The 72089-nt window shown below is 41.6% G+C and overlaps 1 long non-coding RNA gene across 1 annotated transcript; it reads right to left on the bottom strand.

Annotated features, from left to right (window-relative positions):
* Positions 1–17156: 17156 nt before the first annotated feature.
* LOC116446838 lies at positions 17157–45537 on the bottom strand. The gene is made up of 8 exons (XR_004241402.1): positions 45403–45537; positions 40830–40936; positions 34505–34676; positions 33645–33695; positions 28727–30244; positions 26805–26991; positions 25006–25090; positions 17157–18945 (listed from the first exon to the last, which is right to left on the bottom strand). It is a non-coding gene; the product is annotated as an uncharacterized LOC116446838 (long non-coding RNA).
* Between the last annotated feature and the right edge of the window lie 26552 nt (positions 45538–72089).

Below are 72089 nucleotides of genomic sequence, written 5' to 3' on the forward strand. Positions count from 1 at the left end.
ATATCCCTGCTGCAGCAAAATCAAAAATAGGCCTGGAGCTTTCAAACCCTCCCTTCATCATTTCTTTAACCTTGTCCCTCTTGCCCGTGCGAGTTCTCCCGCTGTGTTCCCACAATCCACCCAAAGTGTTGGCACCAGGAGAAATTAATGGCACTTTAATGCAGCCCTCAGATCAGGCTCTCCATCCTTCCTTTCCAGGCTTTCCAAAGCCTGGCTTTCTTTGAGACTTTTTCCTGCTTGCCCAACACATTCCATTTTTCAGTCAGTGCTGAACATCGTTCCCTTCCTAGTTTTTCCCACCCACTATGAATTTTTTAAATTTTGTGGTGGCTTTTTTTTTTTTCTATACAGGCCATTATATTTAGATTTCCTCTGTTATTTATATATGCACACCATATGATCAGTCTCCTTTCTACCTTCCTTAAGCCAGCTTCCAACTGCAAACACTCCAACCTACTGGAATTTTTATCAAGAAATTGAGGCAATTCCTTCTACTTTTTGTAACTTGCTCAACAACAAAAGCTTCACATTAGAACTGATTAAATAAATCAAAATCTGATGGATAAATCAGAAAAATGTTTTGGTTTTACTCCCTTTTTTCACTGCCCATTGCAACCTTTGCTTCAGAAACTGCTTCTGGGAGCCCACTACCCGTGGGATGTAAAATTCTATCGATTAAACTGAAGTTTACAAAAAGTTAAGCTGGTAATTTGGTCTCTAATCACCTCACAAAAAATCCCAGTGTTTTGTAATGACATCATACATAATCATAAGGCAAAATGGGATGCCATCTGTTTTGCACCATTTCCCTTTGTCTTATTAATCAGAACTTATTTCTGTATCTCACTTTTTCTCCTCTGTGTAGATAATTCAATACATGGAGCACTTTTTTTTTAAATTCAGGATTTATCTGACCCTCAGGTTTTTATAATTTTATCAGCTCACCAATAAAGTCAGCATGAAATTAATTCTCCTTACTTGTTTTATTTTAGGTATGTAATTAGGTAGTAAATAAATCCTACAACCCACAAAAAAAAAAATCAGTTATGGTGTAATGATACTTCAACCATAAAAGCAAAAAAACCTTTTTTTTTTTTTACATTCTTTTCTTCCTCAAAAATATTTAAGGATTAAAATGATTCTCATGAGCAAAATTAGTTTAATACTTATGTGCAGAGCCGACTGCACCATTCACTGTGAATGTTGCTTTGCTTCAACCTCTCATAATAACAACTACTCCAGATCCTGAATGTTTCTAGGAAGAAAATACCCTGATTTCAGCCAGCCCAGTGTTTTTAGGATACCTGGGATGACCATCCAACACCTTTTCCCTCAGATCCCATCAGAACCCTCTTGGTGCCCAAGCCCCTCAAAGAGCATTTGTAGGGACTGAATCCTTTCCAGAGTATGGGGGCTGACTGCTACCATGAAAAAATACCCAACATGAGGTTTCTAAACTAAACTTCTGTTCCAGCCTGAAAAAATAAACTTATCTATTACAAATAGACTTCTGTGGAATGTATCCCCACCTCTTTCCCCACCCACAAACAGGAATATCCCTCCCAGCACAAACCCTTCGGGGTACAAACTGTGCCTGCATCTCAATTGGAAATTGCCGAGCACATTGCAGCATTGCCCAAAACAAAATAATAATCCACAGGCTGCAGAATGTGCTTCTCCAGCATAAAGCATCTGGTTGCACAGTTCTTTAGAAGTTTTTTTTTTCTCTTATGGCTTTGTGGATAACTTTTTACATCCTACTTAGAGCCAGCAGTAGATTGGCATTTCCAAAGTCACAGTTTGAACACTTCTCAAAAGCTGCAGCAGCCACGCACTGTGGTGGCTTTGTCAACTTCAGCCCCTCCCTCCCAATTCTCCTGACAGAGTTTCCTAAGTGGAAAGTTTTCAGTAAACTTGTGGGGTTGTTTTTAAGTTTACCTTTTTAACTATTTCCTTTCTATCCCCTTTACAGCCTGCTGAGCTTTCTGTGCTAACTGAGATGTGAATATCTGGAGTTTCAGCAGTTCGGCCCTCCCTTCTCTCCTTTATTTAGGGGCAAATAACGCAGGGAATCAGAGAATAATTTGGGTTGGAAGGGACCTTCATGCCCATCTAGTTCCAACCTTCCTCTAGAGCAGGGCTGTCCCCCACTGATCCACTCCCTCATGTAATTTATGTTAATTAATTGGGGTGGGGATTAATTCCAGGCTGGGAGTTTCACTGAAAGCATCACCAGCACAGCCTCCTGCTCCAAAATCTCGTTCGACTCTGGCAGAGGTCAAATTGATCTGAATTTTCCCAGCAAATTCCAGACAGCCTTTGCAAATGTGCAGGTTTTAAACCAGGCTTTAACACAGAACACCTTGGAATGTAAAATTCCCCCAACAGCCTGGAAGGGCATCTGGGATGCTCAGCCACACGAGGAGACACTGAGGACCTGCACCACCTTGGAATTAGCAGAAATTCCCTGAGCATCCCCAATCCAAATCCTGCTGCCCTAGGCCAGAGCCTCTCACCACCCTGGAAAACCAGGATGGTAAATTCTTGCTCCTCAAGAAAGTTCAGAGTCTGTTTTTGTCTTGGGTTCGTGGCACTGTCCCCTTCCCCACCAACTCCTCGGTGCTTCTTGATGGAGCACAAAGTCACCCCTGAAGCTCTCTCCGAAAGCCAGTCCCTTCTTCCAAAATAATCTGGATTTTCTACAAATTACTCTTCCCTTTCCTTATTTATCACTCCCCCAGTTCTTGTGTGATCTGCAAGCATTAAAAGTTTTTTTCCAGGTCATTACTCATTCTATGGAAACGCGTTCGGCCGTGGCTGGATCTCCATGAGATGTTGCTGAAAACATCCCCATTACTTTTTGCAATTAGTTTACCACTTTTAAATCTGCTTAATAGGGGCCATAGTCATTTTTTATGTCCTAATTTCTTTCATTGAAATGTCCTGTGATACTAAGTCATGGATGGGATTTTCAGTACATTATGACAGCACCACGAGCTCTATCCGTCCCTCTAGCTCAGATCTTTGTTCCCAAAGCCTGAAATCTTGGAGCCAAACTTTCCCTTAATTCTGTAATTTTTATCTAAGTTGTCTAAATTAGTTCTATCTAAATTAATTTCTGTAATTTTTACCGTGACCCATGCCCAGACCCATCCTTTTATGAAAGCAGTTCAACTGGTGTATTAAACACAAATAAAATGAGGGGTGACTAAATAGAAAAAGTTAGGATTCATCAAAATAAGTCATTTTTATCAAAATAAGTCATATATATCAAAATTCAGGTGTGGGGTAAAGTGCTGATTTGTTTTTTTTTTTCCCTTTTTCATTGGGTTTGGTTTGGGTGTTGTTTTTTTGTTTAAATCCTGGCAGAAACTATTCTCTTTTGGGAAATGATCCTTCCCTCAAGAAAATAATTTAAGCTCTTATTTACAACAAAACCACTGTCAGTCCACCTTTGAAAATGGTGTCTTCAAGATAATTATTATTTCTGACTTAGTTAAAGAGTAGAATGTCCCTTCCAGGCAGATTTTTTAATTCAATCAGACACTTAAAGGTAGGTTTTCTCCTTTCTAGGATTCTCTAAAGGGTTTAGATGTTTAATTCATTTCAACAATTCTCTGACTAGCAAGAAAAATCTTTTTGTTGTGATTTATTGGCTTGTCTAGCACCAGATCTCCCAATAAAAGCTGAAGGAGGGATGAGCTGGGAACCTCAAACCAGGCAATTTCTCCTGACCACAGCTTCCTATTTTATGTTTTAATTCTTTGTATTATTAATTCCATATTTAACCTGCCCAGGACTCAGATGATGCTGCAGCCTGAAAGTCTGACCATGTGACAGCCCATAATGGTGAATATTCCCTGTGGAATGGGATGGCTCCATGGCAGGGGCACATGGGAACAGTTAAAATTTACATTCTCCTGTGTATTTAAAGGGCTCTGCTTGAATTAATGAGCTCTAGCTCCCAGTCTCTGAGAGCTGCACATCAGTTTTGGTGGTGGTACCTGATTGACAAGAAGACTTGGATCCATTCCTACATATTTTCATGGATATTAAACATATATGTGTGTATATGTAAATATAACAGCTTTGTGCACCAATTTCCTGTAATTATTCTATTTTATCCCCTAATTTTTTTTCGGTGTATTTTCTCAATTAAGAAAAAAATTAATCACATGTTGTAACTAAGAAAAGCAAATACTTTCACCCAAAATCCCCATGTCTGGCACATATTTCCAAGAGGCAGCAAGGGTCCTCAGCTTCCCCAGGTTCAGAATTCCATGGTCCTGTCCATCCTGCCCAATATTTGTGTGTGGCTTCTGGACCTGAGTCAGTTCTCTCTCCTTGCTCAGCCAAGGATGGATCATTAGACTTGCAGCAATTAGATTTTACTTTAAATCAGCAAAACGGAGATTTCCTCCAATCCCATTTACAACATTCTTGGAGAAAATAGGTACAATTTCCAATCTCAGCCTCCTTTCTGCTCCATTGTTATACAAAATGGGCACCAAAAGCTACACATAACTATAAAATGATTATGATTTATCTGGGTATTTTGTTCCTTTAATCTATTAGGCCAATTGTCCTAATTTAACTAAGTAATTCTGTTAATTTAACTTTGGGGTTAATCTTGCTTTAAGAACACTTTTTGCTGAACAGTAAGACCGTGCTCAGCCAGTGCATTTCCTTTTTTAGACCTGAATGTAACCTTTTTTTTAAAAAAAAAAACCAAAAAACAACAAAAGTTTCTGGTATATCATATGATCAATAGATACAAGTACCTTCATTTTTTAAATTAGTCTAAGGCTATTTTCCTTTTACTGTTGTATAAACAGGGAATTGAAGGGTAAAATAGTTAAAACTTAATGCTATAGTGCTAATGTGGCTTTTAAATCACGTCAGCAGCAATCACTGCATTATAATTAACAATTTATTGAACCAGCAATAAAATGAACATCACATTACTTCTTAAAGCAGCAGAATAAAATGGCTAATAAATAGCATAAGCCAGACAAATTGCAGAGTAATAGAAATTTTCTTAAGATTTATAGTGTGCAGAAAGATGGATGTGCTATTAGTAGGAGCTCCAATACTTGACAAAATTCTTTTGCAAAGACATAGTTACCAGGCATGTCAGAGTTCACAAGTCTAAGTGGTTTATCCAAATTTCAGCTCACTGCTATTACAGTGGAAAATACTCATTACAAGGTTTTGTAACTGCAAGCAATGTGTACATTTGCCAACATTCGAACTGCTACTGCCAAAAAGATACTAAAATATTTTATAAACTGTCAAATAACAAGTCTGCTCGCTTAATCTGAGTCTATTTTCTACTTCACAGGCAGGAAAACCTCCTGGGCCTGATCCTGGGGTCTCCACTCAGGCAAAACTTCCCTTGCCTTTGGTGTTTCCAAGTTACCACGAGATTTCCCCCTATGGAAAGGGCTGGGCTGGGCCTGGAGTGAGGGGGAAAAGCCATGAGGGAGGAAACATGGATTGAGTGGAGCTGGAATACCTCATCTCTCCCAGGGCTGGGGTTACTGACAACAGAACCGTGTTGAGCTTTCAGTGTTCCTGCTGTTCACTCGTGTTGTGATTCCTCATGTCAAAGTGTCTCTCTTATGTTCTTATTTCAGCATAACAGATGCAGTTTTACATGACGTGTCACAACATGGAGCATCAACTGGAAGGAGTCTAAAAGAGCTTTTTTCCTTTTTTTTTTTTTCCCCCCATTTTTCTTTGGGAAAAAAAACCCAAAGAGACAAAATCCCCAGTGTGTATTTCACTGAAAAGTGCGGTGAGGGAACTTGCCATGCCGAGTTTCCTTCAGCCACTGTGAGGAAGGGACTTTCACTCTTTAATTTTGAGATATATCCAGCAACTACCTCATGTTCAAATTTCAGATGTATTTGATGTACAAACCTTAACATGAAATCAAGTTAATCTCAGCAGTAATTAGCTGTTAGACAGTGGGGGCTGATGAGAACATGCACATCTTTAATAATGCAGCACTCCCTGAACCTTGAAGATAGATTACCATTCACTGACTGGCTGAAGGTGTTGTTGATTACGTGGTGAGATTGTTATTCTATCATTCTCCAAAAAACAAAAGTGTATTTCCTAATGACCATGCTTTTCCAACAGGGAATCCTACTGGGAACATCTTCCACCTGTTCTCTGGGAGACCATGGGGTGCAGTTGAGCACACAAGGGAGGGAATTCCTGAATTTCCATCACCCTACAGTGAAGGCTCCATGAACAGATGGTTTTTAGGGACCCTTCCAACCCAAGCCATTCTGTGGCTCTGGATCCATGGATTTTGGATACACTGACATAATAATAATAATAATAATAATAATAGTAATAATAATAATAATAACAACAACAACTGGACCCACCCAGCTCCTTGATTAAATGGCTGAGCATCAGCCTGGCTGCACTGGAGTCATTATTGACACAATCTGAGATGGGGACTTTGGTCTCCACAGACCAGGCAGGATTTTCCTAAACTGAATTCAACAGAACGAGGTACTTTTGCCTTTATTAATGAACTCCTCTAATGGAGTTATTAATAGGCAATTGCCTCCTTGAGACCTGTGAACTCATCCCTGCCCCTCATTCCCAGCCACAGCCACGTTTCCTGTTCATCCCACACCCACATCTTGGCTCTGAAGGGGTTGGAGCGCATTGTTTGAACACAACTCTCACCTGGAGATCAGGAAAAACTCAACATGAAAATGCCAAAGATGAAGATTCAGCCTCATGTACCAACAGGATTAAAGCTCATTAAACTAATTCCAGACCTGCTGGGCTTTAATTCCTTGGACAAAAGGCGACAACACAAAACTCACACAAAATTCAGTAGGACATGTTAAAATTCCTCATTTCTGCAGAGTGGTGGGATATGGATCTTCATTCAAAAGAGAAGAGGATATTGCCACCCCCAACTGAAAACTCACTTTGCGCAGAGTGCTGAAAACCAGACGAGCAGAGAGAGGCACAACCCCCTCGGATGGCAGGAATAAACCAGAGCCATAGGAAAGGGGTTTTCCCTAATGTTAGTTCAGCTCTAATTCATTGATGGCAACAGGTTATTTTGCAGAAAAATACAAATTCTTCATATCAGCTAAGAGAGCTACCAAGGCACCAAATAAACACTAAAAAAAAAAAATCTCAATTAAGAAAGTGTTTAAGGTGAATGCCTTCCCCTTGTTTATATCTGAAGGAATTGTGATCAAGGTACAAGTTTTGAAACAACAAAAGTGGGAATAATAACAGTAAAATGAATTAAAAATATTTCAAAATACTGTCTCTCCTCTTATTTTGAGGTCCTCCTTCTCTTATGTCCCCTCCTACTATTTTGAGGGTGCTAAAACTGCTCCTATTAAAAACTACTGAGAAACAAGACTTTTATTCCATGTACAACCCACCCTCTCTAATAGTTCTGAATAAAACTCTAAAATTCAGATAAATACCCAACTCGAATATAAGACATAAAAAATACAACATAAAACATTTTAAAAAATATATAACTGCATCATATGAACTCAGTTTCACATAATGATGAAGAAACACCTGGGTAGATCAAAGTGATTTCTTTGCTGCAGAGATCTTGAACAACTACCCAAAAGCCAAGTCTGGTGTAGTTTTGCTGGAGGTGGGAACCTTCAGGACAGCTGAGTTAGCTGGAAATTCACTCACATGAGAAAAAATCCCTCTGAAAATCAGGTGCTGCCTCCTTTTAACTGCACCAAACACAGCAAAAAATCAAGGTATCTCACCATGAGAAATGTAGATCAGCATGGAAATGAATTCATTCCTGCCATCAGCTGAACCATGCCAAATTCTGCATTATACTCAGCTTATTTCAGGTTTTAGTGAACTATTCAACAGCCCAGCCTTCTCTGAGATTTAAAATATTTTAGAATTTTTAGATATGGAGAGAGATTTTTCTATGTGTTACACACAGACATTGATTTTTTGGAGGCAAATGGATGAAGAAAAACTGGTCATACATGAAGTGTAAATGATAATTGGTATGGAAAAGTCTCATATCTGATCCCTGGACTTTCCCATCACTGTTACAGCAGTGGCTGTGCTGCTGGAGCCCAACTAAATCCACCAGTTCATACCTTAAAGGTGGGGAGAAACACAAAGGAAAAAAAAATGAAAAACCAAAAAAACATGCAAATTAAAAAAAAAAAAAAAAATCAAATTTGGGGTAGGAAATGACTCCAACCATCAGAAGTCTTGCAGGAGAGGCCAACTACGATTTCAGAAAAATCTGCACCCTTTGGGTTATGAAAAAGATGAGAAATAAATCATGGAATCACCAAAAATACTGAGTTGGAAGGGACCCCTCGGGATCATGGGGCCCAATCCAGTGAAACACCAATGCAACCCCTTCTGCAGCTATGTAGGCAGTGGAAAATATCTGTATTTGTCTAAAAATTCAGGGAAAAGTATAAGGATAACTGGATCTGACTTCTTCCAAGCTCTCCATTACTACCTGGAGAATCTCTTCAACATCTATTTGTTGGCAAACCAGAAGGCAACAGGAACTCAAGGGTGCCCAGGGACACCCCATGCCTGGTAATCAACAGGAAAGATTCCATCTTTAGGGAGAGAATCAGCAATACTTGAGTATTGTATAAACAAATGGGTCACCATGGTTTATTTGGTTTTTCTTTTTCTTCTTGTTGTGTAGGATCTATTTTATGTGGAATAAACTGCAGCCTAACGAGGTAGGTAGATTATGAAGGCACGAAAAGGTGCAGTAAATCACTGTGGTTTAGATAATGGCCACGAGGAATTAAGTGAAACGTGAGTTTCTAGTCAAGAACTTTCTTACCCTGGAATATGTTCCATAAAACTCTCACAAACTGTTCACACCAACACTTCAAATGTCACAAGTGCTTTCTAACACCACCAAAGTTTTTACAGCTGGGGCCCTCAGTGGCCAAGCTCAAGCCCAGAGCTGTGCCTTGGCCACCACATATTTATTTTTTGGGCCACTGCAGATGGTCACAGGGGAGTAAAAACAAAGGAAATGCAGAGGGTTTGTGTCTGGCTTTTACACTTTTGCCACAACTGCATGGATGGGCAGCACAAGCCTCAGGGAAAATGCACAGGTTTTCCAGAGGTACTCCCTACAATCTGTGGGATTTGTTGATCAGCTCCAGAAAGTGAAGCTGGTGCCAAATAATTTCTCCAAGAGTAGCACACCTTGGAAATTCACTTTAAAAGGGTATTTCTGCTGCATGAGCATGTCCAGGAAAACCTCATGGAGCGCACATGAAATGACTCCATAGAGCATCAGCTCTCCAAAGCACAGAACAGCAAACACCAAATATCAGGAAATTGTCCCACAAAGTATGAGGACCATGAAGCCAAACCAAGGAGAAATCTGGGGAAATGAAGGTAAAACCTCACTGAGATTTTTCCAACTTCCACTGTGCTAGAACAGCCACTGTAATACAAAACCACCCAAAATGTGTTGAATATTTCTCATTTCAGGACCTAAAAGCCTACATTTCCTTACCCAGTGAAGTCAAAGGCTCTACCAAAGCTGCAATTTCTAGTAAAAAAATTAATTTGGGGACTAAAATATGCAAATTCAGCATGGAAGGGTTTAATTTGTTATAAATTGTCTTTGTTTTAGGAACAATACACACTGCCCTGACAAGTACCTACTAAAGAGGCATACATAGGATATTTTTGACATAAAAAAGCTGTTGAACAACTGCCTTAGAAAGTCTAAGTCTCCTGTTGGTGAAAGTAAATAAGTGGGACAGGAGGGAAGGAGAGGAACCAGCAAAAAATATTTACCAGAAAGAAGTTTGAGCTAAAAATCTTTTTTGTTTGTTTTGTTTTTGTTTGTTTTTTAAGAATCATCAAGGCTTTGAAAGAGTGAGAGGATTTTTTAGATACTCAAGTGATTGACTGTCTTCAGTAAGAAGTTCATTAAATCTGCTGAAATAATTTTAAAAACTTGAGCAACAGCTCAAGTCAGATTTTTGCAGTTTAGACACGTCAGGTATTTCTGGTGGGAGCAAATTTTCCTTCTGCTGCCATCTTGTGCCCCAGAATCTCAGCCTATCCGGAGAGGAAAAAAGAAGGAGAGGAAAAAAGAAGGAGAGGAAAAAAGAAGGAGAGGAAAAAAGAAGGAGAGGAAAAAAGAAGGAGAGGAAAAAAGAAGGAGAGGAAAAAAGAAGGAGAGGAAAAAAGAAGGAGAGGAAAAAAGAAGGAGAGGAAAAAAGAAGGAGAGGAAAAAAGAAGGAGAGGAAAAAAGAAGGAGAGGAAAAAAGAAGGAGAGGAAAAAAGAAGGAGAGGAAAAAAGAAGGAGAGGAAAAAAGAAGGAGAGGAAAAAAGAAGGAGAGGAAAAAAGAAGGAGAGGAAAAAAGAAGGAGAGGAAAAAAGAAGGAGAGGAAAAAAGAAGGAGAGGAAAAAAGAAGGAGAGGAAAAAAGAAGGAGAGGAAAAAAGAAGGAGAGGAAAAAAGAAGGAGAGGAAAAAAGAAGGAGAGGAAAAAAGAAGGAGAGGAAAAAAGAAGGAGAGGAAAAAAGAAGGAGAGGAAAAAAGAAGGAGAGGAAAAAAGAAGGAGAGGAAAAAAGAAGGAGAGGAAAAAAGAAGGAGAGGAAAAAAGAAGGAGAGGAAAAAAGAAGGAGAGGAAAAAAGAAGGAGAGGAAAAAAGAAGGAGAGGAAAAAAGAAGGAGAGGAAAAAAGAAGGAGAGGAAAAAAGAAGGAGAGGAAAAAAGAAGGAGAGGAAAAAAGAAGGAGAGGAAAAAAGAAGGAGAGGAAAAAAGAAGGAGAGGAAAAAAGAAGGAGAGGAAAAAAGAAGGAGAGGAAAAAAGAAGGAGAGGAAAAAAGAAGGAGAGGAAAAAAGAAGGAGAGGAAAAAAGAAGGAGAGGAAAAAAGAAGGAGAGGAAAAAAGAAGGAGAGGAAAAAAGAAGGAGAGGAAAAAAGAAGGAGAGGAAAAAAGAACCTTTATTATGTTTCCACTTCAGGAAGGTAGGAAAAGCTCTGCTTTAAGAGAGGATTTGAAGGCAAATACTGAGATAACCCTCTGAAAGTTAAAGGCTTCTCCTCCCAGGCAGGATGGGACACACAGAGCACTGGTTTATTCCTTATGGACTGGAACAACACCAGGCTCTGTGTTCTCAGGCCTAAAAGCAATAAAAAATCTGTCCTGTTTTGGGGACATCAGCAAAACTGTGACCAGAGGGCTCTGACATGGCATTAATGATCAGACCAACCAGTATAATTCTCTTTTCTTTCTCTGGCCAGGCAGAATTGATATGAAATCAATGTCTCTTGTGAAAGAAATATTTTATTTTTAGCCACTTCATTCCAAAAAACAAAAATCTTCCAAATCCTCCAGGCTTTGAACGTAGACCACCTGATTTGTGGGAGACCACGAGGATGGATCACATCCCAGAGAAATCTCCATGTGCCTGATGCTGGTTCATAGTCCATGTAAAGGGTGTGCAATACCCTTCCAACCCTTCCCTGTGCTCTTGATTGACAAAATCAGGGAAAAACCAGGATTTTTCTAGCACATCAACAGAATGGTTTGGGTTGAAGGCACCTTAAAACCCTCCTTGTTCCACCCCCCGTTCTGTGGACAGGGACATCTTCCACTATCCCAGGTTACTCCAAACCCTGTCCAACCTGGTTTTCAACACTTCCAGGGATGGGGTTTAATATCAATCGGAGATACTCCTAAAGAAAAATTAAGAGTATCTAAAAGATGCTACAAGATTCCCTCACTTCCAAATGAAACTTGGAAAGAAATGCATGAAGTAGGCACAGAGTTACAGAGTTCTCCCAGACACTTTTAAAAACCCTATTGCCTGTAATCCCTGACCCTCAGAGCACAGATTTTAGGTGCAGAATAAAGTCGAGTCCATGGAATTAAAAATAAACTCTTCTGGAAAAGCAGAGATGCCTCGAGCACTGCCCTTCCTGAGAGGGGTTTTACTCCACTCTAAGTTCCCAACCTTTCGGCACTGGTTTGAAAAGCCAGAAATAGCTGGATATTTCCTAACAAAAGCCACTCTATTAGGAATAGAAATAATTTGTGTTGGTTCTGAGCCCCAGTTGTTGCACAGCAATATCAAACTCCTCAATCTCATCCATAGTTCCCACCCCAGAGGTTTCTTTTTGGAGCCAAGGATGGATAAAGCCACTGGGGGAACACACCCACCCCACCAGAACTCCAAATAATTTTTCCTATTGCCCACACACATGTATGGCACAAAAGAGAAAATTAAAACTTGCTCTGGATTGAAAATGTTATTCCTTATATCAATTTAACCTACTGAACAATAGGTGTAGTATCAAAAGCATGAAATGTGGTGTTTGCTTTCCATAGGATTTCACAGGAAACTGAGTTGCAAGGCTCAGGGATTTTTCATTGAGGAACATCAGGAAAAGGTTCTGGGCAGTGGAAGGGAATACAACACAGAAATAAAGAATTTAGCAAAGACACTCATAACTGTTCAGGGCTGCAGGTGTAGAACATCTTGAAAATCCCAGGAAAAAAAAAATACAAGGAAGCATAAAAATAAACACAAAACCCCCAGTATTATCCTCATTTTTGGCCCTGATTGCACCTACCTCTGTGAGTATGCAAAGGAGGACATATCCTTGGATCCAACACCAGCAACAGAGTAATCCCATCCTTCAATCCAGGCAAAAAACTCTGGGAAAAGGGACCCACTTCAAAGCAGTGGCCCTGATGCTCAACAGGTGAAACCAGTACAGCTCCCAGGTGGGGGTGTGGGAGAGGCAGTGCCTTCCCAGGGCCTGAATAAAGGACAAAATTGGGGGAAAATTACATAAACGCTCACAGGTGGGGGCTCAGAAAGCCACCACATTTCAGGAATTTTTATCAGTGGTATTTCATTATAAAGTCAGAGGTTCTCACCCTTATCAAAGAATCCAGGCCAGTTGCTACGTCTTGGATTCAGGATTTTCATTTCTTTTAATTATCTGTCTGCATTACTTTCTGTTTACTGGGCACACTACCTTGGGAGGTGACTTTCTTGGTAAAGAAAGGAAGCATCAGCTCTTGGGTTTGGAAATTTTTTGCACACAGTTTGTACCACACTAAAACGTCACCGTTTCCTTAGCTGGCCCGAGCAGTGCAGCAACTGCAGCATGGCAGTTTAGGGATAATTCTGGGACCTTCTGAACCACAGCCACACCTGCACCCCCAGCAGGCTGTGGGATACAGGTGTGCACATTCCAGATGGGATCCAGCATGGGGCTGGTCTGGGAGCTGTGGAGATCATGGAATGGGTTGGGTTGGAAGGGAGCTCGAAACTCATCCAGTTCCCCTCCCTGCCATGGGCAGGGACACCTCCCATTATCCCAAGCTGCTCCAGCCTGGCCTTGGGCACTGCCAGGGATCCAGGGGCAGCCACAGCTGCTCTGGGCACCCTGTGCCAGGGCCTGCCCACCCTCCCAGCCATCTCTGCTCTCTGGCAGTGGGAAGCCATTCCCTGTGTCCTGTCCCTCCGTCCCTTGTCCCCAGTCCCTCTCCAGCTCTCCTGGAGCCCCTTTAGGCCCTGCAAGGGGCTCTGAGCTCTCCCTGGAGCCTTCTCTTCTCCAGGTGAGCACCCCCAGCTCTCTCAGCCCAGCTCCAGAGGGGCTCCAGCCTTGGAGCATCTCCGTGGCCTCCTCTGGACTGGCTCCAGCAGCTGCACTAAAATAAAGGTGAACAGTAAAGACAAAAATTCTGAGTGAGCTGCCACTGAATTAAAATGGGATTCCACTTATTTCAGTGAACTTTGGGCTTGAAAATGCAGCACTTTGTGTCCAGGCCCAGCTTTGGCTCAGTCCAGAAAGGCTCCAGGCTCTGCTCCTCTCACAGAGCCGCAGCATCCGACAGGGCCATCCATCCTGGAATGCATCTGGGAGCACATGGATACTTCAGGAGGGTATCTGTGAGTATTTTAATTCTGTTAAGACCAAAATAATGATAAACAAGGATAATAGTTACAAAAATTCCTCCTCCCAGAAGAGTCCTAGAAATCCTAATTTACTGGCTGGTAGCTGGTAAAAGAGAAATACAGTAACTTAATAATCTGAGCATAGCGGTTTTCAGTAAGGAAAATTAACTAATTCATTATCACTTCTAATTTGCTGAGGCATAGCTGCCATATTTGTAAAATCAGCAGGTTCAGAAAAAAAGCAAGTTTTTAATGAATGTTCTTTTTCTCCCCGTCCCAGATCCATAAATGATACAATTACTTAGCTCCCTCTAGTGCCAATTCCTAAAATAAATTTCCCGCTAATGACTGCATTCACCAATGCAATCATCGGAGCAAATTAAAAATTCACTTGGCAATAATTAACTAGTGAACTCTCAAAGGATGGAGTAAATTGCCATGAACCAAAGCAGAATTCAACTGGTGGCACAATTACAAAGAAAGGTCAAATGTAGGCTTTCTGCAATAACAAAAATGTGCCATCGACGTGCAGACACCGAGGGGTTGGACCAATCGAGGCACACGTGCCAGTGCAGAGCAGCAGGCAGGGAACAGGGGCAGCACACGGAGCAGCTCCAGCATTCCTCTGACATTTCCAACCCCATTATTAAAGGTGCATTGTTGTTTTCTTTTTCCTTTGCACTGGTCATTTCCAAGGCTTGATAATTCGGCGTTCAAAGGATGCTCCGTGCTGAAATAGGACAGCTAAAAATGTATTTCTTTTTAAACTTAAATGGTAAAAAACTTCTCTTTTTTTGGTATATAGTAATAATATTAATAATAATAGCAACAAATATATACTAATAGCAATAATAGTAGATCCAGAGGAATCCCTGTGCTCACCCAGATGTTGGAGGAAAAAGGCATCACAGGAGCAGGAAGGTTCCTTATCTTGTATTACTGCTGTGGTTAAACTCCAAATAAAATAACCCTGAAAAAAAACCCTATTATTTGTAAGAATTTTTGGGGGTTTCTTATCACTGCGGGGTGGTTGTTCTATGACCTATTTCTGGATTTCTTTCCTTTGCTTCCATACACAAAACACTTCAAGACAAAGGATTTTCTGTGCAGGACAAATGCTGTAGTTACCTTTTACTTGGAGTTTTCATGCAGTGGCCATTCTGCAAATACAGCTGTCAAGTAGGCCAGGCTTAACTCGGAAGGGATGTCACAGCCCACCAGAAGAGATGTGCGAAAGTTCCCATTTAATGGTCATCTTTGGGAAAAAGCATCTCATTAAACTGCCAGAGGGTAGGGTTAGATGGGATGTTTGGAGGAAATTTTTATAGTGAGGGTGGTGAGGCCCTGGCACAGGGTGTCCAGAGAAGCCGAGGCTGCCCCTGGATCCCTGGCAGTGTCCAAGGCCAGGTTGGACAGGGCTTGGAGCAACCTGGGATAGTGGGAGGTGTCCCTGCCATGGCAGGGGGGTAATGGGATGAGCTTTAAGGTCCCTTCCAATGGGATTTTGTGATGATTAAAACCTTTCCCAACCACCACCTCCTGCCCCACTGTCCTGACCCTTTTCCAGGCTGTTCCAGCTGCATTTCTCTGCTGTTTTAGGAAGAGCAGCCCATGTGAAAGCTGCTGTGACTATTTCTGAAAGGACACTCAGCTCTCTGGAAACACCAGCCTCAGGCTGTTCTGTACAAACTGAACTAAACATATATACTTTCAAAAACCCCAAACTAAGCTCTTGTTTAGGCTGTGAAGGACAGGGCATCCACCACAGCTCAGTCATCTCATCCTGACTTCAGTTGCCTTTCTGCAGGAAAAGTGAATCTCAGTCCCAGGCTGGCGCGGCCTAACCTCAGCTTCCAAATACTACTGCTTGCCAGGTCAAAAAAAGAGCAGTCAGCCTGTTCCCATTCCAAAGCAGCTCCGAGGGGGTCACCCCCACATTGTCAGGGACTGGAGGCTGACCCCAAACCTCCCCTCCTAAGGCTCCTTTTCCATCAGAGCTGCTCCCACTTGCAGCCATCCTGGGAACTCCCGTCAGCCAGTTCATGTTCCTCCTTGAACTGCAGGCACTGGAAATGAAAGAGCAGCCTGGAGCCCTCCCAGCACAGCTCCAGGAGATCCTCCCTTTGTAATTCTGGGATTGCAGTGAGCTTCTGGAGAGGGCTCCCATGGATCCAGGAGGCTGGAGGTCCCTGTGTCCCCAGCCTGCGCTCTCTGCTTGCAGACAGAGCCTTGTCCTTGGCTTACAGAAACGCTTTCAAACACCACGTTCAAGATACCTTAAAAAATATCCAGAGCAGCTCCTGGAGCTCCTCACCTGCTGCCTTAAAGATTCCTGGATGGAAGTCACCTGGCAATGTGAAAATATTCAGTTTACACAGATACTGTCTCACACACAGCACATTTTTCCATTTCATCCCCACCTCTTTCTTTTTTCTTCACCCTTTTCTTTTAATTCAACAGGTAATGGCAATGGATTTTAATGTTCCAGTCATACAGGATATCGCACAAATGTTGTTAAAGTTACAAGATCATCCGGAAATTTTTAGGCCATGGTGTGATAGAAGAGAAGGAAAGGAAAGGAAAGGAAAGGAAAGGAAAGGAAAGGAAAGGAAAGGAAAGGAAAGGAAAGGAAAGGAAAGGAAAGGAAAGGAAAGGAAAGGAAAGGAAAGGAAAGGAAAGGAAAGGAAAGGAAAGGAAAGGAAAGGAAAGGAAAGGAAAGGAAAGGAAAGGAAAGGAAAGGAAAGGAAAGGAAAGGAAAGGAAAGGAAAGGAAAGGAAAGGAAAGGAAAGGAAAGGAAAGGAAAGGAAAGGAAAGGAAAGGAAAGGAAAGGAAAGGAAAGGAAAGGAAAGGAAAGGAAAGGAAAGGAAAGGAATATAATCCATGGCAAAACATAAAAATTTAATTCAGAACAAAATTTTAGATAAATTTCATCTTCTTAAAACCCACAGAAATATATTTTCAATGTTCAGAGAAAGATCTCACACCAAACAGCCTGGTGGTGCTACAGACAAATGATAATAATTTTAATTATATTATATATTTTCCACATTGTATTTTTATTTTTGTGAATATAATAAAATGCTTAATTTACCAATATTTATAATAACTATTACATATAATTGTAATATTAAGTACTAAACATTAAATATTTTATTTTCCAAGTGTTTAAGGCAAGGTTGGACAGGGTTTGGGGCAAGCTGGGATAGTGGAAGTTGTCCCTGCCCTTGGCAGGGGTGGGACAAGATGAGCTTTATGGTGCCTTCCAACCCAAACCATTTAGGATTTTGTGAATCAATAATCCTTTATATTATTATTATTATATTTTTAGTATGTATTTTATATCATATATCTTATAATTCACATATTTCAATATTTTCTTTCTCTGGCCCATATTTCCATAAAATAAAAAGAAAACCAAAACAGCAACAAAAAGCCATCAGTGGTAACAAACCACCGATAAATCCACCACATCAGCGTCATGGGATCAGTGTCACGGGATGAGTGTTCTCCATGACCCAAACTGAGGGACTGGTGAACATAATTCTGTTAAAAAGGAAGGTGCTCTAGGGATAAATCACCCAGCAGGAATTTCTAAACCCCATCCCACTTTTCCCAATGCTGCCACAGCAGCTCAAGATAAAGATGATCGGCCCCAAACTAACGCACCACGGAAATATTATTGGGATCTCTTTGCAGGAGGAAGGACTAATGGGAATTGTGCAGATTGCATTCCCTTTCCTGCTGAAGGCAACCAACCTCCACCACCCAGAGCAAAACCTAAGCAGGTTTTTTTCAGCTGTGGAAGAGCCACTCAGGTTTGAATTTATTTCCAAATTGTTGATTGCTTCAAGATTTAGAGCACAAGTTTCTCTTCCACATCATTACAGGACAAGCAGCCCAGCATCATTTTTAAAGGCACACAAAATTTTTCATGGATTTTAATGGCTTTAAAGGCAGAATAACTCTACTGCTGTATAACATCATCATCTGATGAGAAAGGCTGTTCTAAAAGCTCTGCCTCCATTCAGACATTCCCAATCCCACTCCTCCTGCTGATGTCCCATCCCTGGGTTGGGATAAACTTCCTGAGGATCTCCTGGGTTCCTTTGCCTGCCAATTTTCAGGGCCCCTCTTTAGAGTCAGCAGCACAAGGGGGTCCTGAGGCTGCCCAGCCTCAGGGGCTGCTGCTGTTCAAATCATTAAATACCCCTTAATATAAGAGATTTAATAGAGCTCTGTCTGTACTTTGTTCACTTTGAACCCATCCCCTAAAAACGAGTGCTTAGGAGCACTATAAAATCAGTAGCTGGCAATCTCTACATACAGGACTACCTAGAAAAGCACTGGAAATTTTTTAAGGCAGCTTCTTCAGGCAAAGGGAAGTGGCTGCAGGATTTAATTTGCGCTGCTTTGATTTCTTGTTTCTTTAAACTTTTGCCAGAGGTGATGGGGATGCCAAACGCACATTTTTTTGGTGTACTTTAAAATCCAAATAAATACAAATAACATATGCTTGGGTTTGGTGTTTCCCCTACAAATTTTTTTTTCCCCCAGTAGAAAAAGCAGTCAGTAGGAAAATAGGTATTTCCAGTCTGTCATGAGAGCAGCCACAACGAGGAATCAGCAAATCTCTCTTAAAGAATCACTTACAGAGGGATTGGGAGATGAAGAGACATTTGCCTGCACTCGGAGAGATTTGTAATCAGTGGTGTTCTTTTGTGCTGGATTGATGCTTCCAAAAGTACATTTGCTGGAGCGCTGGTGTTTAATGCTTCAGACTGAAAAAACAAACAGGAACGAGCAAAAACAGAGCAGAATGCTCAGATGATCAGCTTCCTTGTAAAGGTCCTCTTTGGCTCACTTGAATTCACTAAGTACTCAAATATAACTTCTAAGAAGCTTCATGACAGTGGTCTGAAGTTTGGCATTCATTCACTCCATGGGAAAATTAGATTATTTAAATATAACCTTCATGAAAACTGTCCAGGATACCTTAAAATCAATATTTGTAAAGCAGAATATTTAAAAACCAGCAGTTATAATTAGAGCATCAGTTCATTATATCTGCACGTACGGCTTAAATTCCTTAAATTCTTGGAATATTTTTAAGCATAGCCTGAAGTATTCAAAGTTTTTACACCACCAGAAATTTCTGCTTACTGGAAAGGAAATCAAATGTGGGTTTGATTAATTGGTGTAGTCACATATTAAAAACTTTTGCTTCTTATCCCATTAAAAGTAACACTAATGAGCAATGGCTGTGACCTTCAAGGGGAAAGCCACGTGTGCTTCAACCCCTCAATATTTACCACCCAAATTTAATCTTTATAATGGACACCTTAAAAGGAATCTGATAGGAAATACTAAGAGCTGCTCCAAAAGTAAAACACTTAAGGAAGATTTTGATTAATGCCTCGTGATTAATCAATTGATTAATACAGTTTTCAATACAGATGTGAGGACAGTGTCTACTTTAATCAACCCTCCTGAACACGGTGAAGACAAATGATGTATTTTTGAGTCGACTGAAAAAACAAAGCCCGTTTTAGCAGTTATGTAAATTACAAGTCAAGCCTTCCTTACAATGCCCAGATTTTCCCTTTTACAAAAACCTTACACACAGGAGCTGTTAATTAGGTAATTGTCATCCTTTTGGGAAGGAACTTGCTATGAACCTAAAAGTAGTCCCACTTTCAGCCAAATGAGTGCACTTCTTTAAAGAAATTGTTTTAGAATTGCACTGTAATCCATATTTAAAGTCCCTCTCCCTGATATTTCTTTATTCTGAGACTGTTTCTAATTTGTGATTATGCTTTCTACCATACTAAAACTGAAATCTTTATTCCAGTCAAAAATAATCACCCCGTAATTACTGTGACAAACTGCCCAAGCTGTATCATTGTGGCCATTCCGACTAATGATATTGTATTAGAATGCCGAGCAATAGACTTCAAATGGAAAATATAATTATGTGCATTAGTTTGTCTAAGCATTTATAAGATCACATATCCATCAGTTATCAGGTCTCATAAAAAAAGCCATATATCACTGTCACTGCTGGTTTTGTTATTTAAAATGGGGGCTGTTATGAACTCTGCTTAGGATGTGTGGCTCAAATTCCACTTTTTCTGTTGTCCAGTAAATCCTTGTGAGCTGAAGTCCTACAAAATGAGCAGAATTCTCAGCTGATGGCAGGGGAAAAAAATTATTTGACTGTCTCACCAAACTTTAACTCAATGTTTATGGTGCCAAATAATCCTGGAGATGTGTCTGACTTTACTGTGCACAAAGTGGTTCACAGAATCATGGAATCTTTCAGGTTAGAAAAGCTCTCCAAGACCATGGAGTCCAGCCTGTGCCCAATTCCCACCTTGTCAACAGCTCAGAGCACTGAGTGTCACATCCAAGAATTCCTTGGACACCTCCAGGGATGGGGACGCTAAACCTCCCTGGGCAGCTCTTTCCAGTGCCTGAGCACCCTTTCCATGGAGAAATTCCTGCTGCTGTCCAACCCAACCCTCCCCTGGCCCAGCCTGAGGCCGTTCCCTCTCCTCCTGTCCCTGTTCCCTGCCAGCAGAGCCCGACCCCCCCGGCTGCCCCCTCCTGTCAGGGACTTGTGCAGAGCCACAAGGGCCCCCCTGAGCCTCCTTTGCTCCAGGCTGAGCCCCTTTCCCAGTTCCCTCAGGAATTCTCCAGCCCCTTCCCAGCTCCCTCAGCCGCTCCTGGGGCTCCAGGCCGTTCCCAGCTGCGTTCCCTTTCCTGGATATGCTCCAGCCCCTCAGTGTCCTTCTTGTTAGAAGGGGCCCAGAAATGACCCCAGCGCTGGAGGTGCCTCACCAGCGGATAAATCCTGGCTGAACATCTCCGTACCTCCAGCTTCCAAAGCTAAGGAAATGCCTGAGCACCCTCTGAGCATCCTGAGCAAGCTGAGCACGAACCCAGCTTCACCTTGGCAGAACTGCAGTTCAATTTCACTCAGGCTCCTTCTCTACACACTTTGCTTTCCTTTGGAAAACCTGAACAGTTTAGGACCTTGGTAGGGAGAGTTCTTTCCAGTCTAAACAATTCCACGATTCCATGTCAAGGAGGATATGCAGAATCATAGAATAACAGAATGGTTTGGGGTGGAAGGGATCTTAAAGCTCATCTCCTGCCACCCCCAACACCTTCCACCATCCCAGGTGGCTCCAAGCCCCGTCCAGCCTGGCCTTGGACACTTCCAGGGGTCCAGGAGCAACCACAGCTTCTCTGGACACCCTGTGCCAGGGCCTGCCCACATATCATCACACAACAAGGAGAAGTTATTACGTCACCTATTACCACATCACAATGATGAGTTACCCTCAGAAAGTATAAATAACATTTTCCTCCCTCTTTTTGGGTCATCTGGGCTGCATCTCTGCGGTTCCGACACCCCGCTGAAATAACATCGTGCTGCATTCTGGTGCCAGTATAAATTTCAGCCATCCAAACAAGGCTGTGTATTTGAACTGACAAAGAATAAATTATTTGCATCTGGCATAACTGATGGTTGTGTCAAAGCCCTGTCTTATAATTCTTAATCTTATAGATGCCTGTTTACTTGTACATAAGATAGCAGCGCTGAGTCTCTTCCCAGAACAATTATCAGGTTATTGCTACGGGCGAGCCTGGAACTTCCAGGGGAAGCCACATGAAAATGCAGCCAACCCGGAGCAGGCTGAAAGGGAAGTACTGAATTAGAGCTCACTGCTCAGCTTTCCTCCTCTGTGCTCCCAGGAAAATGGGAATCGGAGGGTGCCAGGCGGGCACAGAGCCGCAGGTGCGTCTTTGCTTCCGTGTGCTTCCCAGGACAAGGACCCCAAATATCAGAGGAGAAATGTCACCCACCCTCCTCCACAGGCTGAGAAGATTCTGGGATAATCTACATCCTATGATACAGGATATTTTTTTTAAATGAAAACTACCTTTCAATGAGCAAGGAGTTGATTTTTTGAGTGGTTTCTTTACGGCTGCTTTTAATTAATAACGATTTTATACGTTTAGAAAGAAAATCCAGCAATGCAGACCTGGAGAATGTTTAAGATACGTTGTTTTCCCAGGAGAATTTTCAGTGATTTTTATTAATCCTGTAGTTTGCAATGGCTGGGTTTTATATGATGCTGTGTAGTTTATATTTATATTCGTATTTAACCTATTGTATTTGATTCTCAAATATGCAACAAAAGACATGAGAACCACAAGCCCTCAAAGGAACCTTCACTGCTCCCACCTGTTTTACCCCCATAAAGAACTGGGGCTCGATTTGGAAAGATGAATAGGCCATGAAATTCCTGCCTCTTTATTAGCAGAATTAATTTTAAAGGGTCAATGTACATCCTAGAAAATTTGTCTCATATTAAGATGTCCAGATGTTTTTGGTCTCTCTGTCTGACATTCCCACCATCAGAATAAATTGTATTTCCAGCCTAATGCAATAGATAAGAGAGAGGAATAAATCTCATCCAGTTCAGTTGATAAAATTAACATGCTGATGATATTTTAATGTTTCCATATAATCAAGGGAGCATGGATCATGCCTCCACCAGTTCCAATGTAATTCTCTTCTTTAATCTTTTCTCAAGGAAGAAAAAATCGAGCATTAGAGAGGAGTATGCAGCGAACAGTGAGTGCTCCAGCCTTGGGGCGAGTCGTTTGCGATGCGGTTGAGCAGCTTTGCCCAAAGGTATGGCAGAGCAGCAACCAGAGGCTGGGGTCAGCACCAGCCTTGCTGCAGTGCCACCGTGTCTCTCACTCATCAGGGCTGCTGGTGGAGCAGCTCCACTGAGCTGGAGAATGGCATTAGCATCTCAGAGCCACTCAGCGGCCGCCCGACCTTGCACAGAGGGCAGAGAATCATCCTTGGCTCACACAGAGGGAATGGGAGCGGCTCCAGGCCTAAGGCAGGCGGAGTGTGGCCCAGAATTGCTGGAGCAGGACAGTGGTACAGGGCAGGTGGAAATAAAACTGTGTTTTGTGACCAGGCAAAGTAAAGACATCAAAGGCAGAGGAGACAGAAAGCAAAAAAGGGGGAAGGAAAAAAGGAGAGGAGAGGAGAGGTCTCTGTACTGAACCTAAGAATTATTCCTACTTGGCAGAAACCATTGGTTTGTGGTGGAATTCTTCAGGCAGAAGACTGTAGCTGAAGGGGTTTAAAGACCCAATTCCCACTACATTTTGATGCTCTTTGGGTATTTAACTGATTCACAAAGCCTTAAGCTCCTGGCTTTGGTCTGTACTGTACGAAATATCAGGATGCATCCCCTTCACATATTTGCAAGGGAAACATTCATCAGGTCCAGGAATAAATGGGACACATCAACAATCCCGATATATTCATATAATCTCCCTACTGTGTGTACTCAGCTTCCTTTGGCATCGTTAAAAATAGAAATGTTATATGAGGAAATTATTGTAACATTGTTATAAGTTATTGCAATGATTGTATCGTTACAATTATTGTACATACGGTTAAAAACTAATTTCAAGAAACAATGAAAGATCGTCCAAACTGAAAAACAGGGAAGCTTCATTTTTGTTATATGAATACTTGATTCCAAAATAATTCCTGTGTCTTTGCAGGTGGTCTGTGAGCCGGGCAGAAACCTGCTCAAGAGGAAGGCAAAGGCAGAGATGACACAGAAAATGTCCTGCTGAGGACTCACAGCTCTGTTTTGGCCAATGCAAGACCCAGAGACAACCCACAGAACAACCATCTCCAGAAGGAATTTCTACAAGGAAAGGGTTGCGAAACATTGCCGGGGGCTGCCCAGGGAGGTTTGGAGTGCCCATCCCTGGAAGTGTGCAAGGAATGCCTGGACATGGCACTCAGTGCTCTGGGCTGGGGACAAGGTGGGCACCGGGCACAGCTTGGACTCCATGACCTTGGAGCTCTTTCCCAACCTCAACGATCCTGCGATTTCCACATCAGGAAAGTGAGACTGCAGAAGGGTGTTTTGGGGATGTAGGAGGATGAGGTAGAGGATGCACAAGTTTGAATCTCAGTTATATTCTACAAAGCCTTAAAAACCATTCCCATTTTCCTCACACACTTACAATTCCACCCTCCCGCCAGCATTTCCCAGCCTTGGGGAGAAGAGGAGAAGGACCAAAGCTGTGCCATCCCCCCAGAGCTCTCACACGTGCCCAGAGCTGCCCAACACGTGTGTTCAATGCTGCAGGGGCAGCATCCTCACCCCTGTGCTCGTCAGTCATGGCTCTGCAGTGATCTCAGAGCTCCTGGAGCAGCACAGCGTGGCTCAGACACCGCGGAACCGCTCGGAGCTGTCAGCACATTTCCAGCAGATTGATGGCTCTGAAGACCTCCAGTGTAGAGGGTAATGTTAAGGATCTGCAGTTACTCAGCTGAAGCTGAGATGAGGGATGCCTCCTTTCCAGGCCTGGTTATTGAATTTGAAAACCCTCATAGGTTTTGCTGTCACTGGTGTTGCTTAAAACAGACTGTTATAGGAATGAGTTAAAAAGGAACCACTGGGAAAAGAAGTTTAAAGGAAAAGGAAGATGTATCTTTATGGTTTTCAGGTTAACGCAGCGACAAAAAGATAAAGTTTCACCATATAGTAAAAAAAAATAATCTTTGTGTTAGATTCTGGTCCTCAGAACAGCTTTTTTTACAGCCAAAAAACTCCTTAGTGTAGAAGTAAGCTCAGAGCCAAAACATTTTATTATACAAAAGTTTACCGTAAGCAGAAGCTACTCTGAACTGAAATGCAATTTGCATATTCTATTTCACTGATTTTACTTTATTTCCTAATGAATAGCCTTCAACACCAGGTAAAAAACTGAAGATAGAAAGCAGACTGTAAATAAGTGCCAAGTCAAAGAAACATTAAAAACCAGACCAGCAAAAAAAAAAAAATTAAATTTTTTTCTAACTTGCTACATTTGAAACACAAAGAACTATCTATTTTCATGTAATTACTTCTCATTTTCTCTGTGAAACCATTTCTATTCCTGAAGTAAGATACACTATTAACCCTCTGCCTTCCCAATCCCACACACTCCTTCACTCACCTGCCTACAGCTCCATGAACTGATCATGCTGCACATTTGGCCTTCATTCTTCGAGGTATCTTGGTGTAACCAACACTTCGTGCAACTTAATGAGAATAAAATGGCAAAAAAATGGGAATGGGAACTTATGAAAAATCTCTGAGTGACAAATTTAGTTCTTAAGTGGTGAACCTGGCTGTACGTCTGCAAGTTCATGAGAAATGTAGTACTAAAAAATAATAATATAATCCTGAATATGTATCTCTCCCTTGGGACTGGTTTCTTTGCACCAGAAAACAACGTCTTTATTAAAGAACAAGTCCATTTTTCGTTAAGCATCAGGAAGTAGCCAGAATAGTCTGGTATAGCTGGAAGGGAAAGCTTCCCCCTAGAAAGAACAGTTTGAGAAGTGCTTCTTTTCTGAACTTTCATCTGTGACTTAAAACCGAGAGTTGTCATCTCATTTGATGCTGCTGACTGGGAGGTCCATGGGGAAAGCAGGATTTAGTGAATTTTGTTGGGAATTAAGTGCTTACATTTCTTCTCCAGAAGCATTTGCCTTTGCAGAAGAAGGCTGCCCCTCTCTTCTTCCAACTTCTTGGAGATATTTTATTCCCTTGCCCTTCATCAAGCTTCCAGTCCCTTTCATGAAACCACCAGCAGGACTTTGGGCAGCTCCAGCAGGGCAATAATTATCCAAAAAATGGGCTCGTAAATTCAGAGAGTGATATATTGCTCTGGGATCCCTCTTTCCCTCTCCAGCACAACCCATCCCTGCCCACTGCTGGTTTTTCAGCCACCCAAGACCCTTTGCAGAACTTTTACTTCTTCAGTGAACCAACGGTATAAAGCTTTCCCTATAAAACAAAAGGCAAAGCTGCTCACGAGGATTCTTTCCTCTTCTTTTCATCTGTCAATGAAATATTTAATGAATCAATCAATGGAAAGTCTCTAGGCAGGAGGGTTCTAAACTCACTGCCATAAGTAGGCATTTAATTTTGATTTACTGAGGTCGTTATTGCTTATTAATCAGATAACATTATGAAAGCTGAGTACGTGTGTGTCAGTTGTACATTAATTAGTTACTAAAGTAAGAGAAGTTAAAGAGCACCAGGAGCTGCTTACATGTCCCCTGAATCAATTTAATTACAAGGAAAAACTTCCAGAGCACATTCTTCCACATGGGTAACCATTCATATGAAAACAAATTGCAACAAATAGTGAGGTCTTCAGACAAAAAATGGCTTCTGGAAGTCACATAAGCAGCAGATAAATGCTTAAACTTCATTTTAAAAAAAAATCCAAGTAATCTTTTTGACAACAACTTTATCAAGTGTATGCAGGAGTCAGAAGCTTCCTTTTTTCCAGAATTATCCATGCTGTGACTTAGGAACAGTTTGGTTGTAAAGATGGACATCCCATGCTATGACCAGATTACATCATACATTTCCAATTCCCAATAACTCTCAGTTATGGCCCACTATATCTCTTTATATTTTCATTCTCTAATTAAATATTACTCTAAAATATTCACTGGGCACAGCTCACTAATGGAAAATACTGAATATTGTCAGTGTTTTGCTCTGCCAGCCACCCCACACTGCTCCTGCTGCAGGGAAATGTTCTGGGATTCATGGATTTATTCCTGGGATGAAAAGTGCCCTCGGTTGCCTCACTTTTCCCACCACTCTGATTTATGTTCCCCCTCCAGCACAGGCTGAAACAAACTTTCTAAATCTGACAATTGTTTTATCAATTTTGGAAATTTGGCTGATATGACAACATTATTTCTTAGAAAGCAAGCACATATTTACACTTACCACGTTTAAATCACCTGCTGCAGCTGAACATTAATCCCAAGGACTAATTCCAATTGTTTTCCTGGTGATATCCCAATGCAACCAGGTAAGGAAGCTGCCAGGTTGCTGCTTGTCCTCCTGTGACATCTCCTGCCCAGCTGGGCCCTTTTCCAGAGCCAAAGCCAGCACCTCTCCATGCCCACACGTTCTGGGAATGTAAAAACAAGCAATAGCCTGTGTCATGTGGTGACAAACACAGTTCAAAGAGCCATTATCACTTGTTCTCATGGTGATAATTAATCCCATCATCATTATCATAATGAGAAGCCACACTCCGAAAATGCTGATTGAAAAACTCCAATGTAAAAAATACAGTCACTCACTGCCCTTTCAGCCTGAGGGATTCTTACATTTGCTGTTGATTAGCACACAGCCTTCCAAAGAATTTTTATGCCCCAATCCAAACTTTTCTAGTGTTCTTATGTCTCACTTCGTGATTTTTTAAAATGTTCCATTCTAGCATGAAGTGCCAGGATTGCACTTTTGTTCATTAATTTGTGATGGATCTTTAATCAGATTTTCTTTTTCCTGATTTCTCTCCTCTCCCATGGAGGAGGTGACAAAGGAAGACAAAAAAATTGAGAGAGAAAGAGATTGTCGTGGCTTCAACTCAGCCAGCAACTAAATCCCACACAGCCACCTGCTCCCTCCCTCTGTGGGATGGGGAGGAGAACTGGAGAAACCTGCGGGTTAGATAAGACCAGATTAATAATTGAAATCAATTATGATAACGTTATTATTAATAATAATAGTAATGAGGGAAGGGAAGGGAAGGGAAGGGAAGGGAAGGGAAGGGAAGGGAAGGGAAGGGAAGGGAAGGGAAGGGAAGGGACGGGAAGGGAAGGGAAGGGAAGGGAAGGGAAGGGAAGGGAAGGGAAGGGAAGGGAAGGGAAGGGAAGGGAAGGGAAGGGAAGGGAAGGGAAGGGAAGGGAAGGGAAGGGAAGGGAAGGGAAGGGAAGGGAAGGGAAGGGAAGGGAAGGGAAGGGAAGGGAAGGGAAGGGAAGGGAAGGGAAGGGAAGGGAAGGGAAGGGAAGGGAAGGGAAGGGAAGGGAAGGGAAGGATAAGCTCTGAATTGCCATGATTATAAAAAGAGAGGTGGCTTTGGGAAGGGACCCCATGTAATGCCATGTACTGGCCCTTGATTCCAGGCCTTCCCACCAGGCAGAATTCCAGCCCCTCCTACAGCTGCTGAACATCCCCCCCACACAGACTCTCTTTTCAGCTTTTCAGACATCTTTATGAACATTTTGAAGCTGATAAATAACCCGAGCCTGTCCCACAGACACTCCTCTTCTGCAAGGCTGATAAGGCAAATCTAAACCACATATAGATAAACATTGCATTTTTAGAGGCCTCAGATTTGTCTCTGGTTCTCAGCTCACCACTGGGCTCTGCAAGCATAAAACGAGGTGTGTGAGATCCAAAACTCCCTGTAAATGACACAGTGCCACCTTTAAAATCCTGAACTTCAAAAATATTTGTGAAATATGTTCTTCACATTCCATATTTCCATATTCTGTAGATACAGAGATATGGAATGACCTGATACTGGTGAAATTTAAGTCTTGCACTATAAACAAAGGTGAATTGGTTCATCAGAGGGGCCTTTTCCCAGTGTTTTTATCTGTTCTGGACGTATTAATTGGCTATACACATATGCACAATCATTACATGGTAAATTAAAAAGGGGCACATAATAAGCTTAAGTCACCATAAATCATACAATAAACATCTGAAAGAGAAAATTTATTAAACAACATGTTCCCACAACAACTTCATCCCTTTCCATTAAATCCATAACCCCCTAGGACTTGTTCTACTATTCCCAATTCCTGAGTACACATTATCTATTAAAAAAAATAAAATAAAAAAGCACAACTCACCATGCCAGGGTATGTCTCTTCCTCTCACATTTTGGTCTGGCAGTTTGTTTTCTGTGGCAGGAATTCCAGCCTGTGGCTATTTTGGATAGAAAATTGTGTCCTCCTAAATGAAAATTTCCTTCATTTTAATAATGTTTCTAATCTGCATCAACAAGAAACCCAGTGAATGGGTGAATGGGATATTCCCAGGGAAAGAATCTCCTTGTAGATGGTTACTGTGCCTTTTTAAGGCCAGCAGCTTGGATTTGGGATTCCTGCATCCCATATGAATGAGGACCATTCCCAACCAGCTTCTCCAATAATGCAAAAAAGAAGTTTCTTTTCCTCCAAATATTTTGTTGAAGCAGGTTCTGTCTTTGCTAGAAGTAAACTACTTTTCCCAGCCTAAAATTTCCGAGTACATATTTCCCTTTAGGCAGAAAATGGATGTTCCTCTGGAGAACACACTGGGATTTAGACCTTTTCCTTCACGGAACTCCAAAGTGACTTTGGACAAATCGCTGTTAATCCTACATTACTCAGGTGTCAGAACTGATCTTATTTAACAATTTTGATAATTAATTTGACAGAGGATGTGAGGACACCAATTACATTGTTTTTCCTGACATGAATTTGGAAGGCAGTGCCGACTCCAAGGAATATCAGACGACAGGTAAATGAAATGATCTGGGGATTTCAATGACAGAAGTAGGATAACATTTAGCAACACAAAACTGCAAGTTCAGGAACTTAGGAGTGAATAATTGCTACTTTTGAGGCTGGTTTTGGAAATGGAAGAAGAAGGCAAAGATTTCATGATATGCTTGAACATAAATCACTGATGCAACAGCCCCATGAACACAAATGGTGGGAACATCTTCTGATGGGGAAGAAATAATATTCTCATTATAAATAGGAGAATATTCCCACTCTTCTACAAGCACCATGTTGGGACTGCCTAGTTCTGCACTCTATTCACAGGCAGGAGGAAAAGTCATCAAAATATGGAATACTCAGGAAAAAGTCCAACCTCACTTAAGTGATGAGAAAGAAACAAAGTCACTTATTTAGCAGTAAAATGAATGAAGACTTGGATAAAACTACTTGAAATCGCTAGGAAAGGTTGGTGCCAACATGAACAGGCTATAAATAAATTCAACTTATTAAAAGAATATGTGTAAATAACATCTTCTGGCAGGAGAAAGGTTTTCCAACAGGAATAGAGAAGGCAAAAAGTTATTTTGAATTACAGTGGTCAAACCCAATTCCATTGTATGCTTCCCTGGAAAAGCTAGGGGATTTTGTAGCCCTTGCTGCTGTGACTTTGAGTATGTTGAGCATTTTTTGTCTATTCCATTACACTGGAGATGAGAGCCTGACATTCTTAGAGTTGCTTCAAAACCCCAGGCAGGACCAACAGGTGTGGGGTGTTGAGTGCACCAGTTTTATTGGCACTCTTTAAATTGGATCTGTCAGCCAGGAGAGAGGTTTACATCCCACATGGATCCTCATAAAGTGCCATTGCAGCACCTCATGTCTCTGTAAATACAGATGAATATATAGCTAATGAATACAGATAAGAAATATAAATAATCACAGGTACCACATACATGAACCCATACACAGCTCAGGCATTCACGTGCTCTCTAGACAAGGATGGATCTCAAAGTGAGGTGTAAATGTAGGTTTGAGATTCGTGTTATTATCACATTAAACAATAAATGTGTGTAAAAGAGGATGTTTTGCTATTTCCACTCGTTCTAAACACAGGGTACAGCCTCCCCCCATATCCAGCCAAACAGCAGACACAATCCAGGCCCTTAAGCCACATCTTCTCATGCTAAAACCTTCCATCTTTTGCAAGTAACTCATCTGATTTCCATGATCATAAAGAACTGGATAACACTAAATTATAACAACAGCAATCAGGGGCATGGGGAGCAAGAGGATCCTCGATTGCAGCCCATGCATCACTCAACAGCCCCACAGAAGAAGAGATTGAAAAGCACATCAATTCACATAACTTCCTCCCAGTGCCCATTGTCTTTTTCAGTTCCTAATGATGCTGAAGTGTCTCCATGATTAAAATTTAAAGGTTTCCCAGTAACCAAGTAATTTGCCCAAAACTCCTTATCTAGCACTCACCATGAAGACTCTGATTTTAATATACCATTAATCAAGCTCCAGCCAAGTTTACTACTGATACTTTCAAATTACAGAGGAACTAACTTCATTCTTCTCAGTGTGGCAGAGAGAGACCACTTCTCTGATTAGCCACAGCCCCTAAAAACAGATGGATAAAAAGGCTGGGCTGGATGCACTTTCCTGAAGGAACTATTTGTTGCGAATTACGATTTAGTAAACAAAATTGGATCACTCTGCTGCAGGATAAACTTCAGCCAAATTTTGAGCCCTACATACCCTAATTACAATAAAAACCATGAGCCGATTTCAAGTTTTACGGTGTAACAATAACGTGGGATTTGATGAAATGTAAATTGACGCGACGGTGAATCAAACGGGCGAGTTCCAAATATCCGCGTATTTCCCACCACAAACATTCCCACAAATGCCCGTGGTGGGTGTTTAATTGAGGCACATGAATAGATCCCCAATCTTCAATAGGACATCTCGTGCTCTAAGTGATGCACGTGCACAAGTGATTGCAGGATCAGTTATCAGAAAATGATCCCCGGTACAATTTATAAGAATTCCAACAGATTGCAAATAGCTATGATTTGTCACACAACATCTGGTCTCTTCTCTCCACAATCAAATGGACAAATGGAAATAACAATACAGGCTGTGAAATCGCAGCTTGGAAAAAACAATTAGAGGGAAAGGGACCCCTACCTTACCCTGCTGGAGTGATGGAATTTGCACAGGGCTGCCTGGCTCAGCTAACGAAGAGTCAGCACTTGTTTGAGCTCTAGTGTGATTGCCACAAAAGAAATATTGAATTCTGAAGTTGTTTCCACAGCTGCAGTCAGATTTTCAGGCAAAATGGGATGGTCCTGTTACTGCCCTGGGAAAAACTTTCCCTGTTCTGAGGGATCAACGTCCTGTCGAGATGGGTGAGCAGATGGACCAAATTGTAATGTGTTATTTAAATAGATCAGTATTATCATTATTTATAGATCTATGTATTATTACTATGTCAACCCAATCCCTTGGTTCTGGATGCTGCCAACCATTAATTCTATTTAATTCACCTAGAGAACACTACAGCACGTCCAGGAACCTTTCAAAATTGCAAGAACTTTCTCAGCAGTGAAATCAGAGGGACAGGTAACAATTAGTTTGGCTGAGAATTAGGAATACCCATCACTAAGCTCAGATTTATGCAATACAATTTAAATTAAAAGGATGTATGTAAAAATGTTGAGGAAAAAAATTAAAGAGGGTGTTTACAATAACAGCAACTGAGACAGATTTCCATTGACAGCATTACTCAAAATCTCTGGATGGCACCGTCTGCTGGTAAGTTTGATTATCTGGTGAAAAATCAGTTTGATCTTTAAGAAAAGAGCAATGAAACGTCTGAGCTTCCTGTCATTCAAACCCAGCCTTCACAGAGGAGTTGACATTCTCCACTTGAGTTAAATAAAAGTTTCAGCTCTTATATGGGAGCCACTTTTACTAAGACGAGAGACATTTGGGTGAGGTAACAGACTTCCTTTACATTGATGTCTAAAGAAATGAAAGATTTGGGTATTTTTTCAGATAATGAGTAAATCTGCTCTTTTTGGACTGACCTCAGCACCAACCTCCTCTCTGTACAAGCTCAGCACAGCTCTGCAAGCAGTGAACTCAAGGCAATATCCAGGCAAGGAACTTCACTTTTATTTGGTATTCATCCAAAAGTTCCCAAATTCCTGCTGCTTACTCTTCTTTCAGAATTTTTGTTCCCCAGCAATAATCAACAGTGTAAAGTGGAATAGATAAGGCATACAAAAGAAAAATAAAATCACTAAGATGGTTCCTGAAGTTCTCCTTTATCCCAAACACACTAATACCTTTTTGGAAGATGTACAACGTTAACCAATTCTTTTCTGTCAAGTAGCAATTTTTTGGCAGATCCTTTTTGCATGATTCATGAAGGACCAGTAAAAGGCTAATTGTTCAAATTAATTTGCGTAAATGACTAAGCAAGAGATAACAAAATTACATCTGCACTTGTTTGGCAAAGATTCAATAGCAGCGGCCCTGTACTGCCAGCTGCTTCCAGACAACACTCTCGCAGAAATTAAAAGCTACAAATATTAATTAATACACTTTTTTGGTACGTTAATTTGTACTGAAAGGTTCCGGAGTACAAAACTGCTGAGAAGATGAACCATGATAATTAGAATTAATGGGATGGATGCATGTTTTTTGCAGCTGAAGTTTTAAAAACCCATGAATGGAACTGGGAACTTGGAACTGACATTCTCATAAATCTCTATGATAATGCTGCTATTAGTATTAGAAGGATTAAGTGCTGTGGCTCCGGCGTTATCCATCACATGACACGTTGTATCCCATCTGTCACCGCAGCGCCTGAGACATGAGCGCTGTCCTTGAGGAAGCCGCGTGAAAAGCTTTGGGAATTCAAGGAATTGCAGGATGGATGGCTCAACCCCCCGACTCTCCGGCAGGAATAATGGCCGGTGCTCTGTTCTTGTCAGCTCAGGGCTTGAGCAAATACTCTGGCTGTGGTTAAGTTAAGTTAAGTTAAGCAGCCTGAATTGGAGATAAATCAGCAACAGTCAAATGTCACAGATTTTTATAGTTCACTCCTTCCTGTCGTTGTGAGATGGGCGCCTCTGGAACTGGTTTTTACTGGTGTTCACCCCATTCATTTGGCATTTTTTTAGGGCAGCCAGCGCCACTGGGGCTCCACTCAGTGCACTGAAATAACAAATAATTTTTACATGAAATCGCTAACGAGATCATTTACCTGTTTCACAATGTTATCTCCATGATACAAATCCCCTTCTCCATGGAAATGCTGTCAGAAAAAAATGAAATTTTAGATGCATTCTGTCTTGAAATTTTGCCTGGAAAATTACCTTCAAATTTTGTGTTAGGGCTTTCCAAACTTTTGAAAAATTATTGTATTTTACATCCTAAAAATACTTCACAGGGACACATATAAGACCACACTGTCCATGTCACTAATTATTTTTTCAATGCTAAGAAAGGCTGTAGAGAAGGAAGTTTCAAGCTTTCAAAGGTAAGAAATTCTTAAATAGCACTTTGCCTTCTATTTTGAACGATGCCTGTGCACACGGGCAATGGAATCGGTGAGAAAGGCTGGACCAGAGGGGGTGTCTGAGAAAGACCAGACAGAGGAGATTACCCTGGGAAGGAGCAGCTTCCTCACCCTTCCCAAAAAGCCACCCCATGGTGTTCAAAGTCCCCAAAGCAAGCCAACACTAAGGAACATCTATTAGACAGTAAGATCCAGAATATTTTTCCCCTCAAGTATTTTGGTAGGAAAACTCTCAAAATTATGCTGTCACAAGTTATTAGAATTATTAGAACTTATTGTTGGTGGAATTCTTGGGGCTGCCTTGTGCAGGGCCAGGAGCTGGACATCCATGATCCTTAAGAGTCCCTTCCAATTCAGGATATTCTATTATTCTACCCATATTTTTATTCTTTTACTCTGAACTATTGGAACATTTTCCTCTTGTACAACAACTCTGATTTTATTCTGCTTTTATTCACCTAGGTGGGCTAAAAAAATAACAACTTGTTATGTCCCTTCTCTGATGACATCATGGAATAAAATAAAAAGCTCTCCTTGATCCTGACCCTGAGCATGTGGGCTGTTAATTTTGTGCAGTCAGACTGCTCATGGTCTCACAGCTCACGAGAACTCAACCAAAATCTTCCCATTCCTCGGATCAGTCAGAGAGCACAGCAGCGAGGGTGGGTGCTCAGCTCCCCAAAACCAGATTTTCATAGCCCCATCCAGCAAAAAATCCTGGAAAACACAAATTTTATTAATCTTTTAGATCTTATATTTATAGCAATAATAAAAATATATGATAATTTATTAATTACTGTGAATTATAGAGTATGTGAATATTTTTCGTCAACAATAGCATTATGTTTATGGTCCAAAATATTCACTCAGGTGGGCAGAAATCAATCAGCCTCAGAAATTAATACATTTCAATTAATAACATAAATTAATATCTTCTTCTTTCTGCACTCTGAAGACACAACTGTTTACCTCTACACAGAGATGTGAGACAGAATTGCTGTGAGTCACATGGCGTAAACACACAAAGAGGTTTTGAGCCAAGTTAAATCAGGGATTAAAGAGAAAACTGGATAAAGTTGAGAACCACAACACCCAGATAACACAGGAGGAGGAAACAGGAGCATGGATAGAACAGGGCACAACACCAAGTCATTCCTAATCATTTAAATTGTTAAATAGAAAAGAAAATCGGAGGAAAAAATATATCATCAACAAAATTTTGCATTTCTGTAGCAGAAAATCCAAAGCACTTTATTGATACCTCTGTGGGTTATGATCCTGATATTCCCAGCGGGATAACCATCACCACTATGGTTTGGAAAAAGCAACAGGAAGGGGATAAACTTTGCCCAGAGCACAGGAAAACCCAGCTGCAGAGGGAGGCAGTGCCCCAGCTGGATCCCGATGCTGTCCAGGATGCTGATCCAGAACATCCCACCCATGGCACCCACTGGGCAAGGAGGACCTGGAAACAGGGGTTTTAATTCTCATTGCAGCACAAGGAATTTGTGGAATTGGAGAGCCTGCCAAAGATCACCTGGAGCCAGGAGGAGTTTTGCAGGCAGGGAATTTCTCTGAAATATAATTATCACCTCTACGCTGTCCTGTTAAAGCAAAGGGTAACGGTGGTGGCTGTTTGGCACCGGATCTAACGTGGATTTTGTTTCTTCTCTCTGTCTTTAATCAGCACACCGGACTTGCTGAAACTTCCCAAAACACAGGATTCTGGTGGTTTTTGGTGTGTGATTTTGGTAATTTTTGGTATATTATTTTGGCATTTTTTGGTGTGTGATTTTCACAGAAGTTTCACCTTTTTTATGCTGTTGTCACTTCTCACTCGTGGCCACATCACAAAGCAAATTCCAGGCCATTCCTGACACCAAAATTCATGCTAAGAGTAACTTGAAGAGCTTAATTATTAACTGAATGAACTTCCTTTAAGCTGTAATAATAGAGCAGCATTAGTAAAAAGAGTACTTAGATTTGCATTTATGGCCCTTTACTGAAACCATTTGCTTCCCCTGAGACAATTCTTCTTTCTTCCATCTCATCAGTCTCATGGCCCAATACAGGGCATCAAACCTGTCATTATCAGTCCTGGTCTGATTGATACACAAAACTTCTCAGGAAGATTTAGGGAGTATTAGGTGTTTCCAGGGATCTTATAGCAGGAAATAGGCAGCTGTCACCCAAAATTAGGGGAATTTGTGCCACAGGGCAGGTAAGAAATAGGTGACAGTGCTCAATGAAAATATAAGAAATTGTGCTCACCCACATCCAGTGCCCACAAAGGCTCCTGGAATACATCAAATTTGTGGAGGAGGTTGACGACCATCAGACATAAAAAAATAATAAAAATATGCAACAAACCACCCCCAAATGAGAATATCCTGGGCACTAATCTCATTTCCTGGCAGTCTCTTGGTGACTCTCAGAAGCAGCTCCTGGTGGCAAAGGGGCAGTGCCAACTCAACCTGAATTCCCACATGGAGAATTCAGATAGGGAGAATAGGAAGCATCTTTGAAGTCCATCCAATTTTCCAATGGAAAATCTTAGCTCTGCCTCCATGAGAGCACTAAAGGAGCACGTGCAGGTTTCTTTAAGGACAATTTCCCCCTGGACATGGCAGTGAACCCCCCCAGGGCTGGTTTTCTTTCCTCACGTTCCTTTATTTTCCCCCTAGGAAGTCAAATGAATTACAATATAAAGGCAGAAAACATGCCCCACAGCCATGTTCCCCCCTTTCCTGTTACACAGCAGTGCTTGTTCTCTGCTGCTTTACTGGGATTTTATGGAGAACCCTGGTGACCCTTTAACACACCCTGTTTGTTATCCCTGTCCCTGAGCCACAGGTTAGAAATAAAACCAGGTGGGACCTGCAGTATTTAACGTTCTGTTACACAAAGCATTTGCACATAAAGTTTGGGCTTGGGATCCAAGTGCAGGTTAAAATCATGGAATCCCAGAAAGGGTTGGGTTGAAGGTTAAAGACCATCCCATTCCACGCTCTGCCATGGGCAGGGACACCTTCTACTATCCCAGGTTGCTCCAACCCCTGTCTAACCTGGCCCTGGATACTTCCAGGGAACTTGTGCCAGGGCCTCACCACTCCCTGAGTAAAGATGGACTTTTTAAAGTGATAAGAGATGATATTTCATCAGGTTTTTGCGCAAATATCTGTGCATCAAATGTGTGGCTCCTAATTTTTCAAAGAGAAACCCCACAACATCACTGAGCGATAAACGAGCGTTCAGGGTCAATGGTCTCAACCAAAATTTGCATGGACATTTCTGTTTGCCTTATTTTCCCTCTAAAGATCCCTGCCATGCCTGCAATCTTTTGGTCGCTTCCATAAAGGAAACGGGAGAAAAGCTGCAGGAAATGAAGTCCTGTGTCTCCCCAGGGAGCAGCTGTGCCATGGATGTCAGAGGGGCTGCCTTGATCCGAGCAGCTTACGCCGTATCAGCCCCGTCCTGCAGGACCGTGTCAGGGGGTGGCGAGCAAGAAGTGATTTATGTTTGTGCATCAGACATCCTAATTCCTTCATGCACAGTTTCAATGGAGAGAGACACCAAGAGCTTTAGAAACGTGTGGCTAATTATACATCTCATCAAATGCTCACCACTTAAACTCGTGATGAGCACAAAGCACTTGTCTGCTCCACCACCTATCCCCTTCCTGGGATGTCCTTTTTAACGGTCTCTTATGTAGAGTTGGCTGCTTAAATATTTGAAGTCTGCCAGTTTAAAAGATTTAAAGTATTTTTAAAATGCAGAATAGATTTGGGTTTTGTGCGCTCTTATCATTCAAGAAAAACCTTCACCGATACTTTTTTTTTAATTAAAAAAATCCCTTTGGGCTATGAATGCCAAGTTTTAGCCTGGAGGGAATTTTTATTGCAGATATAAACCCCTGGAAATCAGAGTATGTATACATCTACCACCGAGCCTGATAAACCCTTGACTGTGACACTGCTACTGAGGGCTGCTGTAATATCTGATGACAAAACTGACAGATTACTTCTGATGAGAATGTGGAACCCTTTTTGTTTTTAACTTGACCCTGAAGACATGTCATAACATTTGTAATATCTGCAATAAAGTGTCAGCTATACTGCTCTAAGACTGCTGGAGCTTGGAGTTAAGCATTCGGTTTAGTGCTCCTACAGCTTTCAATTTCAAATAAAAAAAGACTCTTAATTTCCTTTTGGACAGTCCAAGCCCAGTAGAACTGCACTAATTTGTCTTGGCAAATATGAAGTGGTAGTGGGGAACATGACTGCTGGAAAGGAAATCCAGAGGAACAGAAAGGAATAAAATAAACTTATCAATCGTCTCTACCTAAATTGGGGATTTACAGTTCAGTAGGAACGATCTTAAGAGGGGATGGCAATAAAAGGAGTGTCGATGACCACCTCAGTGGCAGGGCTGGCTGGATTTCAGTCTAACATTTCACTGTGACCCCCCAGCTGCACAAGGTTCAAGTACTTTAAGCCAGTTTCCAGAGGAATAAAAATGCCAATAGTATCTCCCATCCCACGTAGTCAGATGTGATACTTTGGTTGTTCAATTAAGGAGAGGGATCTCCTGGGTGGGTCTCCCCAGTCCTGTTATCTCCCATATTTTGGCCTGCTCTTGAACCACACTGGGACCAGAGCATCATCAGGGTTTGAAAAGACCTTTGAGATCATTGAGTCTCTCCATAAAGGATGGCAATAAAAAGCCTCATCTTGCCATGGATGCCACATCTCCTCTTTGACTCAGAGGCTGCATTTCTGAAGGTACTCTGGAACAGAGAATCCCCACTTCTCTGATAAACTGGTCCCAAAATTAATAGCCTGATATAAAAGTAAGCACCAGGCACAAGGCTGTGAAAGACAATATTTTGCTGCCACTAACAAGGGCTGATTTCTTTGTCTAAGTGTACAATATAGTCAAACTAAGCTTTATTTCCCAAGAGATGAGATACTTCACTTATTTGTGTAACTTCCTCAGACTTTATATTCTTGTGCATTTCAGGACTTCAGTAGTTGCCTTCTTGTAATATTTCAGCTTTTAAGCTGTTTTCTTGCCTCACTGAACTCACATAAGATACATCTGAAAGCTTTAGTACAAATTTACTTCGAATAAAGTCTTCAATTCATTTTCATGGCACCAAAAAGACAGCTTTAATAACTGCAATGACAAATAAACTGGAAATCATTCCAGGCCTTTTCACTTAACTGACAAGTAGAACGCTCTCATAATGAGCCGCAGGTTTTACGTTTTCTCTTTGACCATAATAGCTTCATTTAAGAGCGTCAGACCCTGACACTTCATCATTTATCTACATTATTTCTCATCTTCTTTCAAATAAATTATGGAATACTAGACTGAGCACATAAAAACAAAGTGACTTGTTATCTGTAAACAGCAAGATAAATTGTCCAGAAGTTCCTCATTTAGTTCCTTTTAAATTTAAGGGCAAGTTATTGGATGTACCTTTTTTTTTTTTTTCCTACCCCAATTTTTTGCATTTTTTTACAGCCATCTTATTCTGTTGCCAGTGGCCCTTGTGCAGCCATCCAAAGCCTGATGATAGTGCAAAAGGCATAAAATAATTCCATTATCCCAAGGTTGGACAGGGTAGTGCAGAAAAGGAAAAAATAAAAATATTGAAAAAAATCAAATAAACAACTTCCATGGATATTCCTCTCCATCTGTAAAACTCCTCGTCCGTAATACATCTTGTCACACTGGCAAATGTGACACATCCAAAGTAATGAACAGTGGGGCTGTGACTGCCCTCGCCCTCAGAAAGAGCTGATATTTCCCGCCAGCCAAGCCTCCCTTCCAGCCTGGAATACATAAATTCCTGGCTCTGAGCGCCGCAGGATGCTCCCAGTTCACATTTCCTTTCTTTTCCAGCCACATTGTCCTGAACACAATTAGCGACCTTGCGTTTGTGTTTTAATTAGCGGTGACAGATGAAATCAAGAGAGGTTTGGTTTAATGACACCCCATGTGTTCCCAGCGCACCTCTCCCTGTGAAAATCACACATTTTCCTGATATTCCACGGTGTGGAGATCCCCTGGAGCCCGAGCTGAGTCCTCAGCTAGAACTTGTGTGGCCACACCAGCGGCACACGGCCGTCAGCAGGTTTAACCCTGACAGAGGGGGATTCTTTGGGAGGACACTCGGACTATTCCTGGTTTAGGGACAGGGAAATGAACACAGAGCATGTCTCCAGCAGGATTCCAATGGATAAATCCAACAGCCTCAATTCCAGCTGGTTTTAAACCTCATGTTTCAAGACAAAGTGAAAACCAGAGAAGCAAAATGTAGGTAGGAAGGCTTCTCAGATTTGTCCTCCTTTTTGCCTTGAGGGGTTTCTTTGAAAAGCACAAAATTACAGTGCCAATGGATTCCCTGTGTATTCCTCATCCCATGAGTCACTCACCACTATCCTCGGGAAGACAAGGAACTGAAAAGGGCATGAAAAACTGGAAAGGACACCTCACCCAAGTGATGCAGCTCGTTGGACTTTGGGTTTTGGTGGCAATTTTAGACAGAGCCTTCACTGGGTTGGACTGAGGTCAGTCCATGGTATAGAGCCAACATCCAAAGCTTTGGGTGATGCTCAGTTTGGGGACAAACCGGGCAGTGGAATCACAAGGGTGATTAACAGGTGAATAAATTCATTAACAGGTGAATAATTCATGCATGAGCTCCATCAATCCCACAGAGAAGAAAGGCACCTTCACCACTGCCATTCCCACCATGAAATTCCAAGATTCCCAACCCCACAGACACGACCAGCACTGCAGAAAAAAAATGGCAATATCAGAGAAGGGCTTTCACAGGATTTCTCAGCACATTTAAGGTCATACCTCGACCTGTTTGATTTTCCAGGTCATTTTCTGTCCAAGCTCTTCCTTTCCCTCTCCAAATCCTGGCACTGCGGGCACACGGCCATCTTGCAATTCAATCATGTTCTCTGTGCAGAGCAGGCAACAATCAAATAAAGACAAAAATAAGAGTTTAAGCTGAGGTTCCCATCAGCTGCAATTCCATATACATAACATTTTAATTATATCTCATCTCCAGTGTAATAGTTAGAGATGCCATTTGATACAGCTTTTTTTTTTATTATTTTATTTGAAAAATTAACTCTAACTAAATTAGCAAAAATAAAGTAGTAAAAGTTAATTGAGAATTATCTACTCCAAAATAACTCTTACTGGTAAATGCTTTGTGTGGTTATAAAAGGCTGATAAATATAATTGTATTTATGTAATGAGGATCATGTTTAATTTACTGTACTTGGTTGTTAGACAGCATTTTATGCAGGCCTCATAAGTGAGCTTCAGATTATTGCCTGTATTGCTTTTTAAAACAAAAAAATCACCATCAGATGCAGCACACGGGAAACGTCCAGATTTCAAACAAGGTGGCCATGAGTTGTCCAGAGAAATATTTGGGATGAGCTGCATCTGCCTGGCCTAAAAATGAGAGTGTTTAGGAACACTGCAGGCTGATGGGTCTTGCTCACAGCCGTGATTTAAGGACTGGGATGATTTCTGAGCTCCATGGGCAATTACAGCCCAGTGCATGACAGTGGGGTGATGCTTGCTCCTGGCAGTGCTGGGAAAACAGGGAATTTCTAACTTTTTAAAATACTTTTTCTTCAGTTAATATGGTTTTTGTCCAATGTTTTTACATTCCAGAAAGCACAAGTCATGGCAGCTGCTTATTTTGTGGGTTTCTCAGTTTGCTCTGGTTTAGGAGCAGACTTGAGACTGCCACTTTTCTGTTACTGTTATTAAAAATTATCCACAAAAAAGCCTTGGCATGACTGGAAACACTGGAAATCTGTACGTACTCTGTGCTTTTTCATGCCATTTACACTGGAGATCTGTGCATATTCTGTGCTGATTCATACCATTTAAAATCAAGAAGAAAAAAAAGAAGGTAGAACTTCTCTTTAATAAAGTTAAGACTTGAAAAAACCCAGATTGGACAAAATGCTACTGGTCTCTGAAAAAATAAATGTGATCTCTATGGAGCAAATCAGTCCCGATCTCAATACTCTCAGTGACATCCTCAAAGTAGACAAAGAGGCAAATATGTGCTGATTTTTGTCACAATTTTATAATTTTTTCCATTATTCTTTTCATTTCTAAATAAATATCTTTGAATGTAGAGTGCTGGCAATACTCAGAGGCCATGAAAATCCCTGGTTCCCATCACTGGTGTGTGACATATGGAATCCCTTCTTTGGGAGAGATGTCACAGGGCACCACACTTTGCTCTCTCCTCTTGGTTACCATTTACTGCATCCTCTCTCTAGACAAATTTCTGAAATATCCTTGCTCCAGTAAAAAAAAAAAAACCTCTCAAAAATTCATAATATTATTAAGATAATTAATATTGAAAGTTCAGATTTCCTTTTAAACCACAGCACCTCACAAGGCAGCTGAAAATCTGAGATTCTCATGCAATGATGGCAGTGGGGCCAGAACACAATCTCCCAAAATGAATATTGAAAATTGCAAAGCACATGTGGATCTGGAAGATTTTAGGCAGAGAATCCAACCAAAAATCCTCTCTTTGGAGCAAAGTGATTGGCAGCAATGACTTTTTGACTCTGGAATACCAGAAAATCACCATGTATTTTTAATTAAAGAAAGAGAATGTTTCTCTTCAACTCCCCCACATCTCCTCCAGCTTGGCCTGGTTTCTGTTATTTCTGTTCTGGATACATGGCTGCAAGATTTATTGTATCAGATTAAAAGTAAAGGCTATTAATGTCAGAGTCCGTAGGGACTTTTCGTTAAGGCTTCTTGGTTTTACTTTATTTATAAATTATCATCTTGAGGCTTGTAAAAAGGGCTTTCCCCCCTCTTATTCCAGTGACATTGTAATTTATATTGCTGGTAGTTCCATAGGAGAATTCAATTAAGAATTACAATTTCTTTCCTTATAACAGGAGCTAAACAGGGGCTCTGTCTCTACACACAGGCTATTAACAGATTTTACACTGTTTGAGTGCCAAAAAAATAATATATTGTGCACCAAAACCTTTAAAAAAAGCAGTTAAGTCACTTCTTTTGTGTGGACGCAAATGTGACTGTACAGTTTGCACGATATTTTACCTACCTACCTACCCCAGGAGAAGGGGCAGAAGCCCCTGGTACTGAGATTTTTAACAGCTCTAGTGGAGAGACAGAAAAAGTTCTCTTGAGTTCCCCTTCCTCTGCTCTCATTTGAGGTGACCTACTTGGATACTGGGAAGAAATCCTTCCCTGTGAGGGTAGGGAGGCCCTGGCACAGGGTGCCCAGAGAAGCTGTGGCTGCCCCTGGATCCCTGGCAGTGTCCAAGGCCAGGTTGGATGGGGCTTGGAGCACCCTGGGATAGTGGCAGGTGTCCCAGCCCATGACACGGGGTGGGACTGGATGAGTTTGAAGGTCCCTTCCAACCCAAACCATTCCATGATGTCTTAAGTCTCCCCACAAGATGGTCTGATAATATCATTTGCTCCAAATATTACTTTTCCTATAGCTTGGGTTCACAAACACCGTGCTTACGTTTTCCCTTGGCTTCCTGCATCAAGCACTCCTGAGCTATTTCACGGCATAAAATTACTATTTGGTACAAGCCTAGAGAATCATAATTAACCAAGAGCAAAAATTCCACGGACAGAAAGCACTCAGGAAAAGAGAAAGGAAGCTCTTGCCCCAGCCAGTCCTGTCCTCCAGTTCAGTGCCCCAGCACGAGGCTGTAACATCACAGGTGCCAGCAAAGGCTGGTGAGCACAGAATAAGCATCAGGTGCGTCACGACTACAGACACACCTGCCCAGATGTTGGTGCTGTGCCTCGCCGTTTCTCACAATAGCCTGCAAAAGTTTACATTCCTTATCTGCAGCAGGCTGGTTATTATTCTTATTATTTCCAGTAAAATTAATGCTCATTAAAGGGATTAGATGACAGCTGTAAAGACTGAGAGCCTTCATTTATTGTCAGACAAATGATGCTGTAACAGCTTCAGCAGTACAGGTTTTTCTCAATGCTGTGCACATCTGCACAAAATTACGGAATCCTCGGTGTGGGAAGTTTTCATGGACATGGCTGGATCCCCCAAGGAGCCCTGGAATGGTCTCACCAATCCATGGCTTCACTCAAGGCCTGGTGAGGGTTCAATCAAATGTTGTCTGACATGGAACCCACAGAAAGGAACATCCTGATCATCCAGGTTCTACAGTAAACCCAGTGATTTAAGAGAAAATGATGTTTTTATGAGGCTTTAAAGTCATTTGGAAACAAAGCATTTTATAGAATCGTGGAATCATTTGGGTTGGAAAAGCCCTCCAGGACCATGGAGTCCAAGCTGTGAGCATTCCCTACCTTGTCCCCAGCCCAGAGCTCTGACTGCCGCATCCAGGAATTCCTTGGACACCTCCAGGGCTCGGGACTCCAAACCTCCCTGGGCAGCTCCTTCCAAAGCCTGAGCACCCTTTCCTTGGAGAAATTCCTCCTGGTGTCCAACCTGAACCCCCCCTTATGCAGCTTGAGGGGACAATTCCTCTTTTCCTGTCGCTGGCTGCCTGGGAAAAGAGTCCAACCCCCACCTTCCTACAACAAACATTTGCAAATAAAATTCACAAACCTGTTCTCACACACAAAAAAATACTGATTTTTTTCCTGTTTTGACACAGTCAAAGGTGCCTCAGACACCGGAATAAGGCAGTGAAAAATAAAGCAATTGAGTCACGATGAGCTTGGCAAGGTAAGCGAGCATCAGTTTCCTCTTCCCTTTTAAAGCTGTCACATTTCTCCTGCTCCCTGTGTTTTTAGCAGTGAAGGATCCCTGCGTTTCCCCGAGACAAAGGATGGGCTCGCAAACTCTTGTCTTCTGAAGTGGTGAGTTAAAGAACACCGCAGGAGTACTTGCCAAATCATACCACCATTATTAATTCAGGCATGATGAAAGTGTTCATTTTAGCTGTAATCATGTAATTCATCAAAATACTACTAGAGCATATCATTGGGAACTATTACACTGATAGAGCACCTTATTGCACCTTCCCCGAAAGCAGGAAATGTAGTTTTTGATGCTTATCTGCTGAAAAGCAATTCAGTTTGGGATTTTGGAAGCGCTATCTTATGGCACAATAAAAAAAAAGGACATTTCAAACATATTTTCTTGTACTTGGATGATGTTGTTATTATGTTTTGGGGTGATTATCTGCAGCAATGAAGTTTAAAAATGGTGGAGCACTGAAATGTTGCATTTACCCAGCGCTGAAGGAACGATTGGGTTATGAATATACAATATATGAAATTTAAATGTAGATTTTCGATCTGCCCACTTTTGAAAAAACTTCAGAGGCCAGAATCTGTCTGACACAAGAACCTTTCAAAATAGGGGGGGTTTTTTTGGAGTTTTTCAGTGACAAACAACACTTACAAAAAACTGTATCCCGTGATAATTCTCAGGATGTTCAAAGGAATAAGAGCCACTTGGGCTTTGAGGCAATGGCAGATCCCAATCCCATCACGATTGCCCTCATGTTCTGACTCCTGCTTGACACACACTTCCTGAGCAAGCTGGAATTACAGAAAAATAAATAAATGAAGGAAAGAAATATGAGATTGAGTTGATTCCCTTCCCAGATTACCCACGGGTGATGCAGCTGTGCCGAGTGAGGCACCCCAGCAATTTCCAAAAAAATAAAAAGTCACTAATTATCCATGTCAGGAGAGCTCCATTACTGCAAACAGAAAAGCAGAAAGTTTCCCGTTCCCACTGTCAGACCAAATCAAAGAAAAGCAGATGAACTCAGGTGAGAGGCAGAAAGAGACGTCTTTGGGAGAGCTGGCATTGAGCTCAGAGCCCCTTTTCCTCTCTCTCACCTTTTCCATCCTCCAGCATGGATATCAATTAGAATTTGGGGATTGGAGGTGTAGCAATGACCATGCACAGGTACACACACACCCCTGCATCACCATGTGAAGATGCCTGATGGGCCTCTCTTGCCCCACACAAATTAGGTGCCAACCTCTCAAAGTTTAGTCCTTAATTATTTATCAAACATCCTTTAATCTAGAGCAAAACACCCTTGGCAAAGGATTAAAATGTAAATTCACAACTAACAGCTCTTATAAACAGAACTCTCCTGTGGGGACTTCACAAATTTTTCTGGATATTATTCTCTAAACTATAGCAGGATTTTACACTCGATACATCAAACCCTAAACCCTTTTCCTTCAGGGAAAAAATGGGGTCTCAAGTCAGTTGCAGAGGGAAAAGATATGTAAAAACTCTCCAAAGATGATGATGAATGTAAGTACTAATATGATGAATGAATAATGAAGATAATTCCAATATTATTAGAATATAAATTAGGCCTCTAATTCTGGAAATCAGAACCATAGTTACACATCTAACTCCTATTTTTCTTCTTGGTGTGGGGATTTTGATTTGTCTTTTAGTACCCAAATCTGCTTCTACACTAAATGGATGAGTATTTTAACTCCAATACAAGCAGGGAATGTGATCTTGGAGGTCTTTCCCATCACCTTAATAATTCCATTGGCCTACAGTGTACAAGTCTCTACAAAACCCTCAGAATAGTTTCATTTATCACAAATGTTTATGAAGCAGCCCAGTTTTACATGTGTTTGTATTAAAGCTGAAGAAACAATAAATTATTGTTGGAAGCAATGTTTTATGCTGAATATTAAAGTAAGCTAATAACATTTACTATTCTATTCAGTAATTATCTGAGAGTAATTAGAAGCTAATAGCTACCAGTTTATAGCTATTAAGTCTCTTCAGCACTCCAACTTGGCTTTTATGTGATCCTTTTGTTTATTTTCATTGTAATTGTCTCTGCAGATGCCTCCATGCAAACACAACCCCCTTCTCCTCCACTCCTTAAAGAACTCAAAATCCAGGGAAACTAGTTGGCCACAGAAAAAAAAAAAATTATTTCCCCTTCAAGGAAGCTCTTTCAATTCTCCAGCTGCAAAAGTGATTAAATTTAAGCATATGACTAATTGTGTGAAGAGATTTACTGGGATGAGCAGGAGTGTAAGGGACATCCACACACACCTGGCTCCTCCAGGATTTTATGTCCCATGGAAAGAGAGACTACAGCTTCTTTTGTCCCATTTTCCAGTAAGAAATGGATGCTGTTCCATTGCCGGAGCAATCCCACACCAGGAGGATGAAGCAATTTCACAGCATGTGGATACAAAATGAGGTTTTCACATGATTCCCTTTGAACAAGTTCCTGAATGCTGCAGTGGATCCAAGATTTTCCATAGCACAAGGAGCTGTTGTCCATCTGCAGGTGGAGCAGCTGCAGTAGCACATCTGAGCTTGGGACAAAGGATCTTTGCAGCCCAGGCTGATCCCTCAGTCTGGCACAGCTTCACAGACACTTCCATGTGGTACCAGCCCGGCAGGATAAGATTATTTCATAATAAATGAATGATCGATAATTTCATAATAAATAAACCTTACGTGTCAACCAGCAAAATTCCCATGGAGCAAGACATAAAGGCAAGATTAAGTTAAATAAATCTGGAATCATAGACTGGGTTGGGATGGAAGGGACCTTAAAGCCCATCCCATCCCACCCCCGGCCATGGGCAGGGACACCTCCCACTGTGCCAGGCTGCTCCCAGCCCCAACGTCCAGCCTGGCCTTGGACACTGCCAGGGATCCAGGGGCAGCCACAGCTTCTCTGGGAATTCTATCCCAGACCCTCCTCACCCTCCCAGCCAGGAATTCCTTCCCAATCTCCCATCCAGCCCTGCCCTCTGGCACTGGGAAGCCATTCCCTGTGTCCTGTCCCTCCAGCCCTTGTCCCCAGTCCCTCTCCAGCTCTCCTGGAGCCCCTTCAGGCCCTGGAAAGGGCTCTGAGCTCTCCCTGGATCCTTCTCCTCTCCAGCTGAACATTCCCAGCTCTCCCAGCCTGGCTCCACAGCAGTTCCAGCCCTCAGAGCAGTTCCGTGGCCTCCTGTGGATTCACTCCAGCAGCTCCATGTCCTTATTCTGGGGTGCCTGAGTGGGACACAGGGCTCCAAGTGGGGACATTGAGTGGACCAGGCTCCTAACCCAAAGTCCTAAGTCCTACCGTGCACATCTCCTACAAGATGAAGCAAACCCTAAAACATGAGGATTTGGTGGCAGCTATCCTGCAGACATTTTTAACTAGGAAATTTTCATTCCATTCGAGGAAAACTTCCAGGAAAAAAAGAAGCATACAGTAGAAAAAGCTGAAGCAACCACATTTACAATACCGAGAGAAAAGCCAATATTTAGCTGCAAAAGCTCTGCTGTGCTTCCCAAGCTTCTCCACACCTGCATGGAGCCCCAGGAAACAGAGCTGCACCTTCAGGCATCAGAAAGTGCTCCGGAAGAAAAGCCCAAACGACACAAAATAACCAAATAAGGTGTGAGAAGAGTGACCCCAAAGCATCACTGCACTGAGGGGGGACAGCAGACAGCAGCCCCTGGGCCACTCCTCACCTTCCTAACCCTGGAAACCATCAGCAAAGTGACAGGAATAACCATGGATTTAACTACCCCTGAACTTTTTCACTAGGCTACATTTTGCTATAAAATATGCTCACTTGTGGTGGTTTGGGTTTTTTTAAAATCATTATCTAAGCTCATAAGTAATATTTCTGAAAGAAGAGACTGGTAGATATAACAAAATAACGATGAAAATTTCATTTGCTTAATAAAATTCCTTTGATTTGAAATCAAAACTGATCTCCATCCATTTGAACTTTAACTACCTAATTTTGTCTTGCATTTCAGATAACACACAGTAAATGCAATTTGTCACCATAAACGTATTATTATTTAATCATATGAAACTTTTGGTTTATCTTGAGAAAATATTTATGGTAGTTTTAATACACGGGATCCATTCTTGACAGAAATGATGAAAGAGATTTATCACCCTTGACAAATTATATTGCAAAACGTCCTCTCCTGGCTGCTTACAACAGGAATATTAACAACACACACTACTGGAAAACCACCTGTGATCCTCATTTTTTCAGGCTCAGATCCCCTTTCATGGACATTCTGCAGCATTTGGAATGTGAGTTACTTATAAGAGTAATTCTGTGAGTGACTGAAACCTGTAGCCCTTTAAATCAAACTAAGCAGTGTTTTATTAAAGTGCCCAGCAAATCAATCTAAATCCAAGGATAATAAAGCCCTAATCAGGTGGTAGAAAAAATAATAGGTTGTCATGCATGAGGAAAAATAGGCAATCATGGAATGTTTTCTTTAATTAGGTTGTGTAAAGTGGAAGGACTGAGTAGGAACTGGCAAGACATTCATCATGAGCAAGGTGGGAAATTATTGAGATTACTGAGGAAGGAGAATTGAGTGTGAAATACTAAGATTTGACTGGACAGAAAATTAAAACTGGTTTGCTGTTCGTGTCACTTGCTCTTGGCAACTCCTTGGCAGGTAAGGTTTATCCAAGGAGTGGGAATCCAGAGGCTTCTGTAGTTTAGAGACCCCAAATAACTCCTTCTAACTTTAAATGGCATTTAAGTGTGCAGGTTCTGCCTGTGCCTCCCAGAGAGACAGAGTGGAAATTCATGTCCATGGAGTTTTAGCTGGAAAAATCATGTGGATTCAATTGCTTCTCTAAAGTAAAGTGGTTACTTCTCTTATCCCAAGTTATCAGGACATTGTCATGCATTGGAGCGGCTTTAAAAGTTACAAACACCATGAAAGAGATTATTTATGAATTTTCCTAATTTAAGGAAAATGTCTTAGCCCATGAATTAATTATTAGCATTATTATTATTATTACAAAATTATTTCTAAGCCATGCAGTGCTGAATTCACAACTGTCATGCATAGAAATATCAACAGCATTAAGACAAGATTATAAATATCCTGGAAAAAAAAATACCTTGGAGCATTTTGGAGATATTCTAATTAGGGAATTTCTGATGCACTTTAATTTAGGCAGTATTTTTAACACCTGTCCTAAGTTTTAGGCAGCATAGGATACACAGAGAACTCCTGACTTCTTCCCAGCTGTGATAATTTTCAGTATGAGAGCAAGACATGGTGTCTGTGTCTTCTCTCTCATTTCATCAAGAAAATTATCACTTTGGAATTCCATAATTATAAATGTTATCAAAACAGGGGGTTTTTTTCATTACTGGCTCATGAGGGAGACAGATCTTGACTCTTGCTGGTCCCTTCTCTCACCATTATGTTTGGTGGTGTTTTCCATAATACAAATGCAGAGAAAACTCCTAAACATCTTTAATGCTGATCTTACCAACAAAAGCTGCCTCCTCCTAAAATCAGCACAAGAGCAGAAATCATTTTAAACTTAAGCTGACTTCAAACCTTCTTTTAGACAGAGTTTCTGTTTCGTGAAAATTGCATCACTGTCAAAGAGCTCCAAACATTTTGTTCAAGTGAAATCTCACTATTTCCTTGTAAAAACTGCAGCTGAGGGGTATCCACAAAGGAATTACACTCCACAGATTTTTCTTGGAGTGATGGAAACTGGGAGCTCTTCAATAAAAGGCAACAGAGGTGTTCTCCCAGTTCTTAGCCATAACTCCAGAAAAACAAACATGGGAGCAGGGCAGGAACTGACAAAATCTGATATTATTGTCAGATTTGCACACAAAGTTTGTTCAGAGAAGCCTTCAGGAAAAAACTAAGTTTGAGCTTAAAACTTGGTATTGCTCCTCTCCAAATGAGTGTTCTCTGCTTTTTCCCAGGAGCACTAAAATTGTGTGATAATTGACAAATGGAGCTGTTTTCCCTTCTCTGGTATTTTAAGAGTAAATAAAAACACTTCATAGAAGAATTTTCACATCAAAAAAGTTTCAAGATCATTTTCTCCTTATTAGCTGGCCTGACCTCAGGACTGGCATTGAGGATTTTCTTGGGAGGCTGCTCGGCTGGGCGAGGATGTGAGGGGCCGCCTGGTTCGGGATCACAGGAACATCAAGGTTGGAAAAGACCTTTAGGATCATCAAGTCCAACCATCACCACCTCCAGCCCACCACTCCCGCAGAACAAACCTACAAATCACTTGTCACCAACTTTGATCTACCTTGTTTCAGGTGGTTTCTCCTCTGTCTATTATCTCTGCCAAGAGACCCGTGAAAATTAAATACAGCCCCCATCCCTGCTCGAGTGACCCAGCGCTCCATCATCCCGCAGCATAATGGCAATAAATCATTTCAACTTTAATCTATTGTTATTGATGAATGTACAATTATTTGTCATCTAATATGCTGAAAATGATGACCAAAGAAATAGATCAAGTTTTTTTTCTTCTCCCAAGTACGGCATTGATGGATTGTATCCCTAAACTGTTATTACACTTATAATGTACTCCTCTGCTATGACAGCACAGCTAGTTTTTTAATCATTCCATAGTAATCAACTTAAGATAACACAGCAAGACTCACAACGCATGTTCTTTTCATTTTTGGCAGTGATGGGAAATGAAAATGTTTTTATACTTTTGAAATAATTCTTACCTGACTAGGCTGAAGATTGCTTTAAAATTGTAAATAAATGGTTGTTTATTGAGCTGGAACTGAAAAGTGACACATTAAAATGCCCATTTCTGAAGAAAAAATAATAATTTAGGCCTGAGTGGAGCTAGAGTTGGTTAAAGAAATACTTTGTTTTTCTTTTAACTGGTTCAGTGCTAACTAAAATCTGCACTTGCTGGTTAAGTGATACAAGCAAGGCTCTAATTTTCATATTTAGGAGCGGAGTAAGTCTGCAAAGACAGACTGGCTCAGGAAAGAAATCTCGGGGTGCATTTTCCAAAACTCCCTTTTGTAAATCTGTGGGCTTGGGAGCCACTTGGCACTTTCAGCAACAACTCAGAGGTAGGACATGAACTAGAAATTGTCATCAACTCAAGTCTGGCAGATTACATGGAACATGTAAAAATGTCCTGGAAGAGGAAAACCTCAGTCATTCCTCCAGGAATCGTAAGGATGGGAAGATCAGATGCTGCTTTCTAGGGGTCACCTTGCTTCTGCAGCATGCATGCAGTACAGAAGAGGAGAAAATACTTCAAGAAACTCTTTCTTGATTAAAAAAAAAGGTCTGGGAAAATCTGGCATTGCACCACCCCCAAAAAACATACACTAATAACAATGAAATTTTTAAAATAAAACAATGGCAATTCTGTTCTGTGTGTGGGTATATAAACCCATCATATATATATACATATATAATTATGGGATTTGTCCCATTAAATGGACTAATGAGGACTTTTTGAACTAGTTTATTTCCCGGCCACCTCTGCACTGCTCACAGCAGCTTTCCCTCACCTCACCTTTATCTCCATATATTTCTATCTATTTCTCTGGCATTTCTCAACTGGTTTGCAGTGCCATATCTTTTGCTGAGCAAACCCTAACCTCATTCTTTGTTCTGCTGTGGCTCCATGGTTTGTCCCACCCCACTTGGGCATTGGTGGCCACTAGTTTGGGAGTGCCCTGGCCCTCCTTGGGCTCCCAGGGACACCCTCCTCAGCCACACGTCTGTAGGGTTTGCTCTCCAAAGCAAGAATTTGACAATGAAATCTGACATCACTTCCTCCTTAAAATCCCCTTACTGTTAAGGCTTTTCCCCCATGGCCATTGAGGAACAAATGAAACCATCTCCCAATTTTCCTGACAACCATTATGACCAACTGTTTTTCTTTTTCACTGCCATTAACACAACTTCAGCAAGAGACCCAGAAACAATGGATAGGGCTGAATGTTCAAAAAGGACACTCCATTGATGAAGCAGCAGGGACCTAAAAGCCCATCTGGTCCCACCTCACCACAGGCAGGGACACCTTCCACTAGACCTGGCTGCTCCAACCTGGCCATGAACACTCACCAAGGCCTCACCACCCCCACAGCCGACAATTTCTTCCCAATATCCCATCTAAATCCACCATCCTGCAGCTTAAAGCCGTTCCCCCTTGTCCTGTCACTCCAGGCCCTTGTCCCAGGTCGCTTTCCAGCTCTCCTGGAGCCCCCTTTAGGCACTGGAAGGAGCTCTAAGGTTTACCTGGAGCCTTCTCTTGCCTTCATTTTAAACACCTAAGGAAAAGTCTTCCCCACAAAACAAACCCTTCCCCCATCCCTGAGTAACTTGCAAAGGAAACTTTGCCAGGACCAATCCTCCAAAGAAACTGGGATTTAAGCACTTCTCTGACCATGAGTGCTCCTTTACAGCCTTTTAAAAATCCTAACCTTTCCAAGTGCTCTGCCTGGGTACCAGAGCTGGTCAGCACCCAGCTGGAAAAGAAATGGAAGTGAAAACACCACTGTAAGCCATGAGAAATGCAGATTCCTGGCTTTAACAAGGCTCCACAAATCACCACCAGGTCACAAAGGTCAGCTTGGGCTTGATCCTGATCCGTCCCTCTTGGTACTGGCTGTAATGGGCCCTCTCTGTCACCCAGACTGGGGCTGGGCTGGGGACAAGCAAAGAAGTGGCTCTGAAAACAGTCCAAATCCCTCTGTCTTGGAACACAGGAAAGTCAGCAGTCAAGAACTTGTCTGCCATCCTAAAAGGTCCATAAACACCACATAATTCCAAAAAAAACCCTCTTTTAAATGCCTACGCTTTCAAAAGTTGTTAAAATCAATAAAGTTTTGTTCTGATAATCAGTACATAGTGTATGGTTAAAGCACAGCACGCAATGTAATTTTTAGAAATGAGAGAAGGCTTTTCCAGCAAGCATGGGAACGTTGTTTGAAATCACTTTGTGCTCTGTCTCCATCGGGAAGCTCACACACAGATTTCAGAGCATCCATTAATCATTCCCAAAGACGGACGAGTTACAGAGGAGGAACAGGACCGGTGGAGATTTTTCTGGTCCTGCAAAAGATCAAGACCTTTTAAAATTATGTTATGGGGAAAGTAGAGCAACACTTGCTGTGCACACAGGAGAGGTGCAGGTAGTTGGAGCTCTGGAGTGACTCCAGCCTTGCACTGAGGCACACAGGGATCAGCTCTCTCCATGAGGGCACTGGGAATGATGGAGGATAGGTTCACACCTTTGATGACATTTAACATCTTTTCAACACCCCTTTGCATGGCCTAATTACAAGACAGTCCTGTGATATAAAACACATCTTTCTAGAATAAGGAACATTTTCTTTTCCTTACGAGCCTTCATTCCCTGCCTGTTTTGGTGGGATTTTTCACCCCTCACTTGTTGCAAATGCCTGCAGCAATTTTCATCACATCACCTCTAGTGTTCATCACAAAACATTTCTTTATCAATGCACAGCACCAAGACAGCAGAGATGCACTCAACAACTCCCTACCAGCAAGAATAACCAGTTCTGGGATATAAATCATTACATCTGCACCAAAAGCACGCAGTGCTCAACTCCAGAAATCTGCTTTCGGTTACTAAATGTGGGAAAAACCATCAATCATGCCCGTTTTAATGAGAAATGACTAACAAATAATTAATGGGGAATGTTACACTTAAAACAACAACAAAAAGACCCAACAAACAACACCTAAAGTGCTGCCTGTTTAGCCACCCGACACACTAAGCTCTGTTTGCTTTTCCACTGAATTTGCTTAGGGAATTATGGATGCTGCTAACTTGCTCGGATCTCCTTGCCTTTAGCCATCATTATCAGTTATCTTTAGGGGCAATCATTTTTCTTAAAATCATGACCCATTTGATATCTTAAAAACAGCAACATTAATTTTCATTTGTCACAGAGCAGGGTATAAATTGGCTAAATGATGATAGCATTCTTCTCGAGTAATCAGTTCTACATGATTAACCTAAATATTGCCAAAATATTGTTTACCATCCATTTGTATCCGAGGCAAAGGAGAGCCACGATCCATGAGCTGGAACAGGATTAATTTAGGTTCTGATCTGTATTAAAACTTGCCACAATGATTCATAATCATCTGGCTCCATATTTATCCTGACAAAACATTTTCATTTGGGCAGCTCCTCCTCACGTGATAATGCTGCTCAAAAGCATCACTACTTTCTCATGCTTGCAATACACACCACAGAGAGATGAATACGGGATCGGGGTTGGATTTGGGGTTTTTTACCTACTCCTAACTTTTTTCACGTCTTCGTTTTATTTTCTTGCAGCAGGAGGATAAAGTCGGTGGTCTTTACCACCATCTAGTGGATTGAATGCCTCACAACATCCACAATTATATCAAAAAATAGGGATAAAAAATATTTAATCTGTGATGTAGCTGGAATTTATCTATTTTATGGCAAATATGGCATTATTTATCACATTGTGTGCATTCATGTGTGTTGTGGCTTGTAGTACAACCCTCTCTAAAAATGGACAAAACCAAATTCTGAATCAGTGACTCACTGAGACAAGCAATAGGACAGGAGAAAATGACCTCAAGGGGAGGTTTAGTTTGGCTGTTAGGGAAAATTTCTTCATGGAAAGGGTTGTCCATCCCTGGCACAGCTGCCCAGGGCAGTGGGGGAGCCCCATCCCTGGAGGGATTTGTCATCTGTGTGGATGTGACACTTGGGGACATGGGTCAGTGGTGGCCTTGGCAGTGCTGAGAATGGTTGGACTGGATGGTCTGAGAGGGCTTTTCCAACCCAAACCATTCCCTGATTCCATATTCTCCTCTGCAAAATGCCTGGTCACTTTTTCCCTCAAGCAGCAAAAACATCTACACCTAAACCATGCCTCTGAATGACAAATTTTTCCCCTCATCTTATCAAAATGGACTCCAACCCCCCCCAAAAACGATTTTTCAAATGGACACTGCTGCCCATGACCTGGAGGTGGGAAAGAGGAGGGAGTTTTCCATGCTGAATTTAGTGATAGAAGTCTGGCTTTTCTTTGTGCTACAGGATCAAGATTTGATTTTTGAGACACAATTTTTGGATTATGTTCTCTTATCTGCATATTGGAGAAAATACCTCCATTATATAAGGAGATTCCCCCCCCCCATGGTGGAAAAAGTAGAAAAGATTTGACTGATTTAATCATATTTTTTCAAATAAATAATTGTTTGGCAGCTAGGAAAATAGGTTTCTCTTTCTCCACATGCAGCAGGATGGACTCAAATTGACTCCTGTGCCTTACATGACACCACAAAATATGGGCTAGTATTTAATCCCTGAAGAGCCAAGTGGCCCAGGCACTTTTCAGATTTCTTCCCTCAGGAAAGAGATGGGCAGCATCACCTGCAATTCCCTCTCACAACACTGGCCTTTTGTGATACCTGACAGGTCAAAAAACACACCTCCAAAACCAATTTAACTCAAGATTTCCTTCCAGCCTTCTTCCAGGTTGCTCCAAGCCCCATCCAAGCTGGCCTTGAACATTTTCAGGGATGAGGCATTCACCACCTGTCTGGAAAACTTTTGCCAGTGTTTCACCATCGTCACAGTAAAAACTTTCCAACTTTATCTAACCTAAACCAACCCGCTTCTAATTTGAAATGCTGAATTACCAGTCTCCTTCCCAGCTACCCCAAGGTTTTATTTTAAACTCTGGCCTTTAAAAAAAAAAAGAAGGAAAAAAATTAAAATGAAGCAAAATCCCTGAAGCAGCTTCTCTCATTGATACCCAGGAGAGGACTGTGTCCTTCCTGGAGGGACCTCCTCGGATTTTGCACCTGATTAAGCCATAACTCAGGGTTAGAGTCATGCTCTCAGTGACTCAGTGCTCTGGTTGACTGCCTGACAATCTCCACAGGGTAGAGTGCAATTTACTTGTGTGCCCCAATTAGCAGTGCTAATTGGGGCACAAAATCTGTGTGAATCTCTTTTTTTTTTTTTTTTTGTCATTTTTTTAAATCAGCCACCATTCTGGGAATGGCAAGTGAGCACTGGAACAGGAGGGGGCTGTTCTTCCCTGTCCTTCAAAGGTGTCACAGAGAGTGGGGAAAGTTAAAAGGTTTGTAGAACCATGGAATTCCAGGATGGTTTGGGTGGGAAGGGACCTTAAAGATCATCATCCAGCACATCGTCCAGGGACAACTTTCACTGTCCCAAGGTGCTCCAACCTGGCCTTGGACACTTCCAGGGATCCAGGAGCAGCCACAGCTTCTCTGGGCACCCTGTGCCAGGGCCTCACCACCCTCACAACCAACAATTTCTTCCTAAAATCCAATCTAAATCTTTTTTTTCAGCTTAAATCCATAAAGTGGATAAAGGCAGAACTTTTTCAACAATATCAAATTCCATAAGCTTTTCTTCAAACAATCCAGAAGTATTTTTGATAAAAATGTGCAGAGGATTGTGGAGGTTTGTGTACAATTATTTCAGCTGTGTGTCAGATTCCACAGGTACTGAGTGATACAGCAACTCTTTTAACATCAATATTCTGATATTTTCACACAGAAGTGGCACTTCAGATGCCATCAGCATGAATTAATATTTGTTTTTAATCCAGAATTGTAAGGTTGTGCAAACTCAGGCTGGACAACTTTTGCACACACAAAAATCAGCTCATTTAAGATCAAGTGATACACACTGTATCATTGTTGTTGCTGATGCTCCAAACAGAATCCCAGATTTCAATATAAATATTTATCAGCTCAAAGAGGATATGCAAAAGAAACAACTTAGAAAATGCAATCGCTTTTTGCTTTTCTACGATGCCATTTGATAACACTGTAAAAGAATTATTGTACACTCCTCCAGCTAAAAATCTCCCCATTGCAGAAGTGCAAACTGAGTTTATTGTGGTCTATTATAATAATAAAAGAACAATTAGCTCTTCCCTAGAAGCTTCAAGCCTAAATCACCTCATGTGCTTAATTCAGGATGCAGTGAAAAATCACAATATTTAGAAAGGACCCTGTCCCATTGCTCCAGTCAGGAACTGAAGGGTATAAAAGCAGGATACTGACAACTTGGACTTGTTATTTGTGGGTGTTGTTTCAGGTGACTGAAACAGCACAAGGAGAAGTACTTTATCTATGGAAATTTTGTGAATATCCTGCTCCAAACTCTCCATCCCAACCAGACAAGATGGGACATAGAGGAAGGGTTGGCCCTGAGAGTTCAGCTTTAAAAACCTCCATAGCTTCACTTTCCATGGGTTTTTTACTTTGAAATAAAAAATAAAATATACACAGGACATAAATTAAAAATAAAACTAAAAGAAAGTTATCTGCTTTTATAGCTCTATCATAAATGACAAGAAGAAAACAAGATTGCTCCTATTTTTTTGTGGGCTTTACCTTTTCATACTATTGCACTTAAAAAATAATTAAGTTCACACACCTGCTAAGGTGCCAAGGGAACAAATGTTGAACCAAAAACACACAGCCAGATAAGTTTTTAAATCCCACAGTCCCACTGTCCAGGTGGCACCTCTGGAGCTCTTCTCCATGGCACCAGGTCCTGCCTGCAGCCCAAGGGCAGGAGGCATTTTCTCCCCTCTCTAAATTACCCCTTCTGGAAAAAGCTGGTTCCAGGGTGGGTGTGGAGGCCCCTGGTCCTGCAGCTGAGCCAAAGGCTGTCTTTGCCACAGATCTGGAAATAAGAGAGGGGTTCCACATCCTCCCCTGAGCAGAAAGATCCATCTTTATCAGGAGCCCAGCAGGGCCATGGATCTGGCTCGTTTTAATCACACACAAACACAGCCAAAGGCTTCTGGAGCTGCTCAACAACAGGGTTAAAATGAGCACAGGCAAAATCAAAATCAAAGAGAGATTGAAGCCACTGCAGGAATGCTTTGGCCACAGTAAATATCTGTGGCTTCCTCTGGATCACACCCAGAACTGGAGGTTTGTGCCACTGACATTGCCATCCTTCAGCACCCAGAATTGCACAATGACATTACTGATGCAGCCTGGCTGAATTATTCCCACACCTTTGCCTGTCAAATAATTCCCTTTCTCTGGCCAACACTGCAACGCTTGTATCACTCACTCATTGCAGAGGGGTGAAAGGAACCCTCAGCTCCAATTCCTGTCTCAGGATTCACTTCCCAACAACCCCAGGGAGTGCCTTGAGGTCAGTGTGGTCCAAAGACACAAGGAAGTAGCAAAGGAGCCATCCAGCAGATATTTCTCTGCCGGGACACTAAAACCTGTCTCGTTTTATCTCCCAACCAGGTTGCTCCAAGTCCCATCCCCACCTGGCCTTGAACACTTCCAGGGATGGGGCAGCCAAAACTGAAATTCTGAGCTGAGTTTCAGAACTGAAATTCATATTCTGAAATAAATTTTTAAATTTATATTCAGAACAATTCTTTCAGTAAAACAAATTTTCAACGATTTTGTTTTCCCCACAGGAAGATAAAAGCTCAAAATGGTTGGAGCGTGATACAAAGGAAAGCCCAAAGAGGAAAGAGCTGCAGGAATTGGGTGCAACTGAGAAGGAAAGGCTTTTGGAACAGTAATTAGCATGGAAACAATCTGCACCCACCCTGTGGAAAGCCTGACATATGTTAAGGTCAGGCTCATGCTAACTCAGAAAATCTTTTCTAAGCTGAATCCTTAAAGGAGGATGATTTCAATTAATAGGTACAAATACCCTCAGCTCCTAGGGACTGCAATCAGAGGCAGAGGCCAGGAGAGAAGCAAGAGGATTAGACAAGGCATAGTTTGACCCAACAGCACCCTCTTGATGTGTGGATTTGGGGTTGTTCTGTGCAGGGACAGGAGTTGGACTTTATGATCCTTGTGGGCCCCTTCCAACTCACAGGAAGTACAAAGAACGGGTGTTCCTTGAAAATCCAACCTCTGGACACAGAGATGGAGTTGGGGAACTGTAAAATCAGGAGTTCTACACCAGATATTCCTGCTACAGGATATTTGGGAAGAGCACAGGGGAGTTGCAGGGATCAAGGTCTCACAGCAGGCTGGCAATGACCGCTCTCCAAGCTGAGCTCCAGCCACCACCACCGAGGGCACAGACAATCCCACTGGACCTGCACAAGTCAGTCTGTCCCTCTGGTGACTCCAACACAACCCTGTGCTCTTCCTGGGAGTGACAAACCCTCTGTCTTCAACACAAACCAGGATTTCCTATGCAAATCACACGGGCAAAAATACATTCAACATGACAGACTAATCAATGACAACGCTGCGGGGACAGCTGAACAGCACTTCCGTGGAGCAGCCCTTGTTGGGAGAAACTCTGGGCCACAAATAATTCATCTCCCCTTTATTAAATAATTAGATATTAACAGAGAACCACTGATTAGGCTGCACTGCTATGATAGTGTGTATTTTCTCTCTTGACTTTGTCACCGAGGTCACCAAACCACCCAAAGCCAAGGAGGAGAGAGAGAGAGACAGTGCATGGGCATGGCTGGAGAGAGAAGCCTTTCATTAACCTTCCTGATCCCCCATAATTTCATGTGTCAGCAGCTAATCAGCCACTCACTGACATCATCAAGGGACAGGGAGAAAAGATGTCCCGAGGGACCGATCACTTCTCACAGGAGAAAATCTACACTTCCACCGCCAGCGTGAGCGGATTTTGCAGATAAATAAAGTGGGTTTGCATTATAATCAGTGCTTCAATTTATGTTTATGCTGTTGGCAACAAAGATTCATACCCAGCATGATGGAGATCATTGTTAAAGGAGACAGTCCTTGAGAGTCCAGCCCTTTCAGACTTTGTCTCATACTTTGTCACTTAAAAGACACAAGAAAATCATCTCCTTGCTGTCTCCTGGCCCACAGCTTTATTAATTCGCTGGTTTCCCAGGCAGAGGAGGAAATACAAGGGATGCTGCATTTTTCAGAGTTGGATTTTAATCATTCTGTATTTCCTTAATACTTTGATCCCGAAAGATTTTGTAAATCTAATCAACACAGCAGTTAATTCATCTACAGCCAACAGAAAGCCCCTCTTAAGCAGGATAGAGATGTGTCTTTAACAGTGCTACCGAAAGGGCAGGGACATGGAGGGGTCACCCCATCAGCCTGGGGTCCCCAGGGCACAGCAAAGGATGCTGGCCAGGGGCTGGGGTGTTGTACACCCGAATTTCCAGGATTACATGGGATCTACAGGGATCAGAGATGGAAAAACTGAGCCTGTATCATGCAAGAAGTTTCCCAAAGCGACATGTTTCCCTCACCAAGAGAGAAGGGAACGTCCTGCTGAGCATCTCTGGCTCTGCCCAGGAGCAGTGGCAGCTGGTCTGTCTGTCAGTCCAGCCTAGAGCCTGCCCTGGGTGGGATTTAAGGGATCCCCCCTGGAACTGCAGGGGTGTTTCCAGCACAAGGTGTGGGTGAGGAACATCCCACAACTCATTAACACTGAGAGAAGGCAGTCACCAACAAGGAAGAGGAAGAAGCAGGGACTGAGGTCCCTCATACTCCAAAAACGAGCCTTGAAACCCTGAATCACTTTCCGTGGGGATGTATTTTATATTTGGAAATAGGATGCTGCCTGCACAGTCCTTCCACAGTCCAGGCATCAATTTAACAAAACCCACCTGCTAGGTAGGACTTGATCCTAAAGGTCTTTTCCATCCTAAACGATTCCATGATCCCATGATCCATTTGGAAAGCCAGAGGACATTCCCTCTCACACACCTCCCACAGTCCCTTCTTACAGCACCCTCAAGTCCAGCTCAGCACCACGCTGCACAGCCACAAGGCAATAAACCAAAACCAATCTAAAATATCTATCTCTTGGTCATCATTAGCTCAGGGACCGATGGATTTGTGCAGCCAGACCCGATTTTGCAGGATGCTGGAGCTCCTAAGTCCTTGATGGCCCCATGTGAGCTGATGCCCAAGGTTTCTGTCTCTCTGTACAGCCATTGACCATCCAGAAGGAGAAACCCCATGTCCCCACTTGGAAAAATGTCCCCTACCCCAATAAAACATTATAAATTTATAATTAACACATCCCCATCAACAATCTAAATGGAGGCTTTCCAAATAGCCAGGGTAGCTTGGAGGTAGGAGGTTCACTTGGACCCAAGAGGGTATCCAAAATTTAGTTAAAATAGTGCTTAATAATGGTTGAAGGGCAGAAAACCCTCACCCTGCAGTCCTTCAAAATGGAAAAAAAGACATCCCTGCCCTGACAAAGAACTTTGAAGAAATGAATATCTAGAAAGAGATCATGGTTTGGTGTAAAAAAAAAAAAAAAAAAAAAAAAAATATGGAAAAAATATGGAAAAAATTTTGGGATGTGGAGATAATATTTTGAATTCTACTTGGAATTGGCCATTTTTTTCTACTGGAATAGATGTTGCCCTTCCAGCAAGCAGATCTCACTGAGTGGATTTCTATTCACTTTTCTACGTTTTGGGTGGTAACAAGGTAAAAAATAATTCATAGAGGGACAGTTACTGAATTTTACACAATTCCTTGTCAGTAATAAGTCAATGACAGCCCAAATCACTGAATTAAGTAACTTTACAAAGGCACTCAGGTGATAACGTGAAACATATGCGTTTATATTGACTGCAAAACAAGAGCGAAAAATGTTATTTTTATAAAGATTTGCACCTTTTCTTTCCAACTGCAATTATATATTTCCAAGTATACGTATACAAATATATCTATTCAAAACTCCTTTTTTATTAGCACCTCTTCTCTCAGCACTGACAGATTCTACACCTACAGATCTCATGTTTCTCACCAAACTGTCCGAACCTGGAATTGAAAATGTTGGGAATACAGAATTATTCCCTGGAACCCTCATCCCAGTTGCTTTGCTGGACACAAAGATTGGAATTGCTGGGGAACTGTGCCTGAGTCTCTCTGTTCTAGCTCAAATCCTGAGTATTGTAACCCAGAGGAATTAACAGCAGAGCCAGAAATTGCCCCTTAGATCAGCTGCCACCAACACATTCAAAACACACCAAATTCAAAGGAGGAATGGAATTTTCCTCATATTGAGAATATTTCCTCTCTAATTTTAAATGGTTTTTGTGAAGCAGAACATCACTAAGAGGGAAACTTTTGCCTCTCTCCCATGATTTTCATTTTCTAATGTATCCCTTTCTTCATTTTTAATTCCAGCTATGTTGCAAAATTCAAATTCGGAATAAAACAAACAAACAAAAAGTTACATTGTTTTAAAATTGATTTTTTTTTCCAGCATGGTATTGATTTATCCTTATAGTGAGACCTAATTTCTACTTATGAGGGTTTTTTCCTCACATCTAGTTCTCCTACAAGGTTCATTTTAAATAAAAAGCTGAATTTAACCCAGCTTTGCTTTAAATTAACAGGTTCATAATATAAGAATATATAAGGATTTTTGAGCTCAGAACCAGATAATCCCATTTTCTCTCTGTGATCTGGGCATCATCTTTAGGCATGAAAATAACCTTTAATGCTCACATCCTTAAACAAAACTTATACAAAAAGAGATATGAGAAATAAATAGAGCAAAATCAAAACCCAAGGCAAAAATAGGATATTCCAAGGCTCATCTTTGCCATGGGTCCATAAAAGTGAATTTGCCAAATGCAGAGCAAGGCTCCCCAGAGTTCTGGGGGTGCCCTGGGATAGGAAATTCAGGAAATGGATAAATAAACAATATAGAAATTCTCAGCATATGCAGAAGCTCCATCTGACACAGCCTCATTACACAGTTTGTTCTTCTGGGAAGAGAATAAATTTCACACCTAAAAATATATATTTTCAGGTACTAAATGTTAAATATCTGTTCTTTGTTCCCACCTACCCTGACACTACCAAAATCTCTTTTTCTGCTGTTATCCACCTGCCCTGAAGTTACCAAAAAGCTCTTTTTTTGCCGTTAGGGCTGTGAAGAGGATTCAGCCAACCTTCTATTTTTAATTTTCTTGAAGAATCCCGAGAAAGACACGGAAATTGTTTCTTTCAGAACCCAGAGTGCTTTGTTTGGCTTTAAAACCCATCACTAGGAGCAAAGTCTGGGCTTCAATAACTCCTGAATGTCAGCACATCTCTGATTCCCAAATACGTGGTTTAGGGAGGGATATGGAGCCCGTTCCGACTCCAGGATAATTCCAGCATTAATTTTCACCTCTAATTGTTTCCTCATCAAACAGCCCCACAGAGAGAGACTCCCAGCCCTTCATTACACATAACTTATCACAGCATTAAATTTGCCTAAATTGTGCTCCAGTGCTGCCACACTGCTGACCCTTAAGTCTGTAAACAAATACATTTGTTCTCCATATATTTATGTTTTGTCTTCTAAATGGTGAGAAAATGAGCCTGGAATCTTCATATTGTAATTGTATCATCAAAGCCTGTTGAGAATACGATAAAGTAACCAGAAGTTAAATTATCAATAAGAGTCATTTATTTTGCATTTTTATTTTAAAGAATACTTATGAGAATTGTGATAAATTAGCAGTGACAAACTACTTCTTGCAGGCTGATTTTGTGTGGAGAGTTTAATTAAACATTGCAGCTGTTTATCTCTATGGTGATTAAATTTTCATATGTAAATTACATGTATTAAGATCAAGATACTTATGTAAATGTCACTTGCCTTAATGTTTTGTGTTACTGTTATTAACATCTCACCATCAGCTTGTAATCTTCTTGTATTGCATTACGCCGCCGTGCACTACACGACTGAAATAAGTAGATTTATATCTTAATAACAAACAAGTTTTTAAAAAGAACATCTCGCTGTGTAATTGAGATGGAGATTAAAAAAAATTTTAAAAAATAAGCTGTTGAGGGGGAACTGCTGGAAATTTGAGAACCTCGTTGGTTCGAGGTGTGTTTGTTTGTGGGTGCGGCACTTGGGGACGTGGTTTAGGGATGGGCTTGATGGCCTTGGAGGGGTTCTCCAAGCTGAACAATTCCATGGATGCCTCCTATCTGTCTGCAAGAAATATTTGAACTGGGAAGCAGCATTTTTACACAGAGGAGCCACAAACAGCCCCCAGGGGCAATTCCATTCCTTCCACTGTGGGGAAGACCAGGCTAATTCCACTGCACCTACCTGAGAACAAAACACACTTTACCTGGATACCTAAAAATCCACTCAGAATAACTCTCCCACCTCCTTAGAGCAACCAAGCGTATCGTGTTTTATCCTGTGCTGTCCCCACCAACTAAAAAGAAGAATTCTGTTGTAGATCTGACAGGAACACTTTCCAAATGACAACAAACCAGATTTATGCTTCAAGCAGAGAAAAAAGCTCAAGATCCACCCACACCCATTTCCAGCAACCAAATAGGTCACAAATGTTTCTTTAAGAACAGAACTTTAAACTCCTGGTTCTTACAGTGAGTCAAACAAAGAAAATTACTGAGATTTGCCATTTACTAAATTTTCCACCTCTTTTTTCTGCTCTCTCTGTACCCTGATGAACATCATTCTTATTCCCTTTGATGATAAAGATTAACTACAATTTGGAGTGAAGGAATAGAAAGATCTGCTGTCTGATCTTAGTTATTAGACAGAGGGAAGTTCTTAATACACAAAGTTCCAACTCCAATGCAAGAAACACTTTTCATTATGCCAGTCATGCTTGGAGCCTTCCGACAGGCAGACACTCACTGACAGCAGGAAATCAAATTCATCGTTTGCAAAAACAAATTAAGAGCCCAAATTGCAGTAGGCAATACACAGAAAATAAGATGAAACCACCTGGGATTAATTTCTTTTGAGGAATCCATAGGTTCTGTGTGATCTCGGAGTTTGCACTCACTGGTAGGATGGGCAGGAAGAAAAGGAAAGATCCCTGGGAGGTGGGGGCTTCCTTTTCCCCCAGTGTCATCCAGAGGCACATGGAACTATCAAAGGAGAGCATGTTATCTCCAGGATCTACTCCAAAGCACTGAAACACTTTGAAGATGCCCCAAATAACCGTGTGGATGTTCTGATGGGCAAATTGAAGATGAGGCTCAGAAGGAGTTTGGTAACTCTCTCCCAACGCAGTGTGCTTTGAAGGAAGTGCAGTTGGCACAAGGAATTAGCAGTTATTTTAATGGGCACTATCCCTCAGTGCAGTAATTCCATCTGATGAGAGCCTGACTTTGTACTCGTAGGGAGTCACAAACGCATCTCCCTCAGCAGCTGCAATCCCTAAATCCACTCTGAGTTGCCTTTTTATTTGAGTATTCAATTACACCGCAAACTCACTTTGGGGATTAATTGTAATTCCTTACAAAATTTTCTATTTCCAAATTTAAATTAGACCGTATCTGTCCTTTAAATCCACTCACACAAACTGCTAGAAAAGTGGTTTTATTTTCCTTTTCCCAGCACCAGATTTCAGGTCTTGCCACAGGATGTTTGCAATGTTTAGACTGTCCTAAAGTCCTTATCCATGGCTTGATGCTCCCACACATCCCAGCTCTGCTCTGCCTCTATTCCACATTCTTCCACGTTATTCCTGCCTTCATCTGTTCAGCTAAAAAGATGAGAACAACATTTTGGAGATTACCAACCTTCCACTAAGGAATGTGATGGATTCTTAAAAGCCAATTGTTCTAGAAGGAATTGGTGCTGTGTTGCACTCACTCTGCTCTGAAGAGGCACAAGAACAATCTACCCTGAAGACCACTGAAAATTTGCCTTTAAAATTTCTTCTTCAAATTCAAATTTCGTGGGGTTTTGTTTCAATGAAACGTCTGTTTCAATGTAAGTCTGCATTTTCAACTGTTCCTTCCCATGGAAAAACTGCTGCAGCAGAGGAATAAATCTTTCCAACTTTCTGAGGTAGCAACATTTTCAATTAATTGGAAATTGGATATCATAACATTTTGGGGTTTCTCTCCTGCACAGAACACATCTTTGATGGGAAACTCCAACCTGTGACACTTCCCCAGCTGAAATGGGGCAGAATTTTTGCAGCTGCAGAAAGACCCCATCCAGACACAGAAAATTGCTCCCGAGTGCCATCTGCAATGTGGGAGAAGCCTCCCAGGCTACCAAGGGGAAGGACAAAATCACACGTTCATGTCACAGATCCTTCTTCACCGGCAGCTCCATACTCCAATGGATTTCTTGGGCACTAAAGTGTCTTTCAGGTAAGTGAAGGATTTGTCCCTGTATCCACCAGTGGATTCATTTTCTCTCTCAGAGTTTGCACCAGTTCAGGCTGGAGTGTCCTGGTTTATCACCATTACAACCACGGCATGAAAAATGGAGTGTGGGGCCATAAAGAGACAGAGACAAGAGGAGCAGGCTAATTGTGAGGGAGAGAGCTTCTGCTTCTCCACACAAATCTCAGTCATCATCCCCAATCAAGGAGAAAGGATGAAATATTGTTTATGGGGAGTTTAGAAATTACTGCATTATCCTAAAGATTGCCTGGATCTCTCCACAGACAGATCATGATGAAGTTCACCACGAGGCATTTTTCTTCAACAAAAAAACCTTGTGCTATTTAAGTCTAGTTTGCCTGAAAACTTCGTCTATTCACTGGCTGACTGTCTACAGAAAATAATAACCCTGAGTAATGATCACAGCCGGGATAGTTGGCAGCAGGTCCACCACAATTACCAGAAGTTAATTAGAATTATTAAAATAACAAACACGAGGCCACCAATATTATACATCTACATTTAATAATGGAACCCAACGGCGCATCTGATTCATGAACTACATTTATTATTTTAAAGCCTTTTCTTTCTCACCAAATTAAATATTGATGGATTATCCTCTCCAAATCAGTTGGTGGATTTGATTCTATTTATACAGGTCCTAAAAATTAAGCTTTAGAGCAGAACTATAAAGAGTCACTTGTCTCCCTGAACAGTAAAATAACTTGCAGTTCATTTTTGCTTGTTGCTGCCCTCTCCACAGTGTTCTGTTCGGAAAATGAAATTCCAGACTTAAAACCAATTTGCCAGACAATTTCATCAAACACAGTTTCACCTCCTGTTGCTTATTTAATCCAAATTTATTTAAGGCCACGCTTGTAAGAAATTTCAAGTTCAAGTTGTCAACATCTTTGCACCCACGTGAACCCTAATAATTTTAACATGCAGAGCCTCCACAGTTTTAATTTTCAAGGGCATTTCAACACCTCTCTGCTCTCTGAAATGCTCGGCTGTGCCCCTCCTGCCTCCTTCCTTCACACCACGATTATTTTAATCAGACAACTCGGAACAGATTGAACACGTGTTTACTCCACTCCAGCATGTGCACAGTGTTGTAAAGAGCCTGGCTTTATTTTTAGATCCTAAAAGTGAATTATGCAGCACATGGGATCAGGAGAGAATTTTTAAGCTTTTATATTGGCGGATTTGAGGAGGAATTGCTGACACACATCACGCTGCCTTACACAGACAAGCATTGTCAGGGCCATGCATCATCACATTTTCTGTTCATTTTTTAACCAAATCAACCCCTTTTCAGGCCACTGTTCTCCTCAGTAACTTGGCAAAAGGCAAATATCAGTTTCTTCTCAATAATTGAAAATATATGGAGCTCCCTGAGCTGCTCAGAAGGTTTTCTTTTGAGGTAAAAGAAAAAAGTTCAATTCTTCTTTCCCTAGCCAACTACCTTGGTCATCAGCCTTCCTCTATCCTTTATGTATGAAAGGAAAACATATAAGTAGTTTAAAGTCTTTTATATATATATATATACACACATATACATATATATATGTAAATTATAGTTTCTCAGTATTTAAAAAAAATCTATTCCTAAAGAAAATTAGTAACAAAAGCAAAAATACAAATGTTATATATTTGAACCCCAAAAATGACAATCCAGGTACGGGGTTTGCATCCACTCTTCCTTCAATTGGTTTCTGTGGGTTCAAATGACCACAAGCAATTAAGGAAGAAGGAATCAAAGGTTCAGGAGAACCATTAAAAACCCTGAGAGATTTTCAGGCTATGAATTGCTTTTCCAAACTTCACAGGAGCAAAAGGGATGAAGAGACAGGAAATGCAGCTCCACTAAAATGACTTAAAAACCAAGATTTACACTTCCTATAAAAGCCAGTGTCTCCAGATTATTTTCACTATGAGTAAAACCCTTCCAACCCAAACTATCCAAGGATTCTACAAAAGTTTAAAATTAATAGAGCAAGGAAAGAGCAAGAGGGAAGAGCTTTCCCTGCTGCTGCAACTTGAACCAGACTTTAGTGTCAGATATTGTGGGACCAACCCATCCAAGGGGCTGGTAGAGCAAAACACACCAAAGAGCTGAGCTTCCCAAAAAAGGTTCTGCACAAATTCTGGGGGAAATACATGCGAGTCTGGGAAACAGCTTGCTGTGAGAACATGTTAGAGACTCTCAGTCTTAAAATAAAGGTTCAACAACAACTTGCCACAGTGTAAAAGCCCTAATAAAGATCAGCCTTTAAACAGCAGCTCCCCAAAACGAGCCACACACAGCAGATCCAACAGGACTCCAGCCCACCAGGGAACACAATTTACCCTTTTCCTCACTCCTCCAGCAACAACACAAGGCCATGGAGACTCCCACACTCACTCCTTGACCACTTTGACATTGCCTCCCTTCCACTCTGCTCCTTTGTGTTTCCCAGAATATCTGGGGATTTTCCCTAATTAAATGATTTCACACCATATTATCTCTGGTTAACATGAAATCAAGCTCTACTAATTTGATCTCCCCATGTCTGGCACCATTTGTTCATGCTCTGTCACCACCTCTGAGCACAGCCTGCGTTTGACCTCTTGGGCTCAGTCCTAAAGCTCTCACAGCACCCTCGGTTGTCCAAAGCCCAGGGTTGAACAAAACCCAGTATTGGGACTGAGAAAGTGTCCAGCTGAATTGCAGATAGATTAGATAATCCTTATTTTTTAATGAATTTACATCATTTTTCAAGATAGTTTGTCCTTCCAGGGAGGCACTGGAAAAGAAGCAATTTTGGAATTTCATTATCCTCTTTTCCCCTTCTTTTCATTCTCACCACTCTTCTTTCTACATTTCAAAACTTGGCCATTGTTGGTGATCAGTTCTTTTGGTCTTCATTATTGTGAAAACACCTTTTTAATTGCCATTCCATCATGAATTTTTCCCCATTTTCCTACTGTATATGGAGTGCCCCATCTCCTGAACATGAGGATGTGCACCTCCAGCACGGGCTCCCCTGAACACAGGGAAAAATCCAATTTGTTCAACTTTTACCCAGAGTAGACACATGGATTGCCTCCCTCTGATTTTTAAAACCTCCATTTTGTAAATGTTTAAGTGTAATGTCAGGTTTGCTGGTTAGGGCAAGGGGAAACAGCCTCAAGTTTGGCCAGAGGAGGTTCAGGTGGATATCAAGAAAATTTCTTCCCTCAAAGGGCTGTCCAGCCCTGGCAGAGCTGCCCAGGGCAGGGGGGGAGTCCCCATCCCTGGAGGGATTTAAAAGCCATGTGGATGTGGCACTTGGGGACATGGAGCAGTGGTGGCCTTGGCAGTGCTGGGAATGGCTGGACTCGATGATCTGAGAGAGTTTTCCAAGCTGAATGGTTCTGGGATTTTACGGTCATCATTCCCTGAGGATGCTAAACTCGATTTTATTCTTTTTACTTTTCTCCAATCCAAATCCCCACTCTGCATTTCCATGAGAGCTGCTCCCTGTTGGAAAACAATTAAATGCTCCTTGAAACTTGTCCAAACTCTGGGACATCACGGTTTGAACAGCTGAGAAGTTTAAGAAGTTGAAAGTTGAATCCCTCACTAAAACCTACACAGCAAGTTCTGTGAGCACCCAAAATAACAAACCACTGAAACTTTGAGGTGGCGGTGTCATTTTCAACATTGATTTCCACTGCTGGGGCTGAGTCAAAGGGAGCCTTGTCACCGACTCTAAAGTTTCCATTAAGCCAGGCCTTTGTGCCCCAGCTCCCGAATCAAAATTCCACCCAGCAGAAGTGTGAAAATATTTTCAGCGTATTTATTAGCACCTCCTCTCGCTCAGAAGGCAAACAGAACGACGAGATTTCAGGAGAGTGAAAGACAGAATATTAGTCCCCTGTGCTGCCAGTGTTCCCAGATTCCTGCCAATACTTGTCACTCCCAACCCGGGCGGCCTCACGCGATTTTATTTAATCAGCCCATTTCCAAATTCTTTGGAAAAAACAAATGAAGTTAAATAACAAACAGCATAAATATTTTAATAGGCCTTCACATTACCAACTGCCAGACCAGCTGTCTAAACCACAAGAGTTTTGGTGGCTTTTTTTTTTTTTTTTGTAAAATACTTTAATTTTTTTTACAAAGCAGAAACACATACGTCTGTGCCTCCAAAGGCATCTGTCTCGGCTGGGACCCCTGGCCTCAGGCAGTGCAGCACAGACGCTCCGTGGGGACACTTGGAGGGTGCTGGGTCCCAGCTCTGCAGCCTCTCCACCCTCCCATGGCAAGTGGAAAGAGGACAAAACAAGCCCTGAGCTCAGCGTTAAAAGCTCAGCTTCCTCCCTGAATAATTTTCAGCAGAAAAGCAAATGGAGAATAATTCCAATATTCCATATTTACCATCAGGCAAGAAAAAGCAGCTTTGCTTATGATTCCCTACATGTGGAAAGTCTGGTTGTCCGCAGCCATGATCCCAAAGAGCAGATCTGACTTCATCCAGACAATATTTTGGGAATGTGATGGCTTTTGTGACAACTTGGGATAGTGGGAGGTGTCCCTGCCCATGGCAGGGAGTGGAGTGAGATGAGCTTTAATCCCTTCCAACCCAAACCATTCTGGAATTCTAAACATGAGGAAGAGGATGCTTGGAAGCCCCCACCCCAAAGGGATCAGCTCAGGAAGAGGTGGGTTGGTGGTTAAATACTCTACAGCTGAGCATTTAATTGTAATGTTCATAAAGAGAAAGAAAGAGGTTTTTAATCTGTCAGTGAAATATCTGTTCTTGAACTGAAAATAAAAATTGAAAATCTTAATTAAATACTCCCAGCCCAATACTTTTTAAGATATATGTAGTTTAAAATACTTGTAGAATTAGGAGAGAGTGAAAGCGAGTGTTTTCTTCTCAAAAGAAGACAATACCTACAATTAAAAAAAAAATAGATGATACAAGTTTTGGCTATGAAATATGAAAACACTCTCTGCCCCCTTATGACACTGAAACAGTGAGAAGAGGATGAAAATTCTTTCTTCCCTTTGTGTCTCAGCTAGGCTAAAGTCCATGAAAATTCAGTTTGTAGAGACAGGACTAATTCCCACTGACTGCAGAAGAGAGATGAGCTCACCAGCTGAATTTTAAGGAAAAAAAGTTCCACTA

This window comes from Corvus moneduloides, chromosome 7 (genome assembly GCF_009650955.1).
Source record: "Corvus moneduloides isolate bCorMon1 chromosome 7, bCorMon1.pri, whole genome shotgun sequence".
NCBI classification, from domain to species: domain Eukaryota; kingdom Metazoa; phylum Chordata; class Aves; order Passeriformes; family Corvidae; genus Corvus; species Corvus moneduloides.